This window comes from Cucurbita moschata, unplaced genomic scaffold (assembly GCF_002738365.1).
Source record: "Cucurbita moschata cultivar Rifu unplaced genomic scaffold, Cmos_1.0 Cmo_Scf00053, whole genome shotgun sequence".
NCBI lineage: Eukaryota > Viridiplantae > Streptophyta > Magnoliopsida > Cucurbitales > Cucurbitaceae > Cucurbita > Cucurbita moschata.
Window position 1 is genome coordinate 394,553 of NW_019268569.1, and position 64,251 is coordinate 458,803.

The window sequence follows — 64,251 nt, forward strand, 5'->3', positions numbered from 1 at the left end:
GAGGTACCTTTCACGCCTTTACTAGGGTTTAGGCTATATGGAACCGCCCTAGAACACAAGCGAAAATGTGTCGGTGTGCAAAATTCAGCCTCCAACCATCGAGTTAGGACATTCCCCACCAAAATGCCGAGAAATATTTTTTTGATTGTGTGCGAAAAAAAGACACCCGTAGAGTGGCTTTTCGAAACCGCCCTAGAACGCAAGCGAAAACACGTCGGTGCACGAAATTCAGCCCCCAACCATCGAGTTGGGGCCTTCCCCACCAAAATGCCGAGAAATATTGTTTTACGTGCGTGCGAAAAACGCGGTTTTTCAGAACCGCCCTAGAACGCAAGCAAAAACATGCCGGTGCACGAAATTCAGCCCCCAACCATCAAGTTCGAGCCTTCCCCACCAATATGTTGAGAAATATTTTTTTGTGCTGCATGCAAAAAGAACACACTTGATGGTTCGGAGCCGAATTTTGTGAAACCGGCGTATTTTCGCTTGTGTTCTAGAACAGTTTTGAAAAGCAGCGGTTTTTTCGGTCGGTAAGTGAAAAAATTATTTATTGGCATTGGGGTGGGAAATGCCCCAACTCTTGGGAGCCGAATTTTGCTAAACCGGTGCGTTTTCGCTTGCGTTGTAGGGCGGGTTTGAAATGGAGCGGTTTTCTCGCTCGGTAGCGAAAAAATTATTTCTTGGCATTGGGGTAGGGAATGCCCCAACTCGATGGTTGGGAGTCGAATTTTGTGAAACCGGTGCATTTTCGCTTGCGTTGTAGGGCGATTTTGAGTTTTGAAATGGAGAGATTTTTTCGCTCGGGAGCAAAAAAATTATTTCTTGGCATTGGGGTGGGGAATGCCCCAACTCGATGGTTGGGAGCGCTCGGGAGCAAAAAAATTATTTCTTGGCATTGGGGTGGGGAATGCCCCAACTCGATGGTTGGGAGCCGAATTTTATGAAAAAATTATTTCTTGGCATTGGGGTGGGGAATGCCCCAACTCGATGGTTGGGAGCCGAATTTTATGAAATCGGTGCATTTTCGCTTGCGTTGTAGGGCGATTTTGAGTTTTGAAATGGAGAGATTTTTTCGCTCGGGAGCAAAAAAATTATTTCTTGGCATTGGGGTGGGGAATGCCCCAACTCGATGGTTGGGAGCCGAATTTTATGAAATCGGTGCATTTTCGCTTGCGTTGTAGGGCGATTTTGAGTTTTGAAATGGAGAGATTTTTTCGCTCGGGAGCAAAAAAATTATTTCTTGGCATTGGGGTGGGGAATGCCCCAACTCGATGGTTGGGAGCCGAATTTTATGAAACCGGCGCGTTTTCACTTGCTTTCTAGGGCGGTTTTGAGTTTTGAAATGGAGCGGTTTTTTCGCTCGATAGCAAAAAAATTATTTCTTGGCATTGGGGTGGAGAATGCCCCAACTCAATGGTTGAGAGCTGAATTTTGCGAAACCGCCGCGCGTAAAACAAGATAGACGTTAAAATCTATAATAAAGATAAGTGCATGCTCACTTAGGGTTAAGAACCAAGCACGGTCAATTTTAATAGTTAAAATAGGTCGATATCTTGTAAATTTTGGTTACAAGAAAGCTCACCTGGCACGATCTTGTCTAAGGCTGGAGGTACTTAAGTTGGCGGTTTATGAAACACCTGCTACCTGGAGATCGGACCAGTACTTGAGCTTAGTTAGCCCAGCTTTATGAGCATGCGTGAGTGGTAAGTTTTTTAAAAATCACCTAGATTTAGGTTATATTTAATTAGCCGAAATATACCTAACTAATGAGTATACCCAACCGTCTAAATATACTTAGTAGGAGGAAAAAGGTATATGAGATACATTGTTTTCTTTTTATGCTCTCTGAAAAATTCACACCGTGAGATTCATGCTTGGCCTCGTGTCACCCTGGAAGTGGCCTCCATTCGAAAGGTATTTGCATGAGTCAATAACAAGGTGAGTAGAGAAAGATTTATAGTAAGTGGGAGAAGGAAGTATATCAACACGTCCTATGGTCTCCACCACTAGGTTGCACCATGAGATTCCCATGTTCTGCCTGCATGTTGCCCTAGAGCAACTACCCATTCGGAGGGTTGTAACATGGGAGTCGAAATAACGCAAACTTTAGAAATTGATAGGATTTCTTAGGTCCATTCCCAACTTTGGCTTTTTCATTCGATAGCATTGTTGGGGCTGATCTCTGAGGTCTAAAAATAGCGGGTCACACTTACAAAGAATTACTAAGAGTTAGTATATTCTTGACCAAGGTGGCGATAACTAAAACACTATAGTAATAAGAGTTATTCTGGGATTAGTGTTTAAGTCAAGAATGTCTTGGTTTAGTGAAAGAGTGATTGACTGCCCCTCGGTAACAGTTGCTCTAACTCACTAAAGTATCGTTGCAAATTAATAATTTTTGGGTTTATTATTACATTTGCTAAACTTGATTGGATTAAACAGAATTAAGTCAAATCACTAATAGAATTTTTTTTATATCACAGCATGACAAACTCAATAGTACAATTACTCGCTTCTGAGAAATTAAACGGCGACAATTACGCAACTTGGAAATCAAACCTAAACAAAATACTTGTAATTGATGATTTAAGGTTTGTTTTAACTGAGGAATGTCCTCCAAACCACAGCTCAAATGCAAACTGAACAGTTCGGGATGCATATGACAGATGGACAAAGGCAAATGACAAAGCCCTAGTGTACATTTTAGCCAGCATATCTAATGTCTTGGCTAAGAAACACGATGTTATGGGTACTGCTAAAGAGATTATGGAATCTCTAAAAGAGATGTTTGGATAACCGTCCTTCACCCTTAGACATGATGCCATAAAATACGTTTACAACTGCCGTATGAAAGAAGGAACCTCAGTTAGAGAACATGTCCTGGACATGATGGTCCATTTCAATGTGACATAAGTAAATGGAGCTGTCATTGATGAGAAGAGTCAAGTCAATTTTATCATGGAGTCTCTTCCGAAGAGCTTCTTCCAATTCTGCATAAATACGATGATGAACAAGATAGAATATAACTTGACTACTCTTCTCAATGAGCTACAGACTTATCAGTCCCTCTTAACGAACAAAGAACAAACAGGAGAAGCAAATGTTGCTGTCTCTAAGAAATTACTATGAGGATTGTCCTCCAAAAATAAGTATGATCCTTCAACTTCTAAAAATGTTTTGATAAAGAAGAAGGGTAAGGGGAAAAATAAGATTCCTACTGACTGCAAACGCAAGGTTCAAAAAGCAGATAAAGGAAAATGTTTCTATTACAACGAAAACGAGCACTGGAAGAGAAACTGCCCAAAATACCTTGCAGAGAAGAAAGCCGAAAAGACACAACAAGGTAAATATGATTTACTAGTTGTAGAAATATGTTTAGTGGAGTATGATAACTCAACTTGGATACTAGATTCAGGGGCCACTAATCATATTTGTTCATTTTTCCAAGAAACCAGCTTTTGGAGAATGCTTGCGGACGGCGAGATAACACTTAGGGTTGGAACAGGAGAGGTTGTCTCAGCAATATCAGTAGGAAATTTAAAGTTGTTTTTTTGGGATAGATTCATTATATTAGATAATGTACTTTTTGTTCCTAGAATGAAAAGAAATCTAATATCTATCTCTTGTTTATTAGAACAATGGTAAAAAGTATCTTTTGAAATCAATGAAGTGTTCATTTGCAAAATAGGTATCCATATTTGTTCTACAAAACTAGAAAATAACTTATATATGTTAAAACCGAGAAGCTATTTTAAATACCGAGATGTTTAAAACAGCTGAAACTCAAAATAAATGACAAAAAAATTTCTCCTAATACCTATCTTTGGCACTTAAGACTAGGCCACATTCATCTCAATAGGTTTGAGAGATTGGTTAAAAGAGAACTTCTAAATGAGTTGGAAGACAACTCTTTACCTCCATGCGAGTCTTGTCTTGAGGGTAAAATGATTAAACAACCATTTTCCGAAAAAGGTTATAGAGCCAAAGAAACCTTAGAACTCGTACATACAGATCTCTGTGGTCCAATGAATGTCAAAGCACGAGGAGGGTCTGAATATTTCATCAATTTTATTGGTGGTTATTCAAGGCATGACTATCTTTACCTAATGCATCACAAGTCCGAATGATATGAACCACGATGCATCAATCATACAATATACATTCAATGAAGATGTGAAGAAAATATTGTTGAAATTATCAAAAGATATTTCAATTCATGCCACATTGAAGAAGAATGAAGTTTCATGTTATGAATTTTCGGTGGATTACAATTTAGAGTAATTTAGAGTTATTGTATTTCATTAATGTATTTTAAGACTTTTTAGTTACTTTAGGTTACAATTACATAATGGTTAATTATGACCATTAAGTATGAATGTTACAACTCTTTGAATGCCTTTAATAGTTTCATTTTGAGACTATATAAAACCATGTATGTTGTATTTGTAAGTAAACTTGGAATAGTAAAAGGAGCATTTCTGCTTTCTTTAGCCAATGGCTAAGTTTCTTTGCAATTCTATGTAGTTTAGGTTACATGTAGAATTATTCAAGCTTGACATGATCAATCTTGCTTGTGGAGTGATTCGAATCTCAAACAATTGTTCTTGTGTTGAGATATTTGATCAACAAGAATCATTCAAGCTAGACATGATCGATCTTGCTTGTGGAGTAATTCGAATCTCAAACAATGTTCTTGCCTTGAGATATTCGATCAACAAGGTAATCCAAATCATACTCCCTTTGTAGTGATTTCCACATATCACCGAAACTCTTGAAAAGTTCAAAGAGTATAAGACTGAGGTTGAGAATCTATTAGGTAAAACTATTAAAACACTTCGATCAGATCGAGGTGGAGAGTATATGGACTTAAGATTCCAGGACTATATGATAGAACATGGAATAACGTCTCAACTCTAAGCCCCTGGTATACCTGAACAGAATGGTATATTAGAAAGGAAAAATAGAACTCTGTTAGACATGGTTTGGTCTATGATGAGTTTCGCTCAATTACTTGATTCGTTTTGAGGATATGTAGCGGAGACTGCAACATACATTTTGAACATGGTTTCTTCTAAGAGTGTTTCAGAAACACCTTATGAGTTATAGAGAGGGCGTAAAGGTAGTTTACGTCACTACAAGATTTGGGGATGGCCAACACATGTGTTGGTGCAAAACCCCAAGAAATTAGAACGTCGTTCAAAATTATGTCTATTCGTAGGATACCCCAAAGAGACGAAATGTGGTTTATTTTATGACCCTCAAGAAAATATAGTGTTTGTATCAACAAATGCTACATTCTTAGAGGAAGACCACGTAAGAAATCATCAACCTCGCAGCAAACTAGTATTAAGTGAGATTTCTAAAGAAGCTACTGATAAAACAACAAGAGTTGTTGATGGAGCTGATACTTTTGGTCAATCACATTCTTCTCAATAGTTGAGAATGCCTCGACGTAGTGGGAGGGTTATAACTCAACTTGATCGTTACTTGGGTTTGGCAGAAACACAGATCATCATACCTGATGATGGCGTTGAGGATCCATTGACCTATAAACAGGTAATGAATGATGAAGATAGAGATTAGTGGATCAAAGCCATGAATCTTGAAATGGAGTTGATGTACTTCAATTCAATTTGAGAACTTGTAGATCAACCAGATGGGGTAAAACCTATTGGTTGCAAATGGATCTATAAGAGAAAACGAGACCAAATTGGTAAGGTACAGACCTTTAAAGCTCGTCTTGTAGCAAAGGCTTATACTCAAAGAGAGGGGGTGAACTATGAAGAAACCTTCTCTCCTATTGCTATGCTTAAATCGATTAGAATACTCTTGTCCATTGCCTTTATGATTATGAAATTTGGCAAATGGATGTTAAGACAACCTTTCTAAACGGCAATCTTGAAGAGAGTATCTATATGGCTTAACTAGAGGGGTTCATTGAACAGGATCATGACCAAAGGGTTTGCAAGCTTAAAAGATCCATTTATGGGTTGAAGCAAGAATCTCGATCCTAGAATATACAGTTTGATACTGCGATCAAATCTTATGGCTTTAAACAGAATGTTGACGAACCTTGTGTTTACAAAAGGATAGTCAACTCTACAGTAGCTTTTCTGGTGTTGTACGTTGACGATATCCTACACATTGGGAATGATGTTGGATTTCTGACTGACATTAAGCATTGGCTAGTGACACAATTTCAAATGAAAGATTTGGGAGAGGCTCAATTTGTTCTTGGAATCTAAATTGTTCGGAATCACAAGAACAAAACACTAGCATTGTCTCAAGCATCGTACATCGACAAAATGTTGGTTCGATATAAGATGCAGGACTCAAAGAAAGAATTATTACCTTTCAAGCATAGAGTTCATTTGTCGAAGGAACAAAGTCCTAAGACACCTCAATTAGTTGAGGATATGAAACATATTCCCTATGCATCAACAGTCGTTAGTCTGATGTATGACATGCTGTGTACGACATATGCTATGCTGTGGGAATTGTCAGTAGATATCAATCCAATCTGGGATGTGCTCATTGGACTGCCGTAAGAATATCCTCAAGTATTTTAGAAGAACGAGAGATATATGCTAATGTATGGCGCTAAGGATCTGATCCTTACAAGGTACACTAACTTAGATTTTTCAGACCGATGTAGATTCGAGAAAATCGACATTAGGATCTATCTTCACTCTGAACAGAGGAGTAATAATATGGATAAGCATAAACAAGGTTGCACTTCTGATTCAACCATGGAGGCTGAGTATGTTGCTGCTTGTGAAGCAGCGAAAGAATCTGTATGGCTTAAGAAGTTGTTAACCGATTTGGAAGTCATTCCAAATATGCATATGTCCGTCACTTTTTATTGTGATAACAGTGGAGCAGTTGCAAATTCAAAAGAACCAAGAAGCCATAAGCGAGGAAAACATATTGAGTGCAAATATCATCTCATAAGGAAGATTGTGCAACGAGGAGATGTGATCGTAACATAGATAGTTTAGAGCACAACATTGCTGATCCATTTACAAAGCCCCTCATGGCTAAAGTGTTTGAAGGGCACCTAGTAAGTCTAGAACTACTAGTTATGTAATCTAAGGGCAAGTGGGAGAAAAGGCATGAGTATGTGATACCCTAGTTTATTGTATTTATGTCTTTCTCTCAACTCAACATTATGAAACCCCACTAGAGTTTTAGTCCAAGTGAGAGTTTGTTGAGTTTTATGTCCTAAAACTCATAGTTTGTAAACAAAAACATATTCTATATTCAATAAAGTTATTATTGATGTTTATTCAATAAAGATGGTTATTGAATAAAGTGAATTTTATGATTATTAATCTAAATCCAATAAACTAAGAACACTCTGACTATAGTATGATTACTTGAACAATATGTAAAGACATAAGAGTGGATCAAGTTCAAGTATATAGTCAAAATGATCTATAGTACAAGGATAAAGCTGAGTACCTTATCCTGGAGACACTATGGATGTGACCCACTTTTGTATATGATATAAACAATGTGATCGCCGAGAAGAAAGATGCTGTGTCGGGTGACTGGAATCCTCTGAGGTCAACACAACAGGCTGGCAATCGGCAGAAGATGCTGCGCAAAGCTACTGGCCTGAAGAGTGGATCCGTAACATCAACTGCAGAAGAATGAGGTGAGAGTTGATGAACAGGAGAAGGCCGCAATACATCTCCATCACCATTCTCCCCCAGGGCTCGCTGATTAATTAGGTTAAAGAAAATATGAGGCGACCTCATTAAAGAGAACATGAAAGGATAATCAAAGAATCTCTTGGATTTCATGTCACCGAAGCCTTATACGAGCCCCAGAACAAATAATGGAATGGTTATCCAATGTCGACTATACTAGAAAAAATTGGCTGCTTAAGACTGGAATTTCTCTAATAACACTTAACAGGGCGCTATCAAAAAAGACTAAATAAGCCGTACAGAGCCTGAGCCTATTCTCATTAGCCTAAGAAGAATCGACCGAATCGATCTAATATTTCATCAATTTCTTTATCGCCAATGCTTGCTCACTCAATTCTGAATATATTCTTAGAAATAGAATCTAATTTTGACTTTTAACTCTTTTAACTCTTTTAACTATTTTAGTAAAAAATTTCTTAATTGTATTTACATTTCATTTTAATATTGATATATATTTCTAGAAATATTATTTACTTTCTTTAATATATTTATATATATTTATATTTAGTATTTTCTAAAAATTATATATTCTACCTAATAAATGAAAAGAATGAAATTATTTCATGTTTAAATTATAACATTTTCAAGTTATAAAATTTATTTATACTTTACTTGTTTTCTTTTATACTTGGTCTTGAAGTAGAAAACGTTCCATCTGTTCCTGTTATTTATACTTTACTTGTTTTCTTTTATACTTGGTCTTGAAGTAGAAAACGTTCCATCTATTCCTGAATAGCTTCTTTCAAAAGGGCTTCCGCTTCAGAGGTGAATGTCTTGGTGTAAGATATTATTTCTTGAAACTGAGGTTTATTCGTTTTTACGTAAGTACGTAACTCAACGAGAAATTTTCTTACTTGTTCAATTTCTAATGAATCAAGATAACCATTCGTTCCGGTATAAATAGTCATTATCTGTTCGTCTACCGTGAGAGGGGCTGATTGGGATTGTTTGAGCAACTCACGTAATCGTTGACCTCTTGCCAATTGATTCTGAGTAGCTTTATCGAGATCAGAAGCGAATTGAGCAAAGGCTGTGACAGTGCAGCTCTCGAACACCTCCCCATATCGTATGGTACCTGAAAAAAAAAAAAGGAAAAAAGGGGTGAGTTTAAAAATATACTCAGTAAGCAACCTACTTTGTAGGCTCTTTTCGCATCCTTATCTTAATAGGTATTGTATCCATGGTCTTATCTCTGGGTTTTAGTGAGTGTGAATCATGTTACAACCCTCTTTTCTGTATTTTAGGAGGCTTGCCCATCTTATGCAGTGGAATGATCAGTGTCCTGAGGTGAGGTGTGACCTCACAAGTAAATTTGAGGGGATCGTATGCCTGGATCTAAATAAGAACTCTGCCTGAACATCATCCGTGGAGGTTAGCTGACAACCCTCCCACGAGACCATACATCCACTAAAATTGGGAGTTACGATCCCCGGTGTGCCGATCAGCTACTAAGTCATCCTATGTGGTTGTACGTTCCCCCGCTCAGGGACGGGTTTCAACGACCCAAGAGTCTTGTTCAGAAGACCCCTTAGCTATCACCACTAGGTCGGGGCACCTGTCACACTTCCCTATCTAGATCTTCCTGGCTCAACAATCTTTGTACTAGATCTCTATCTCGACGATATGGTATCGGAGCAGAAAGGGAAGGGAAGGTTCTAGTGACACTATCCACACTGCTCAACTCTAGCGGGCTACCTACAGTTACCATGGTGTCCTACTAGTCTTTCTAGGGCAGACTCTTGGTTGCTTAGACCTGAATTCATTCATCTCTAGGATTCTTGTGCAGGATCTCATAAACCTGTCGTGGTTTGGAATTCTGGGTTTTGGATCCGCTGGTAATCGTTTCGTGGGTCTAAATGTACGATATTCTAGAGGTCTCCTAATCTAGGGTCTCGTCTAGCCTACTTAGTCACAAGCACTCTAATCTCAGCTCATATTTTCTTCCTATTCAACAAGAAAGATAACACAAGCATTTATGCACTAATGTTAACAAGTAGCAGTTCATGCAATATTAACAAACGTGCTCAACGGAGAGATAACGTCCATCTTCACCTGGAGCGCAGATTTCACAAGTTTTCCATCCTCCTCATGCATACATACATTATCAGAATCTCAATCTAAACAGATGACATAATCATTTCATATCTAGCTTTTTCGTATTCATTTCATTTCCATGGTTTTCATACTAATATGCTAGGTTCGACTAGCTAAGTTCATGGGTATGATAGCATGCATGCTTATTCCAAGCGGTTCCTACAAGTATTGCTCATGGGAATCCAAATGACTACTTACTTGGTTGACGCGTGCCTTCCCAAGCTCAAGTTTCTTGACGGAAAAGATTCCAAAAATTCTGGAATCTCCTTGACAGGTCCTAATTCACATAATAATAGGGTTAGTATAGAAACTGGGACGAAAAACAAGCAAATGGAGGTCGAACGAAGGAAAAACAACTACGCATGCGCGCTACACGTGCCCGGAGGGCTTCTTACACGCGCGTGTCCACGCGCGACTTCCCGCACAGTTGCGGGCCTACGACTGGTTCGGTTTGGTTCAGTACGCCCGATCGAGTGCGGAGCTCCGGTTCAGACTCAAGCCAACCTGATTGCACACGCTCGACGCGTGTCGCCTAGTGTGTGGGACGCGTCTCTCTAGTCGACGCTCGCCACTCGTCGTTCCTACCGCGCTCCTCCGTATGCAGGCCGATGTGTGGCGGTGTTCTTGCCTCTCTCCTCCTGCATTTTTCCAAATTTTCTTGAAACGTGAGTTTTTCGCATTTTCGATCCATTTTCTTCTGATGTTTATAACTTCCAATCCGTAATCCAAATTAGCAAGTTTTCTTCATGAACATTGTAGATCTCATATTCTACTTCTTCAATATGATTTTCTTTTTTTTTTTTTTTTTGATAATCACAGGTCTTAATATTCGAGTTTGAATTTGGTGAAAAATACGAGTTCTTACCAAAAATCGTGTTTTCTTGAAACTCTAATTCGAACGGAAAGCTCGATCGCTTTCCTCCAAAACTTGCGAAGATCACAGTCCTGAGGGTAAAAGTCTAAGAATCACTAAAAAACGCCAATAGCACGAAAATCTCGATAAACCTCTCAATCTAGACATTCGCGAATTAACCTTGAGTTCTCAAACGTTTTTGACGAAATAGGAAGGTGTGATTCATGGAAGCACCTTGCCTCGGACGACTGAAGGTCTAGGTTGAGGATTCTCAGATCTCTGGTGTCGGTTTTTAATCGAATCTTCTCCTCCAACCTCAAAACCCTAATCTCCTCTCTCTCTTCTTTCTCCTCTCTCTCTCCTCTCTTCTTTATTCTTCGAGCCCAATCAAATCAGTCCCCTCAAGTAATAGTAAGACAAAATGATTATTTTAATATAAAAACTATATTTTAATATGCAAAGATAACGATGAAACCAATGAAATAATGTTATTTTGTTTGCCTATGTATTATTATTGTCATTTTGCACCTGTATTCGAAGGTTTGAAATGTGGCATTTTTATGATGTAAGTGATTCTAGAGTCATCCATACTCTGAGTTAGCCTTTAGTTATGTAAAATCAAGGTTTTTCGAACTCATGGTTTTTGGTGATTGCCATATCGGGGCATAAGCTTGAGGTTAGAGGAACGTTTGTAGAAACTCTTGGACGAAATCCCAAGAGATAAGCTATATTAGGTTATGAAGTATGGCTTGTTAGAATTACAATAATGAGATCAACAAAGTTGTAGAAGGGGTTAGTTTGAATCTCGGGTTGTAGGAGTAGATTGTCGTGTTGGGACATAATGGGTATTAACAGAAAGTTGATGATTGTAGAAAATGTGTGAGGAAGAAGAAGACGAGGCACCTGCAGTACACACGCGCGAGTGAAGACTACGAGTGGTGAGAGCGATTGACTGTAGTCCAGGTGCGTGGGGAACCTTAGATTGACGCGTGAGCTACTATCTTGACTTTCGGTTTGTTCCGTTCGACTCCTTTTGACCTGTTCTATCACGATTGACCTATACTTACCTTGAAATTGTTAAATATAGGTTCAATTGGGACGAATTGTGTTAGGTTACCTTTTTAAGTATACATTACAAAAAGAGGAAGTCGAAACCAAGTAGCATATTAAACTTCTCAAACAAGTTCTTAATTCGTTTTGAATATACGAGTATGCTGATTACATGATTAAGAGCTTAAAATACTATTATATGTGTTCATGATATGACTAATTGTTTGTATATTGTGATTGTCTGCCTAAGATGTAAGCATGCTACAAATGAAGTATAGAATATTTTGTGTTCGAAAATTATAAATATATGAATGCATGCATATGATGTGAGTATGTTATATATGTGAGTAGAGTTTATTGAGCCATGGGCTATATATATGAGTATTGTAGTCTACTAATCCCGTAGAATTCGTGACTGACGCACTGTGTGCTAAGTTAGAAACAATGAGGATTCCTGACCGTTAGATTATATGATGTTATAGGCTGTCAAAGAAATTAGTAGATAAGTAGTATTTGACTGATAGCGAGTCTTACATATGAGTCTAAAAATTCTAAATGTACATATAGAGAGTCAATAACCTAAGCTAAAAGTAGCTGAAATACGTTTTAATGAACAAATGATCTTAGTAAAACAAAATAGGAATCAACGGTGAATAAAACTTAAGAATGACGGGAAAGATAAATTATAAAACTTGTAAATGACAAGTTAGCTACTTGCCGATTAAATTAATTACTCGTCAAAATTATTTTAGCTTTAATTTTCAAATAGAGGAGGTTCAGAACAAAGGAGGTGACAAGGCAGCTAAACTAGAGACTTCCGAGAATCCTTTTCCGAGTCTGTTTTATGTACATGTGCTTTTTGTTGTTAAAAACTTATGTTGGTTTCCTCATTAGGAATAACCTAAATCTAATCTGGAAATAGAAATTACTGCTAGATGAATCCATGAAATTATATGTATTGATATAACATAGTAATTTGTATCTACTTGAACAAAATTCTAGTTGTGTCAATCTTTAAATTGTCCATTATCAGGTAACAAGAAAATCGACCATGTACCACTGCATTTCGAGCCATGTGTGCCAAAACAAAGATTAGAGATAACGGTTATTTAGGGCTCCATAGTAGAACGTAATCGCAAGAAATCAAGATGAGGTGAAGAAGATAGGCATTCGGAAGAAGAAATTGCTTCGGGGCGATTCCTCGCCAAAATAGGCTCCTATGCCCACTGTTGCAATTCTTGCAGCTTCAACACTATCATTGTCCTTTGCTCCGGGGGGCATGGTCACTGGCCTCTTCGCCAACCAAGTCGTCGTCGGCCTCCTCGCCAAAATCAGCTCCTTCACCCTCTGTGGCGACTACTCCAGCTTCAACGTCGTCTTCATCTCTTGCTCCAGGGAGCGTGGCTCCCTCTCCATCCATTGGAACTTCACCACCTGATATGATGCCGACTACTTCTCCACCGGCTCCATATACTGCTCCTTCGGAGTCATCAGCGTAGACTCAAGTTGCAAATCCCTCGATCTTGACTCCTTCTACTCTGGCTTCGTCGCCGACTTCCACTCTTGGCAATTGTTAAAATAAGAATCACTAATTTGTGAAGTAACTCTCACACACACTAGCAATAGAACGCTCCGATACCGCCATGTGAAAATACTACTCGCGTATTTGTGAAGGAGATGTCGATAGAGGAGAGACAAGAAGACAATGAACACTAATTTTATCAAATAACATTTAATATTGCTCTGTATTTCTTCTCTCTTGCTCTGTGTTTTGCTCTGACTTTACGATAGAATGATTAGGTATTTATAACTTTTATAAGATAATAGGATGAGAGAACACCCATAAACCTACCAACATTCCTAAAAAGGCTCCGGGCATTTTCTTTCACCTCACTTTTCAAATTAACTTTCCCAACAAATTTACTAAAGTTAACATTTTAGATTTTAAGTTTATTTCAACAAAACTAACATTTTAAGTTTATTCCAACAAAACTTCCCCATAAACTTAAATGCTATATTCAATGATTCCACCTGCGTCGTTTTCATTTCCTCGAGCTCAGTCGTGGTTTCTTCAATTTCCTCTCCTTGTCCTCGAGCAAACTAAGCTTGTCCTTTTCTGACGAAACTTCATTTGGAGCTTCTCGAGAACAGCCCGTTTGAGACACCAACTCCTCATTTCTCCCGTTCTCAGCTATGCTTGACTCAGCAAGTTCACAACGACATTTTCCACTTCCATTTTTTCCTCCTCCATTTCGACTTTATCACGAGTGATTATCTCGATCGTGTGTTGTAAATTCACTGCCTCCTCTTGGATCCGATTCAGATTCACGTCGAGTGAATCTCTCTGTTGAGTTAGCATCTCTATATCTTTCTCCTCCCTCACTAGCTCTTCCACTAGACCATCAATCTCCATTAATAAGTCATTCTCTTTCTCCACACCTTCTTCAATTTTCTTCACGAGCACAGATATTACCTTCTCATTCTCTTCCTTCTCCTATTTGAGATAGAAAGAACTCTCACTCAGCTCAGCCACTTGCTTCTCTAACCTTTCAATCTCCATTTCTAAATCTTTCTTTTCTTTTTCAATCTCTACTTTTTCCTTCGAAAGATGCTCGTTCACTGATCGCATGGTCATTGTTTTGGGATATTAAAGGGATTGCAGCCTGCATTTGCATCATCTGTTTCTCATGTTCAATCTGCATTTCTACCATTCTTTCTCTTCATTCCATCTTTTCTTCTTCCATTTTCTCTTCCATTTTCATCCTCTTTTTTCTTTCTTCCTCGAATTCCCTTTCCCGCCATTGGAGCTCTCTCTCTTAGAGCTTAAGCTCTTTGTTATCCAGTTGTTCATCCTTCCTCGATTTTCTCGTCTCTAACGTCGCGATTTTGCCAAATCCACTGCGTATCACCTCATTTCCAACGGCTTCCACCTCCTCATGACTACCGTCATCGTCTTTTGCACCGCCGTGTTCTTTTGCTTTCAAATTTTCATTTTGGGTCATCAAGAGAATACCTTCATTTGTTGCGTCATCCAAGGCTAGGTTGATCGTTCTTCCATCTTTTTATTGGATCGACAATATCTTGCAAAATGCCCCACTCTGCCTTAATTGTAACATTTGTCGGAGTTACAATCATTTGCATAGTGACCGTATTTTTTACATTTATAGCACCGAATGTTGGAATAATATCCTTGACCGCGTCCTCTTCCACGCCAATTTGCTTGTCTCGGCTGTCTCTTCTCCTTATAATGTCTTACATTTCTGCTGCCTTGACCACCTTGACCATTTCCGCGACTTCCATGACGTCTACCTTGAACATTTTGAGAGTAGAATAGCTTTTCATCTTTTATTGATACCTTGGTTGGAAGTGCTTGATCGAGTGTTTCCTCCTTCTTCTCTTACGTTGCTCATGTGCCTCGAGAGAACCGGCGAGCTCATCGACCGTGAACGTCGCTAGGTCCTTTGACTCTTCTATCGCAAATACAACATTCTCGAAGTTGTTGGTTCATGACCTCAAGATCTTCTCTACAACCCGTGTCTCGGGTAACATTTCTCCGTTTCAATTTAGCGTGTCTCGGGTAACATTTCTCCGTTTCAATTTAGTTGGTTTACCACAGTCTTTACGCGCGTAATGTAGTCAGATACGTTTTCTGACTCCTTCATCTCCATGCTCTCCAACTCGCGATGAACAGTTTGGAGACACACTTGCTTGACTCAGTCGGTCCTTTGAACACTTTTTCTAAAGTGTCTCACACTTCTTTTGAAGTAGTTGCCTTAGCAATCTTCTTAAAGCCCGACTCGTTAATGGCTCGGGACAGCATGTTTAATGCCGCCTTATCCTTTGATCGCAATTCTTTTAACGCTTTGTTTTGTGCTGCCGTATAACCCGGGGTATCCTTTGGTTCTTCGAGACCTTCTTCGACCCCCTCCCATGCATCTTGAGAATCGAGAAGAGCTTTTATTTGGATGATTCAATTCTCGTAGTTCGTCTTTGTTACTCGCGGTAGTGACATTTGACCCATCACATTCGCCATCGGCTCTAATACCAATTTGTTAAAATAAGACTCACTAATATGTGAAGTAACTCTCTCACACACTAACGATAGAACGCTCCGATACCACTTTGTGAAAATACTACTTGCATATTTGTAAAGGAGATGTCGAGAGAGGAGAGACAAGGAGACAAAGAACACTGATTTTATCAAATAACCTTTTCTATTGCTTTGTATTTCTTTTCTCTCTTGCTCTGTGTTTTGCTTCGACTTTAAAACAGAAGAATTAGGTATTTATAACTTTTCTAACACTAATAATAGGATGAGATAACTCCCATAAACCTACCATCATTCCTAAAAAGGCTCTAGGCCTTTTCTTTTGCCTTGACTTTTCAAATTAACTTTTCAAATTAACTGTCCTAACAAATTTACAAGTTAACATTTGTCATTTTAAGTTTATTTCAACAAAACTAACCTTTACCATTTTAAGTTTATTCAACATCAATGGTGGTGCTATGAACATAATCACTGTCTCTGGATCTATCATCGTGGATGTAATTTCCTCTGTTCTACTACTTTAAATGCAACTGGTCTGTCTTTACTCTTGGCTCTCCAATGGAGACGCAACTCTTAGGGTTTCACTATCGACATTAGTTATTGCTATAGTTTTCTTAGGATATTTTTTTATTTACTCTTATTTTTATTCTTAAAGCTTCACCCACTTCTGATGGTCTCTTTATTAGTCAGTTAAAATATGCTCGAGATATTCTTACTCATGCTCATTTGTTCGATAGAAAACCAGTCCACAAGGCGCAGACCTCACTTCGTCTCTGCCTCTCTCTTTATTTCTTTGCCTAAAATACACTCCATAGTCCGCTTTCTCAGTTTCTGCCCTCCTCTTCCTCTCTTGCTTTGACTGCCACCACGTCCACCATTCCTTCTTCACAACCACCATCAAACCCTCTCTCTCTCTCCGTCTCTTGCCCTTTTCTCGTAATAGAGTCATTGTCCTAATCCTAAAGCCTCTACCTTGCGCCTCTACAGTTCACACAACCCATGGTTGTTTCTCAACACTTGACTGCTGATGGTTCTCCTTTCTCTGATTCTACTCTCTATCGATCTCTTGTTGGCGCTCTTCGGTACTTGACTATTAGGCTCCCAAATATTGTCCATGCTGTCAATTCTGTCCTTCAACTTTTGCATGCTCGTATGACATATCACTTTCTTGCTGTCGAACGTATTCTTTGTTATTTAAGATTATCATTTTCTTCTTGAAGTTGTTGTTTCTAGCCAACCTAACAAATAGTATATAACTCCCCATCTCCATGTTGTTGACATCTTCACAAAAAGTGTCTCGATCTCTCTTTGAATTTTTCATATCCAAGTTTCACATTCATTCGAATCCAACACTCATCTTGCGGTGATGTTGAAGATAGCAATTATGGTTTTCCATATATTATATTTGACCCTTTATTATAGGCAAATATCTTGTACGATTGAGAATATTTAGCTTTCCATTACATTTTAACATACTTATTATATTTTGTTGGGAATAAACATAAATGGAAAAAAGGTAGTTTGGAATTTTGTTAATTTTAGTAAGGTTTTTAAAATTGAGTAATTAAAAGGCCAAAGGAAAAAATGAAAGCCAATAATCATTTTAGGAGAGAGTGGACTATGGGATAGCCAATTTTAGATTTCAGAAAATCTATAAATTAATTGGTTTTCCACTGCAGAAAGAAGAGCAAAGTCAAGTACAGTGTAATAGAAAAGGGCCTTTTAGAAATTCTGTCTCCTTGTCTCTCCCCTCTCGACATCTCCTTCACAGCCTCGTGAGTGTTATTTTAACAAGTTAGTTTCAGAGTGAGCATTTATTTCTACAAATTGGTAGGAGAGCGGAATGTTATTTTCTACAAATTGGTATCATAACGAATTTTATTTCAAAAAATTGGTATCAGAGCCGATAGCGAACATGATGGGACAAATGCCGCTACCACAATTGACGAATTCGAACTACGAGAATTGGAGCATCCAAATGAAAGCTCTTCTCGGTTCTCAGGACGCATGGGAGGTGGTCGAAGAAGGTTTTGAAGAACCAAAGAAAACCATGGGTTATACGGCGGCGCAAAACAAGGCGCTAAAAGAATTACGTTCAAAGGATAAGGCAGCATTATACATGCTGTTCCGGGCTGTTGACGAGTCGGGCTTTGAGAAGATTGCAAGGGCAACTACTTCAAAAGAAGTGTGGAACACTTTAGAAAAAGTGTTCAAAGGAACCGACCGAGTCAAGCAAGTGCGTCTCCTGACTCTGCGTGGCGAGTTGGAGAGCATGAATATGAAGGAGTTAGAAAATGTATCTGACTACATTACGCACGTACAGACCGTGACAAATCAACTAAATCGAAACGGAGAAATGTTACCCGAGACGCGGGTTATGGAGAAGATCTTGAGGTCGTTAACAGACAACTTCTAGAATGTTGTATGTGCCATAGAAGAGTCGAAGGACCTAGCGACGTTCACGGTCGATGAGCTCACTGGTTCTCTCGAGGCACACGAGCAACGTAAGAAAAGAAGGAGGAGACTCTCGATCAAGCGCTTCAGACTAAGGCATCAATAAAGGATGAAAAGATACTCTACTCTCAAAATACTCAAGGTAGAGGTCGTGAAAGTCGCGGGAATGGTCGAGATATTCAAGGCAACAGTTATGAAGAAAATTATAAGGAAATAGACTATCGAGCCAAGAAAATTGGCGTGGAAGAGGATGCAATCAAGGACGTAGTCAAGGATATAATATCAATGTCCTGTGTTACAAATGTAAAAAATATAGCCATTATGCGAATGATTGTAACTCCGAAAAATGTTTCAATTGTGGCAAAATGGAGCACGTTGCAAAGCTTGTCGAGCCTAAAAAAGAGTGGAAGGAACAACCAACCTAGCTGTGGAAGACGTAACAGATGAAGGTCTTCTCTTGATGGCTCAAGATGAAGAGAACATCAACAACGACTCTCTGTGGTACCTAGACTCAGGGGCAAGCAACCATATGTGCGGCCACGAGCACCTATTCAAAGAAATGCAAAAGATTGAGGATGGTCATGTGTCATTTGGAGATGCGTCAAAGGTGGAGGTCAAAGGTCGAGGTACGATACATTTCTTGCAAAAGGATGGTGTAATGGGGTCAATCCAAGATGTTTATTACAAATCAGACCTCAAGAACAACATATTGAGTATGGGGCAACTCACAGAGAAAGGTTACTCGATATTCTTAAAGAACCGCATGTTACACCTGAAGGATAAGAAAGGGCGTTGGTTGCTTGAGTCGATATAGGAAGAAATCAGATGTACAAATTGAACTTAAGAAGCATACGAGAAAAGTGTTTACGAGTCGATGTAGAAGACAAGGCATCACTGTGGCATCTCCATTTTGGTCACCTACATCATGGCGGCCAAAACGAGTTAGTGAAGAAGAATATGGTACATGGGCTACCAAACATGGACTTTGAAGGAAATTTTTGTGAAGAATGCATGCTCAGTGTCATGGTCATGCCTATCCAAGGCGTGTTGCCCATGGCCGCATGCCCATGATAAGCCAAATCCTTTATGTCTTTCCATGTTTTAGTTTTTTACTTTTGTATTTCTAGAGAGTATGACATTTCGGAAAAATCATGTCTAGGTCTGTCAGACATGAAATGCTTCAGAATGTACTATAGGGGGGATATAACTAATTGTCAACTTCTCCCTACCCAAGGTTATATACTGTGAGCTGTTGTTGTTACTCTCTTGCTTGCTTATATAATGTTTCTTTAAAAAATATCTCTCTACCCTTGTTTTCTAAGACCTTCTTTTAAAACCGAGGCCAGAGGCTCAAGCATACGTCGCTTGGCCATAGGCGAAGTAAGAACGAATTGGCTTAGCTCACTTGTCATTGGAAAGTGAGTGTCGCACAATCGCAAGTCCGCTGGACACCTAAATCACAAGCAGGCCGGCTTACTTTAATAGAGGAGAAAATGTTGTTCCATAATGAAGTCTCTAGCACCATTTGCTTCTGGAAGAATAGGTGACGGAATTGAATGGAAAAGTCGTACAAATAGACGCAATGGGCAACTGCCTAGATGGGTTGCCAATCGCAGAACTAATGTTTCCAGTGGCCTCGCTCGAAGAAAGAGCTGCTCCAACGAGCAGCTCAAGACCTTCTGGTAGCCCTGATAGCTCTGTTGCGCACAATGAGGGACGTGGCGAAGAGTTCGATGTGCTACAAAATACAATAATGAGTTTGTTACCAGACCCCAGACCCTTGAAAGGGAACCGGGACGTCAAACAGTTGGAGAACTTCATCTTTGATGTCGAACAGTACTTCAATGCCATAACGGCTTGTACCGACGACATAAAAGTGACAGTAGCCTCAATGCATCTCATAGCCGATGAAAAACTTTGGTGGCGTACAAATGTGCAAGACATCGAGAATGGATTGTGCACCATCGACTCGTGGGAAGACCTCAAGAGAGAGTTGAGAGACTAATTCTTCCCCGAAAATGTAGAACACATGGCAATGGAAAAACTAATAACCTTGAAACAAACTGGAAGCATACGGGACTACGTCAGACAGTTCTCGACCCTGATGCTAGATATCAGGGCACAACCGTGGGCTAAAACAAAAATACATAAGAAAAAGATTCGAGATCTAGCTACTGCAATTGCCAGTGCCGAGAGACTCATAGTGTTTGGGAATGAAGCGAGTTTCCAGAGAAAAATGACACAGGCTCCAAACACTGGGGGCAAAACATATAGATCACCAGGTCATCGAAATGAAGGCCCCAATAGACTAAACAAAAGTAACAACAGACGAAGTGGGTGGATAGATAGACCTCCTCCGAATAACCAAGCGGGGACGTCTCGAGGACCTTACCCTCAAAAGAACTACCCGACGACACCTTTACAATGCTTGTTATGTAAAGGCCCCCACAGACTGTCCTGCTGTCCTCATCGGGCCTCTCTCAGTACACTCCAAGTGTCCATTCAAGAGAGCAATGACAAGAGGGAAGATCAAGACAACCCCTGAGTGGGTGCACTTAAATGGGTGCACTTAAATTCTTGTTAGCCCTCCAACGGAAGGTCGACCCAAAGGAGATAATAGAGAAAAGGCTCATGTTTGTAGATGCAACAATAAACTCCCGACCAAGCAAGAGCACCTTGATAGACTCAGGTGTGACCCACAACTTCATCGCCGACCAAGAAGCACGAAGATTGGGACTCAGCATAGAAAAGGACCCCAGAAAAATGAAAGCTGTCAACTCCGAGGCCTTGCCTATTGTGGGAGTTTCTAAAAGAGTCTCCTTTAAATTAGGGACATGGACAGGAGAAATGGACCTTGTCGTGGTTCGAATGGATGACTTCAACGTGGTACTTGAGATGGACTGTCAGACACACTCATACAAGAAAGAGACAACACTCAGAAAAATTATGCGAAACCAACTTCATTATCTTCTTCAACTTGCTGTACATATGTAGAAAGAAAAAAAATTAAATAACTGCTAATAACCTATACTAACTTCCCAGCAACAGCTAATAACTTCCCTTGCTATTTATCCACAAATACTAAAACTGTAATACAAGATTAAATAAACTAACAAATCATCCCTTTAATCTTGTATTTCGATCTTCACATTCTTACATTCTTCAAACCAATTCTTTCAGTAAACGTCCTAACCATATTCCTTGACAAGCAGCTGACGTCGCAGCAATATACTCAGCTTCACAGGATGATAGTGCCACCATCTTTTGTTTCTTTGAAGTCCATGTTATTGGATTCCCATGCAATTGTTTCTTTCTACTTGCTTTGCCTTCACATAATGACATCCAATATCAATAGTCCCTTTCACCAGTTTGATTACTTGTTCAACGCTGGTGCTACCGCCATTATCGCCGCCTTCCTTCTTCTCTGTCTTCGTTTCAATGGGACACTGCTTTTCATCGACAGTTTTAATTACCTGTTCTACTTGTCCGGCCAACGACATTTCCTCAACAGGTTTAATTACTTGTGCTACTTCAATTGCACTGTCGGAAACAATGGCCTCCTTCTCCTTCTCTGCTTTTGTTTCTCCGGCGACATGTTTTTCAATAGCACCGCCATTGTTTTCGTCCTCCTTCTCCTTCTTCTCGCCGTCACAGTCCTTCTCTTTTATCTCCTTTGCTTTCGCTACCTCCGTTGCCACATTCTGGACCTCCGCCACAATGCCATCGCTCTTCTCCTCGGATTCAAACTTCACAGCGCCAACGATTTTCTCACCATTTCTCTTCTTCTCTTCTCGCTTCTCTGTTTTTTTTTTGGATTCAATCTTCACACCTCCACGTCCTTTTATCTCTACAAGTGATCCATCTCTGAACTTCACCGTGCCAGTCACTGACTCATTCAATTCTGAGAACCAACTTCGACAACCAGTCATATGATTGCTGGCTCCTGTATCTAGGAACCAAGTATTGTTTTTCTTCTCAATTTCTTCCGGGACAACCTTCTCTTCATAAGGAGCCATCTCCGTCAACTCTGGTGAACCGAGAGTTTGGACTTCACAAACTTGTGCTATAAGTAAGGCTGACTCATCCTCGTCACTTTGCATCTCAACCAAGTGCGCCTGATCCTCCGATTTCTTCGATCTACAGTCGGATGCATAATGGCCAATCTTTTGACAATTATAACACTTCACCTTCCGACATTTTGAGGCATAGTGGCCTAGGTTTTAACAATTATAGCATCTTACCTTGCTCTTGTCAGCCTTCTTTTCTTGATGAAACGAGTCGTTTCCACGTCCATGACCTCTCCCTCTCCAACGACCCCTACGACCTCTCCCTCGACTATGGCCTCCATTGTCGCTACGTTCTTTTGCTCTCCATTCTCCTTGAGTCAATAAGACATGCTCAACATTCTCTTTGTTACCACCGATGCGTTCCTCGTTTGCTTTAAGACGACCGATGACTTCCTCCAAGTTATCACCTTTAAATCGGCAAATTGCTCTATTGACGATGCGATATGAAGAAACTTAGGAGGTACTGAGTGGAGAAATTTTTTCACCAAGTATGCCTCTTCAAACTCGTCTCCAAAAGTACATATTTTATTAACAACTTCTGTCAACCTTGCTGCATAATCATCAATAGTCTCGGACTCCTTCATATTCATAATTTCGAACTCAATCTTCAGAGTTTGGATCTTTGCCTCCTTTACACGTTAAACACTGACATGAATAGTTTTTAACTTCTGTCATGCTTCTCTTGCTGTCTCTTTCTCTGCTAACAAAAACAACATCTTCTCAGGGATTGCTTGATAGATAGCTGCTAAGGCCATTTGATCCTTCCTTTCATCAAGACTATCTAGAGACTCAGTTGATTCGATTGCGTCCCACACCCCTTGAGCACGCAAATACACCTTCATCTTCATAGCCCATGCTGAGTAGTTGGTTCTCGATAACGTCGGGTATTGGAGTGATACCAGACCTTCCTTTGTTGCAGACTTCGACGACTCTCCTCTTTCTCCAGTGTTGTTATTATTTCTTGGCATGATTTTTGGCATGTAACCAAGCTCTGATACCAAATGTCAGACACACTCATACAAGAAAGAGACAACACTCAGAAAAAATAAGCAAAACCAACTTCATTATCTTCTTCAACTTGCTGTACATATGTAGAAAGAAAAAAAACTAAATAACTGCTAATAACCTACACTAACTTCCTAGCAACAACGGCAAATAACTCATTTAGATAACTCACGAAACTTTAAAAAATGAGGTGCCGAAAGGGGAGAGAGAGGCAAGGAGACAAAGAAGTTTTCAAGAGATTATTACACACTAACTCAGACAGTAAATGTTTTCATTCTCTTTCTTGTCGTTATTTCTCTCTGCACTATTACATTGAATACATGAGGCTTTTTTATAGCATTTCTTGAGGCCAAGTTTGGCTTTAACTACCATGATTTTTCTCACCCATTTACTGTCCCTTCATTCTCCCCTATTTGCTCTCCCTCCCTGAGATAATTATGCCCTCCTAATTAAATCGTTTTGACTGAAAAAAAAAAAAAACAAAAACCAAAAAATAAAAAACATTTAAGTTTATTTTCGAACAAAACTCCCCCATAAACTTAAATGCTCCTAATATCTGTCATGCTAATCATTTTCTTGTATTTGTTGAACAGTACTTTCGGTAGTGGTTTTGTAAAGATGTCCACAACTTGATCCTGACTTGCCACATGCAGCAATTCCACGTTTCCTTCCTTCACATGATCTCGGATAAAATGAAATCGAACATCAATGTGTTTGCTTCTTTCATGGTTCACTGGATTCTTGGCCAAATCAATTGCTGATTTGTTGTCAACTTGTATTGTAGTTGCACCTCGTTACTTTCGCTCCATCTCACTCAACAAATTTCTAAGCCATATTGCGTGGCACACACACCAAGATGCTGCTACATACTCAGCTTCACACGTCGAGAGTGTCATGATAGGTTGTTTCTTTGAAAGCTAAGTAAATGTTGTATTGCCCATGAAGAATACATAACCTGATGTACTTTTTCGATCGTCTATGTCTCCGCACCAATCACTGTCAGAGTAACCATCTAACTTGTAATCTTCTGTTCTTGAGTAAAATAACCCAAATGACAATGTTCCTTGAACGTATTGTAGGATTCGCTTCAACGCCTTCCAATGTGAATAAATTGGCTCCTCCATGAACCGGCTTACTATGCCGACACTTAGTAAAAGATCTGGTCTTGTACATATAAGATAGCGAAGGCTTCCCATTGTTAGATAAAACCTGATTTTTCCTTATTTAGATTCACACGATTACATTCCTTCTCCGTTTGACCATTTGACAAACACGTCGAATGGATTAACTAAGTTTTAGACGGCAATTTAGTAGGAAGTGGCACAGATTCAGTTGGCCACTCTCCAGCCATTTTTAGAATTGAGTTATATTTAAATAGAAATCTGTTCAGAATATTGTACAATCTGAATTAAAGGCGTGGTCAAAATTTCATCATTCTCTCCGTTTCTTATTTTATGCATTTTATTTTTCTTCCAACAACCTATTGTCGACAATTTCCTCTCACCCAAAGGAAAGGATTTCCCGGCCGATTATTGAAATCCAACAAGTGGTATCAGAGCCCGGTTGAAGCCATCGGTGTATATCATTGCGGAGGAGCCAACCTATCAACAATCAAGTTGAATAGCTCAAGTGGCTAAAGCGTCGACCTAACAACACATAGGTCTCAGGTTCGAGTTGAAGAGAAAATGCAAAGCGCAAAAATAAAACACATCGTGGGGTCCATCTCGAGCAGGCTCGCTCACTCCTCCACGTCGCCGAGTGTCGGCATCTCCATCACCACCACAAAGAGGCCGTGGCCGACGCCCGCGCAAGGGTTATGGCATGCTGGCGTTCGCCGCCATATTACAATCTGTGCCCCCAGAGATGCTAGCACCTCTCTCCACCACGCGCACCGCGCAATCGGCCTTGGAGGGAATCAAATCCCGTCGGGTCGGTGTACAACGAGTGCCGCTTTAAGGACAGCAAATCCGTCGATGATTTTTCAATGCGGATCACGGGGCTCGCCAACAGTATCACCACACTTGGTGGCACAGCATCAGCGAGACAGAAGAAATCGTGAAGAAGATGCTGCAGGTCGTCCGTCCTTGGTCACCTCGAGCAAGTCGCGATTTCAATCGAGACATTGCTTGACGTGAATGACCTAACGGTGGAAGAGGCGGAAGACTGCGTAACGTCGAGCTTCAGCTGTCGACAAGGAGGGTCGTCTACTCCTCACTGAGGAGGAATGGCTTGCACGCCTAAAGCTCCGTGACAACACCGACGAGAGCAATGGGCCCTCCAGCCGCAAAGGCGGTAAGAAGCCGTGGAAATCTCACCGGCGCATGCGCGAGAAAGAGGCGAATCAAAAGAGTGAGCAGCAAGAGCCACCGACAATGGGTCCTCGACACGGGGGCAACAAACCATATGACTGGGGCCAAGTCTGCGTTCTTCGAGCTTGACTCGGGGATTCGCGGGACGGTGAAACTCAGCGACGGCTCTATCGTCGAGATCGAAAGGCACGGCACCGTCCTGTTCGTCGGCAAGGGAGGCAATCATCACAAGCTGACCGACGTCTACTTCATCCCGAGACTCAATGCTAATATTGTGAGCCTGGGTCAACTCGATAAGGTCGGCTGCCACATTTCCATCAAACACGGGCTACTTAGGATCCGCGATGATTGACGACGGTTGCTCACACAAGTTCGGTGCACGGCAAACCGCCTTTACATCCTAAAGCTGGAGATAGAGCAACCAGTCAACCTCTCGGCTAGGTACCGGAAGATGGAAGACCTATTAGAAAGAGGTGAACCACCTGGACTGGCGGCGCCAGTCAACCTCTCGGCTAGGTACCGGAAGATGGAAGACCTATTAGAAAGAGGTGAACCACCTGGACTGGCGGCGCCAGTCAACCTCTCGGCTAGGTACCGGAAGATGGAAGACCTATTAGAAAGAGGTGAACCACCTGGACTGGCGGCGCCAGTCAACCTCTCGGCTAGGTACCGGAAGATGGAAGACCTATTAGAAAGAGGTGAACCACCTGGACTGGCGGCGCCAGTCAACCTCTCGGCTAGGTACCGGAAGATGGAAGACCTATTAGAAAGAGGTGAACCACCTGGACTGGCGGCGCCAGTCAACCTCTCGGCTAGGTACCGGAAGATGGAAGACCTATTAGAAAGAGGTGAACCACCTGGACTGGCGGCGCCAGTCAACCTCTCGGCTAGGTACCGGAAGATGGAAGACCTATTAGAAAGAGGTGAACCACCTGGACTGGCGGCGCCAGTCAACCTCTCGGCTAGGTACCGGAAGATGGAAGACCTATTAGAAAGAGGTGAACCACCTGGACTGGCGGCGCCAGTCAACCTCTCGGCTAGGTACCGGAAGATGGAAGACCTATTAGAAAGAGGTGAACCACCTGGACTGGCGGCGCCAGTCAACCTCTCGGCTAGGTACCGGAAGATGGAAGACCTATTAGAAAGAGGTGAACCACCTGGACTGGCGGCGCCAGTCAACCTCTCGGCTAGGTACCGGAAGATGGAAGACCTATTAGAAAGAGGTGAACCACCTGGACTGGCGGCGCCAGTCAACCTCTCGGCTAGGTACCGGAAGATGGAAGACCTATTAGAAAGAGGTGAACCACCTGGACTGGCGGCGCCAGTCAACCTCTCGGCTAGGTACCGGAAGATGGAAGACCTATTAGAAAGAGGTGAACCACCTGGACTGGCGGCGCGCCAACTCGAAGAAGAGGCGACCGAACAGGACGTGGAGTCTGGAGGACATGCCGCCAGGGACACCGAGCCATAGGGCTCAAAACGGAGTTGAAACGAAATAAGGTAGATATACCACAGGCTCAAAACAAAATTTCATCATTCTCTCTCTCTCTTATTTTACGCATTTTATTTTTCTTCCAACAACCTGTTGTCGACAATTTCCTCTCACCCAAAAGAAAGGATTTCCCAGCCGATTATTGAAATCCAACACCCATCAGGCTTCGGTACCTACTTGTATCTACTCATTCTCCTCCATCGTACTTTGGGAGCTTTGCACCTGGTTCCATTGGTGTGGATACCGGGTTGCAATTGTCCATCTTGGACTTCTTCAAGATTTCCTTCGCATATTTCTCCTGTGATATAAAAATACATGTTTCCCTTTTTAACCTTCAAACCGAGGAAAAATTTTAACAGGCCTAAGTCTGTTATCTCAAATTCTCGCGTCATTGTCCTTTTGAATTCTTCTATCATTTTATCATTGTTGCCTGAGAAGATGAGGTCGTCGACATAAAGAGCGACAAGTATCACATTACCTCCACTCTTCTTTGTATAGAGTGAATGTTCGTGGGGACATTGCTTGTACCCATTCTTCTTGAAGTATATGTCGATACGAGTATTCCATGCTCTCGGTGCTTGTTTCAACCCATAAAGCGCCTTATTTAGTTTTAATACCTTCTTCTCTTCTCCAATTTTCACGTACTCAGGAGGTTGTTCGAGATATACCTCTTCTTCAAGCACACCATTCAAGAATGCTGATTTGACATCCATTTAAAAAATTGGCCATTTGAATCGGGATGCTTGGGAAATGATCAATCGGATTGTCTCTATTCTAGCGACGGGAGCAAACACTTCGTCATAGTCGATTCCCGCCTTTTGCTTATATCCCTTTGCAACAAGTCGCGCTTTGTACCGCTCAATCTCTCCTTGAGCATTCATCTTTTTCTTGAATACCCACTTCACACCTATGGGCTAACTTCCTTCCGGTAATTCTGTTACTTCCCATGTGTTGTTGCAATGGATCGCTTTAATCTCTTCATCCATGGAAGTTTGCCACTTCGTGTCTCGCACCGCCTCTTCAAAGCTGAAATTTTTAGCATCTGCCAGAAGACATACAAGGTGTACCTCATCTGTTGAGTCATATAAATCTGGCAAACTTTGCATTTGGGTTGTCTTGGTTCATCTTCATCATCGGAAATTTCTGAGTCTGTTGGTGCACTTGTTGGTGGAGCAGCTGATGATTCTCCAACTTCGACATTGACTTTAGTCGAATTGTTCCAGTCCCATTCGCTCGCTTCATTTACTCGCACATCACGACTGACTATCACCATCTTGTTGATCGGGTCAAGTAGTTTGTACCCTTTTGTCTTCTCATCATATCCAATAAAGATATACCTTTTGCTTTTGTCTTCGAGCTTCATTCTTTGTTGATCCGGTATGTGAGCATAAGACACACTACCGAACACCTTGAGATGAGAAATTGTAGGCTTTTGTCCGCTCCAAGCCTCTTGTGGTGTTTGATCATCTAACTTTGCATGTGGACATCGATTCTGTACGTAGATGGCGCATTGCATGGCTTCTGCCCAAAAATCCTTCGGCATCCTTTTGCTCTTAAGCATTGAACGAACCATGTCGAGAATGGTCCAGTTCTTTCTCTCGGCCACACCATTTTGCTGAGGGGGGGTACGGTGCGGTTAGAAATCGCCTTATGCCTTGCTTCTCGCAATACTCCGTGAAAGCCGTCGACGTATACTCGCCACCTCTATCGGATCGTAAAGCTTTGGTGTGTCCACCGGTTTCCTTCTCCACCATTACTTTGAACTTTTTAAATACCTTGAACGCCTCAGATTTTCCTTTCAGAAAATAAGCCCAAGTTTTTCATGAGTAATCATCGATAAAGGAAATAAAATACCTCTTTCCGCTGAAGGACTCTGGATTAATTGGTTCACATATATCTGTATGGATCAACTCGAGGGGTTGTTTAGCCCAAAATTCAACCTTCTTTTGAATTGAGGTTCTCGCATGCTTGCTGAGCACGCATTCTTCACAAAATTTTCCTTCAAAGTCCATGTTTGGTAGCCCATGTACCATATTCTTCTTCGCTAACTCTTTTAGGCCGCCATGATGTAGGTGACCAAAGCGGAGATGCCAAAGTGATGTCTTGTCTTCTACATCAACTCTCAAACACTTTTCTCGTATGCTTCTTAAGTTCAATTTGTACATTCGATTCCTTCCTATCTTGACTCGAGCAACCAAGCGCTCTTTCTTATCCTTCAGGTGTAGCAGGCGGTCCTTTAGGAATATCGAGTAATCTTTCTCTGTGAGTTGCCCCATACTCAATATGTTGGTTTTGAGGTCTGGTAAGTAATAGACATCTTGGATTGACCCCATCACACCATCCTTTTGTAAGAAGTGTATTGTACCTCGGCCTTTGACTTCCACCTTCGACGCATCTCCAAATGACACATGGCCATCTTCAATCTTCTGCATTTCTTTGAATAGGTGCTCGTGACCGCACATATGGTTGTTTGCCCCTGAGTCAAAGTACCAAAGAGTGTCATTGTTGACATTCTCTTCATCTTGAGCCATTAAAAGAAGACTGTCATCTGTTACGTCTTCCATGGCTAGATTGGTTGTTTCTTCCACCCTTTTCCCAGCTCAACATGCTTTTGCAACGTGCCCGATTCTGCCGCAATTGTAACATTTTTCAGAGTTACAATTATTTGCGTAATGGCCATATTTCTGACATTTGAAGCATTGGATGTTGGGATTGTATCCTTGACCGCGCCCTTGAATACGTCCTCTTCCATGCCAATTTGCTTGGCTCGATAGTCTTTTCTCCTGGTAGTTTTCTTCGTGACTATTACCTTGACCATCTCGACCATTCTCGCGACTTCCACTATCTCTACCTCGAAAATTTTGTGAGTAGAGAAGTTTTCCATCCTTTATTGTTGCTTTCGTCTAAAGCGCTTGATCGAATGGCTCCTCCTACTTTTTCTTACGTTGCTCGTGTGCCTCGAGAGAACCGGCAAGCTCATCGACTATGAACTTCGTCAGGTCCTTCGATTCCTCTATGGCACAAACAACATTCTCGAAGTTCTCTATTAATGACCTCAAAATTTTCTCCACAACTCATGTTTTGGGTAACATTTCTTTGTTCCAATTTAACTGATTCGCCACGGTCTGTACACGAGTAATGTAGTCAGATACATTTCATGACTCCTTCATCTTCATGCTCTCCAACTCGCCACGTAGAGTCCGGAGACGCACCTGCTTGACTCTGTTGGTTTCTTTGAACACATTTTCTAAAGTGTCTCGCGCTTCTTTTGAAGTAGTTGCCCTTGCAATCTTCTCAAAGCCTGACTCGTCAACAGCTCGGAACAGCATGTATGGTGTTGTCTTATCCTTTGACCGTAATTCCTTTAGCGCCTTGTTTTGCCCCACTGTGTAACCCGTGGTATCAAACGGTTCTTTGAAACCGTCTTCAACCACCTCCCATGCGTCTTGCGAACCGAGAAGAGCTTTCATTTGGATGCTCCAATTCTCATAGTTCGTCTTCGTCAATCGTGGTAGCGGCATTTGTCCCGTCATGTTCGCCATCGGCTCTGATACCAATTTGTAGAAATTGAACGCAGCTTTAATGCCAATTTGTTGAAACTAACGCTGCTCTGATACCAATTTGTTGGAATTGAAATCTCTCTGATACCAATTTGATGAAGTAAGCTAAAGTTGCTCCGATACCAACCTCGAAATAAAACGCTCGCTCTAAATCTAACTTCTTTAGATAACTCTCACTAAACTTTAAGAAAGGAGGTGTCGCAAGGAGAAAGAGAGGCAAGGAGACAAAGAAGTTTTCAAGAGGTTATTACACACTAACTCAGACAGTAAATGTTTTCCTTCTCTTTCTTGTTGTTATTTCTATCTGCACTATTACATTGAATACATGAGGCCTTTTTATAGCATTTCCTGAGGCCAAATTTGGCTTTTAACTGCCCATGATTTTTCTGACCCATTTACTCTCCCTTCAATAAATTTCTCCCCTATTTGCTCTCCCTACCTGAGATAATTATGCCCTCCTAATTAAATCGTTTTGACTGAAAAAAATAAAAACCAAAAAACAAAAAACATTTAAGTTTATTTTCCAACAGTTATGCTGACATAATGCCAGAGGCCTTACCACAAACACAACCACCCCAATTGAACTCCTCCCTGGGGTTAAACCCCCAGCAAAGAACGCATATCGGATAGCTCCCCCTAAGCTAGCCGAATTAAGAAAACAACTAGATGGCTTGTTGACGACAAGATTCATCCGCCCGACAAGCCTTCGTACTATTTCAGAAAAGAAGGATGGGTTATTGCGTCTGTGCATAAATTATAGAGACTTAAATAAGGTGACGGTACGCAACAAATACCCACTGCCGATAATATCTGATTTGTTTGACCAGCTTCACGGGGCCAAATACTTCATGAATTTAAACTTATGATCAGGGTACTACCAAGTACGTATTGCCAAAGGGGACGAGCCCAAGACGACGTGTGTAACAAGGTATGGGGCCTTTGAATTCCTAGTAATGCCCTTTGGTTTGACAAATGCCCCAACTATGTTCTGCACGTTAATGAACCAGGTTTTCCACGAATACTTGGATTAGTTTGTCGTAGTATACCTCGACAACATAGTTATATACAGTACAACCCTGGAGGAGCACAAGGTGCACCTAAAGCTAGTGTTTGACAAGTTGCGGCAGAATCAGTTGTACGTCAAGAAAGAAAATGTGCCTTCGCACAAACATGTATCAACTTCCTTGGACATGTCCTTAGTTGTGGACAGATCGGTATGGATAGCGATAAGATAAAAGCTATCCAAGAGTGGAAAATCCCTACTTCAATATCTGATGTGTGATCCTTCCTAGAATTGGCAAACTATTATAGGCGGTTCGTCGAAGGGTTTTCACGATGTGCCGCCCCATTAATAGAACTCCTGAAGAAAGACCACCCTTGGTCATGGTCAAATGAATGTCAAATGGCTTTTGAAGATCTGAAGGCAACCATGACGAAGGGTCCTGTCCTCAGATTAGTAGAAGTTACTAAACCGTTTGTAATAGAGACGGATGCTTCCGACTTTGCCCCAGGCGATGTCCTTATTCAAGAAGGCCATCCCATCGCTTATGAAAGTCGAGAGCTCAATGATGCTGAAAGAAGGTACATTGTCTTCAAAAAAGAAATGCTGGTTGTGGTCCATTGCCTATGAGTTTGGAGACAGTACCTCTTGGGATCACAATTTGTAGTGAAGACGGATAACAGTGCCATTTTCCACTTCTTCGATCAACCAAAATTGACGGCAAAACAAGCCCGGTGGCAGGAGTCATTGGCTGAATTCGACTTCAAATTCGAACACAAGGCAGGAAAGAGTAACCAAGTGATAACTCTCTAAAAGTAGAGTTATATCAAGTCTTTTTGTAGTTAATATTGCACTCTTATTCACCATTTTCTCATTTATTACCCCATTTATTCTACTTAGTGAGCATGAAATCGTTTATTGTGGTCTAACATGAAAAAAAAATATGATTTGCCATAAATCGATCTTAATTGTATATTTAATTGAGTTATATGGTAAAATTTCAGACATTTATGCTAAACCATGTGGGTGTAACAAATTTGGAAACAAATTGGGGATGACATGGAAATTTTAAATCCACGTCATCAGTCCAAGTGGGTCATTGACTACCCAATGAGGAACATCCTATGTGGACTACTTATTCCTTTTCATCCCTAAAGGGGAACCCATGCTCAATATAAAAGGAAAAGGAAGACCAAGAGGAGAGGAGCCACACTTTGGGGAGAAAAATCGAATTACACAGCTACAGCCTCTGCTGTAGTGAACTGTTGTGAAACCAGAGAAAAATAAGAAAATCCTAATCCAGCAGCTGTTGACAGCAGAAGGAAAAGGAGACCAACAAGGATTGATTAGGGCAAAGAGGTGGACGTGAGAGCTCAAGAGAAGGGAACTTCTATTGACGAACGACAACAAACCGGGATAACTCTTTATTTCCTTATTCTCTTTCCTTATTCCATCAATTTTACATGATGAAGATGCGGATTCCTTTGTTTAATTCAGTTTGTATGGAGAGCTAAACTTAATAGGGGAGGCGAGAGAGTTTTATATAGTTTAAGTATGTTGACGGTATAATTTTAGTTTATTAAAGAGTTGTTGTTAATGATTTACATGTATGTTTAATTAGCTACTTTACATACATAGTTGTTCTCTTATTCGAGAGAAGAGAGGGAGCAATGACATCCTCTTTAATACTCTAGTTCCATAGCAAGGAGACTTGAAGGGTGATAGAAGGGTTAGGAATAATTATTCTCCTAGAGCCTTGTTAATAGAAATTACAACGATTATGGAAATAATCACCATTCATGACCCTTGGAAGTGGGTTTGAGAATCTATTAAAAGGAACTAAAATCTACCACAAAACTCAACAACTTATCTACCACAAAGGGAAACAGATTATACGTTCCAAGAACAGGAGAACTGAGGAAGAAACTCATTTAGGAATATCATGATACCTTATGGGTCGGACACCCTAGGTGGCAACGAACATATGCCTTAATAAAAAAGGGGTACTTCTGGCAAAATATGCGAGACGACATCATGCAGTACACCAAGATGTGCCTCATCTACCAACAGGACAAAGTCGAGAAAGCCAAAGTCTCGAGACTCGTGGAACCTCTACTCGTGCCAACAAGGCCTTGCTGGACTTCATAACACACCTCCCAAAAGTCGGGGAATATGACGCCATCTTGGTTGTCGTAGATCGATTCTCGAAATACGCGACGTTCCTTCCCACCCCCAAATTATTCTCAACTGAACTAACAGCCAAACTATTTTTCAAACACATTGTAAAGCTATGGGGCATTCCATCGAGCATCATCAGCGATAGGGATGGTAGGTTCATCAACACATTCTGGACCGAGTTATTCGCCTTCTTGAGAACGACTTTAAACATCTCCTCGAGCTATCATCCTCAAACCGATGGACAGACGGAATGGTTCAACTGCTTGCTCGAAGAATACGTACGTCACTTCGTCGACGCTCACCAGAAAAACTGGATACAACTGCTAGATGTCGCCCAATTCTGTTTCAATTGTCATACGAGTTTGTCTACGAGAAAAAGCCCCTTCGAAATTGTAAGTGGATGACAACCGGCTTTGCCCCATATTATTGATCATCCTTATGCAGGAAAAAAACCCTCAAGTTCACAATTTCACCAGAGAATGGAAGGAGACAACAGATATAGCCCGGACATATTTGGAGAAAGCTTCCAAGCATATAAAGAAGTGGACAGACAAGAAGCGTCGCCCCCTCCAATTCTGAGCAGGAGACTAAGTCCTCATCAAGTTGAGATCAGAATAGATCACATTTCGCAGCTGAAAGGACCAGAGACTAGTTCGAAAATATGAAGGCCTGGTTGAAGTTCTTAAAAGGATCAGGGCTACTTCCTACAGAGTTGCGCTACCCACATGGATGAAAATTCACCCAGTAATTCATGTGAGCAACTCAAAGCCCTATCACCCTGACCCAGACGACGACCAGCGAAATATAATCACGAGACTAAGCATCGATCTGAAACAAAGAGACACCAAAGAAATAGAGGAGATCCTAGCCAATAGAGTTAGGAAGATAGGAAGACCAGTACGAAAGATTTGCGAATTCCTTGTCAAATGGAAGAATCTCCTTACGGAGGAAACCAGCTGGGAACGCACCGAAGATCTGGACTCCACCGCCACCCACATCGCCAGGTCTAAAAGTAGTCAGTTGACAGAGACGTCAACCAATTAGGTGGGGGAGGATGTCACGGTCATGCTCGTCCAAGGCATGTTGTCCATGGCCACATGCCCATGACAAGCCAAACCCTTTATGTCTTTCCATGTTCTAGTATTTTACTTTTGTATTTCTAGGGAGTATGACGTTTCAAAAAAATCATGTCTAGGGCTGCCAGACATGAAATGCCTCAGAATGTACTATAGGGGGATATGACTAGTTGTCAACTTCTCCCTACCTAAGGGTATATACTGTGAGCTGTTGTTGTTACTCTCTTGCTTGCTTATATAATGTCTCTTTCAAAACTCCTTCTTTCTCCTCGTTTTCTAAAACCTTCTCTTAAAACTGAGGCTAGAGGCTCGAGCATATGTCGCTTGGCCGTAGGTGACGTAAGAACGAATTGGCTTAGCTCACTTGTCGTTGGAAAGTGAATGCCGCACAATTGCAAGTCCGTTGTCATCAAGAGTGCGATTGTGACACTCAACAAGCATGCGAGAACCTCCATTCAAAAGAAGGCTAAATTTTGGGCTAAACAACCTCTCAAGTTGATTCATACAAATGTATGTGGACCAATTTCCCCCGAGTCCTTCAGCGGAAAGAGGTATTTCATTTCCTTTATTGATGATTACTCACAGAAAATTTGGGCTTACTTTCTAAAAGGAAAATCCGAGGCATTCGAGGTGTTCAAAAAGTTCAAAGTAATGGTGGAGAAGGAAACTGATAGACACATCAAAGTTGTACGATCCGATAAAGGTGGCAAATATACTTCGATGGCTTTCATGGAGTACTGCGAGGAGCAAGACATAAGGCGATTTCTAACCGCACCGTACACCCCTCAACAAAATGGTGTGGCCGAGAGAAAGAACCGGACCATTCTTGACATGGTTTGCTCAATGCTCAAGAGCAAAAGGATGCCGAAGGAATTTTGGGCAAAAGTCATGCAATGCGCCATCTACGTACATAATCGATGTCCACATGCGAAGTTAGATGATCAAACACCACAAGAGGCTTGGAGCGGACAAAAGCCTACAATCTCTCATCTCAAAGTGTTTGGTAGTGTGGCTTATGCTCACGTACCTGACCAACGAAGAACAAAGCTCGAAGACAAAAGCAAAAGGTATATCTTTATTGAATATGATGAGAAGACAAAAGAATACAAACTACTTGACCCGATTAGCAAGATGGTGATAGTGAGTCGCGATGTGCGAGTAAATGAAGCAAGCGAATGGGACTGGAACAATTCGACAGAAGTCAATATCGAAGTAGGAGAAGCATCAGTTGCTACACCAACAAGTGCACCAACAAACTCAGAAATTTTTTATGATGAAGATGAACCACGACAACCCAAAATGCGGAGTTTGTGAGATTTGTATAATCAACAGATGAGGTACACCTTGTATGTCTTCTGGCAGATGCTGAAAATATCAGCTTTGAAGAGGCAGTGCGATTCACAAAGTGGCAAACTTCCATGGATGAGGAGATTAAAGCGATTCATCGCAACAACACATGAGAAGTGGAAATTGTTGGAAATGAGGTGATACGTAGCGGATGTGGCGGAATCCTGATAGCGGAGACAATAAAATCGGAGAAAGATGAACAACCGAATAACAGAGAGCCCGAGCTCGAAGAGAGAGAGGTCCAATGGTCGGAAAGACAATTCGAGGACGAAAGAAGAAAGAAAATGAAAATGGAAGAAGAAAAGAAAGAGTTAGAAATAAAGGTCGAAGGGTTAGAGAAGAAAATTGTTGAGTTGAGTGAGAGTTCCTCCTATCTCAAACAGGAGAAGGAAGAGAATGGGTAAGAAATCTCTGAACTTGTGAAGAAAGTTAAAGAAGGTGTGAAGAAAGAGAATGACTTGTTAATAGAGATTGATGCTCTAATAGACAAGCTAGCGAGGGAGGAGAAAGATATAGAAATGTTGACTCAACAGAGAGACTCACTCGACGTGAACCTGAATCAAGCCCAACAAGAGGTAGTGAATTTACGACACACAATTGAGTCACTCACTCGTGATAAAGCCGAAATGGAGGAAGCAAAAATGGAAGTTGAAAATGTCATTGTGGACTTGCGAAGGAAATTGAGTAAACTGAACGGAGCTATGACGTCTGAATCGAGCGTGGCTGAGAACGGGAGAAATGAGAAGTTGGTATCTCAAATGGGCTGTTCTCAAGAAGCTCCAAATGAAGTCTCATCAGAAAAGGACAAGCTCAGTTTGCCGCTCGAGGACAAGGAGAGGAAATTGAAGAAACCACGACTGAGCTCGAGAAAACGAAAGCGACGCATGTGAAATCATTGAATAGAGCATTTAAGGTTATGTAGTTTTATTGGGAATAAATTTAAATAGATGAAAAAAAAAGTAGTTTTTAATTTTGTTAATTTTAGTAAGGTTTTTGAGATTTAGTGGTAAGAAGTAAGAGGGGAAGGAAAAAAAAAATGAAGTGCCAATATTCATTCTAGTATAGAAGTGGGTTATGAGGAGCCAATTTTAGATTTTAGAAAAGCTATAAATTAATTGTTTTCCAAAAGCAAGCAAGTGTAATAGAAAAGTGCTTTTCAAATTTTTTTTGTCTCCTTGTCTCTCCCTCCTCAACATCTCCTTTACAGCCTCGTGAGCGTTATTTTAACAAGTTAGTTTCAGAGCGATCGTTTATTTCTACAAATTGGTATCAGAGCGGATTGTTATTTTCTACAAATTGGAATCAAAGCGAATTTTATTTCAACATATTTATCAATTTATTATAGGCAATATATGATATTTAACCTTTCATTACTATTTACCATACATATCATATTTGACATTTTATAGTCAAATATCTTGTATCCCTTTATTACTATTTTCATTTCATTTGTAATTTATTTGATTCCGTAAATAATTATAAATAGATAACTTTATATTACATGTATAAACAACCAAACATTTGATAATAATACTCCAAGCGAAATATATAACACATACACCAAGATGATTAAGAGAGAATCCACGCCTTGTTAAATCTTTACAAAAATGTAGGTAGTCACGTAGAGGAGTACATGCATTAACATCATGTGTGGATAGGCGCAAAACTTAGTAGAACAAAGTCCATTGTTGGCTAGAACGACCCTTTATGGGGTATAAAATAATTTTGTTTCGGGAAACTTGAGAGCCTTCAACCTCCATGACCAACCCAGATTTGGGGTTCAAAATTGTGGCATCCGCCATGAAAACCCATCGTTGCTTTGATGATCCATTGCACTTAGTGATGGTAATAAGCCCCCCTGGCGAATCTGAAGCTGCCGACACACAGAAATTACGGCTACTATTTACTCTTATACTTCCATCACTATAAACCGCCCAATATTGCTCTGCCTTCTTCTCCACACACTTCTCCAACCAAACCTTTGCATTGTTATCCATCGACTCCAAACACGTCTCTTCCAACCCTATAATGGAACCTACAATTGGCCAAACGTAATTCCCCACTCTCTAACTCTGCCCAAGAGTCTTTGCATTAGGCTCCGCCGTCAACATGGCGCTTCTCCTTGATGCGTTGGCTGTCAAGACAAGGTCAGAGTCGGGGTTGCTGATCATCCCCTCCACTGACACTTTCCATCTAATGCTGCCTGCTGCACCCTCACTACAATTGTAAGTAACCACATAGCTTGAGAGATTAAAGCTCAAGCAGTTTCCCGAATACCCAATTCTCCCATCGCTTTGAAAACTCCATCTTTGTGTTAATTGCTCTCCACATGGTGACAAAATGACCGGATTGCCATCGCTCCAACCCTTGTTTTGTGCTTCAACGCAAAACCCCTCTAGCCCACTAATGCGTGCAGTTCGTGTTTGTACGTAGCATGGGTCACCTCCAACGCTAGGCATCCTTATAAAATTTGTACCAATATTGCATTGGTAGAGCTGCAAAGCCATGTTAGGAATTATAATTGGATAATATATGCTATCCACTTGGATGGTTCTGTGATTTGAATCGTAAAGCTCAATGGGCTCTCCGAATAGTCCTTGTAGTGAAGAAGATGCTTGGATTTGCAACGAAAGCTTGGCCCAATTATCTTGTAAGCTAAGAATTGCGAGGGTAGGTTTGAAGGGTTCGCCATTCTTCAAGCTATTAACAACACTTTGCTCGATGAATTTGAATTTGGTTGCTTCTAAAATCATTTGAATGATGACAAGGAACGATGTAGGGACCGAGTCTCGACGGTAATGAAACAAGTCGGAGACGGCCGCCTCGAACGGAGCTAACCCAAGGAGTGTGTCGAGTCTGGAAGTAGCAGCAGCGTTCTCTATGGATTTAAAGTCACTATTGAAACCCAATAGAACCCGACAAGTGGAGGGGAAGACGGTCTCGAAAGCTACCCGGGGGGCATCGAAAAAGACATAGGAGGTGTCGTTTGAACGGTATCCGACCGGTCTAAGAGTCAGCACGTCTACCGCTACGAAGATGTCTTCCCCATAGGGATTGTCGAGGTTGATGGTGAGGAAGCGTTGAGAAGGAGGCAGAGAGTGTTTCAAGATGGGTATATCGTAGAGTATAGAAGTGTTTATGGGGAAATATTGTCGTAATTGTTGGATGAAGCTTTTGTAAGAATCGGCGTCTGAATCTGAGGATGAGAAACACAGGTGGTTGCCTTCAATGTTAGGAGTAGCAACACAAAGAAAAGCCAGGATGTAAAGCGCTAAGGATCTCATATTGTTTCAATTTGTTGTACAAGGAAGGCATCCATCTCGTGCCTTTTATATAAGGACAATTTTGTTTTTCTCGACAAAGAATTGTATGCGTAGTACTTCTCTACACACCACACGTGCGAATGTAGGCCCACCAGGCGGGCTCGCACACTCCCTTAGCCTTCATAGTCGGACTAGTTGGCTGTAGTTAGAAGTCTGGAAGTACAATGGTTGTCGTATATCATGTCAAGCATGATAGTTATCATCATCATCATAGTGATGAGTCCGTACTCATCCTAAAAGGAGAAGTATCCTGATGTAAATGAACATACAATATGTATGAGGTCGCTATACTTTTCATCTTAATCACTCATGTGACACAACATGCCCCACATTCCTCACATATTACCCTAGATAAGATACATGCACATGCTTTCATACATTTATAACATAACTTAGGGGTCGTACATGTCATAACATGTCATATCATAGTGCAACATGACATTCAAACATGCACATCATCATAACATGAGATATTATCATAATGTATCATATTGTCATACGTCTTCTATCAGCATAGCATATCATAGCATCATAGCATATCACATCACTCATTTATTTGATAATGCTTTCAATTTATTATTATTTATTATTTAGTTTTTCGAATTTAAAATTGTTTCCTCTTACTCTTAAATTTAAAAAACAAAAATTAATTTGGCAATTCTAAAAAAGCATATACTTATTAAAAAAATGATTGCAAATCCTCTATTATTCTTTGTTAGATTGTCTATTTAAAGACATTTATATACAACGATTCATGAATAATGTTAATTTTATTTTCAAATTAAAATTGGATTGTTTAGAAAGAAAGCCCAAATACTTTTGGTTTGTGACATTGTTGGTCTTTATTTGTTTTCTTTATAGAATGTTATCGGTAAGTGGTAAGATAGACTTGCTGCAACATCTTTCGTAGGATTTAAGACCATACTACCAATACAAATAATATTATTAATTATTTATAGAATGTTATCGGAAAATGGTAAGATAGACTTGATGTAATATCTTCCATAGAATTTAAGACTATACCACTAATACAAATAATATTATTAATTATTAAGATCCCGTAAGATTATTTCCTTTGGAATTATGGATAAAACAAACTTATATTGTTTGGGGTTTATATAGAAAATTTGCTTACCAAGTTACAACTCAACGTTAAGTTTATTTTTTTTATTTTTTTTTTAGTTCATATCCTCAATTTCGTTTTTGTTTATCTAAATATCTTCGATCATACTCGTTGAGAATGGGTATTTTATAGTCTAAAAGCTCTCCAACGTGTTGCGGATCATCTCTTTACTTTGGATTATAATTGTTGTGCTCTATTTCGTGTAAGTAACTAAGTTTTTTTCAATTCTAAAAAAAAAAAAAAACGGAGGGATATCATAGGGAGATTAATTGATAGGATAGCCACAATCTGAGTGACCGTTTTTCACCAATTCTTGTTCTTGTGTGACACAATGCTTCAGCTCAATAACTCCATCTATGGTCAAATCACGCAAGAAATAAAATCTCACATCAATGTGTTTGCTACGTCCATGCATGATTGGATTCTTGGATAGCTTAATAGTGGAACTGTTATCACATAATATAGTGATACACTTGTCTTGAAAATGACCAAGTTTTTCCAAAACTCTCCTCCTCCACACCCCTTGACAAGCACAAGACACGGCTGCCACAAATTCTGCTTCAGTAGTGGACAACGTAACTACAGGTTGTATTTTTTAGGACCAAGACACAGCTCCATCACTGAGTAAGAACACATAGCCAGAAGTGTTTTTCCTGTCATTTATATCTCATGCATAATCACTGTCAGTATATGCTATCAACTCTCCGTTACCCCTTTTTCGATAAAGGATTCCCAAATCTACCGTAACTTTTAAGTATCTCAACACTCTTTTTGTAGCTTGCAAATGCAACTCTGTTGGATTTGCCATAAATCTGCTCATTAGAGACACTACATACATTAAATCCGGCCTTGTTGTAGTTAGATACATAAGGCTTCCAATCAATCGTTTATACATGGTAGCATTGATCTTGGCTCCTTCTTCATCCTTTATCTGTCTAACCCCAAGAACAATAGGGTTTTTCACACTATTACTTTTTTCCATCCTAAACTTCTCCAAAACTTCTTTTGCATACTTTCTCTAACTAATAAATGCCTTCAGGATTTTGTAAAATCTCTACACCGAGAAAATATTTCATTTTTTCTCAAATCAACCATTTCAAATTCAAGTTTCATAGAATTTTTGAACTTAACAAACATGGTCTCATCATTACCAGTAAAAATTAGATCGTCAACATATAGACTAACAATCAAAATTTTACCTCCATCTCATGTTTGTATAAATAAAGTATGGTCACAGTTGCACCTCTCAAATTCTTCTTTGACAAAATGTGCTTCAATTCGACTGTACCATGCATGTGGGGCTTGTTTAAGGTCATATAATGCCTTCTTCAATTTGTATACCTTGTATTCTTGACCTTTTTTCTCATAACCTTGTGGTTGCTCAACAAAGACGGCTTCTTTTAGTTCTCCATATAAGAAAGCACTTTTCACGTTCCAACTATTCCGAGCTGCTAAAGCAGTTATCATTCAATAGTATCTCACCTAGCCACAGGTGCAAACACCTCGATATAGTCTATACCATGTTGTGCATAACCTTTTGTTACCAACCTAGCCTTATACTTGTCAACTTCGTCATTTTCGTTGAGTTTGGTTTTGAAAACCCACTTTACTCCAATCTTCTTCATTCCTTTAAGCAAATCTGTCAACTCCCAAGTCTAATTTCGTTCAATGGCTTCTATTTTCAAATCTATTGCAGCTCTCCATTTTGAACTTTGAACTGCTTCTTCAAAGGTAGTCGGATCTATAGTTGAGGTTAATAGAACTAAATTCTTGTGCTCAGCTTCTTTAGAAAATTCTCCCCCGCTCACGTAATCTTCCATCCATAATGGTGCTCTTCTGTTCCTCACTTCGAGAGTGTTTTCTTTAGATGTTGAGGAATTTGATTCAGATGACTCACTGGAAGATATACTAACTTCCCCTTCTTCTTCTGCTATCATCTCCTCTTCAGATTCTTCCTCACTTTGGTCATGTTCACCTCCTTTTATAATACTATCTTCCCATTCGAGGGTATCAAGTCTAGCTTCTTTGTTAGTTTTCCCCCAATTCCAACATTTGTTTTCTTTAAAAATCACATCTCTGCTTACAACTATCTTCTTGGACACTAGATCATAGAGTTTATATGCTTTAAACTCTTCACTCATCCTAGCAACACACATTTGAAAACTTTTATCATCTAACTTCTTTCTCTTACAGTCTGATACATGAACATACCCAATGCATCCAAAAACTCGAAAATAGTCAAGATTAGGTTATACGCCACTCCAAGCCTCCTCAGGAGTCATATCTTTCACTACTACTGTAGGACTTTTGTTGAGCACGTGCATTGTCCAGTTTATTGCTTCTGGCCAGAAATTCTTTGGAACTTGCTTCTCTGATAATATACTTCCAACCATGTTCATAATTGTTCTGTTCTTGCGCTCAGCTACATCATTTTTGTTGGAGAGTGTAGGCTGCATTAAGTTGTCTACTGATACCATTAGTTTTGCAAAAACTGTTGAACTCGTGAGTGGTGAACTCTCCACTCCTGTCTGTGCGTAGACAATGAATAAAATCTCCAGTCTCTTTCTTAACAATATTTTTGTAATTCTTGAAGATAGTAAACGCTTCAGACTTTTCAGCAAGAAAATATATCCACACATTGTGGCTGTAAATCAATAAAACTTATGAAATACTTCTTCTTAATGTTGGAAAGAGGTTTGATGGGTCCATAGATGTTTGCACGTACCAGCTGCAGCCTTTGTGTTGCTCTCCATAAACTTCTATTGGTAAATGCATCCCTATGTTGCTTTCCCACCATGCAATCAGTGCATATTTTAGACGATGCTTTCAACTGGGGTAACCCTCTCACCATTTGTCTACGTTGCAATGTTCTCAAACCTTTGAAGCCTAGGTTCCCATATCTGCAATGCCAAAGATGAGTGTTGTCTTCTATAATTGTTTGGAAGCAAGTGGCGGTTTGTGGCATGGTTCTTGCAAGTAATATGAACATCCTATTTGCAGACATTGTTGTTTGCATAAGAAGCCCCTCCTTCGGATGATAGATTTTGCATTCTCCATGTTGTATCAAAATAGATACACCTCTTTCTTGTAATTGTCCAAGACTTAAAGAGATTGTTTTTCAACTTAGGTATATAGAAAACATCCGTGATTACCTGAGTGACTCCAGCAACTTGTAATCAAATGTTACCTTTTCCCAACACCGCCATCTTGAAATTATTTTCAAGCTTCACAGATTGTAGGAATTCCTCGTCAAAATCTGAGAATCATTCCTTGTTTGCACACATATGATTGCTACACCCCGAATCAAGGAACCAAACATCTTCTCTCCTTGATCGATTGAGTTCCACATATGACATCAACAAGATTTCTTCTTCATCCTCAAGCTCTGCATAATTTGCTACCTTTTCCCATTGAGGACACTCATATCTAAAATGTCCTAACTGATGACACTTATAACACTCAACTGTAGTTTTGTTGAATGGATGCCTACCTCTTCCTCTTCCTCTTCCTCTACCTCTACCTCTTCCTCGAAAAACTTCATGAGCTCAATCAACTCATCTTCCACCGAATCTATTATCGTATGTCACCTTTAGTGCTTTTTCATCACTTACACGCCCATTCAGTCTTTGCTCATGTACCATCAAGCTGCTTTGCAATTCATCGATTGTTAAAGTGTCTAAGTTATTAGACTCTTCAATCGAACATATAACATAGTCAAATCTTGAGGTCATTGATCTCAAGATTTTTTCAATAATCACCACTTGTTTCATGTGTTTGCCATGAATTTTCATCTTGTTTCCAATGGTGAGAGTTCGAGCAAAATATGCATCAACACTCTCACTTTCTTTCATCTGTAGGACTTCAAACTTTTTCCTAAGAGCTTGGCGTTGAGCTCTTTTGACTTTGTAAGACCCTGGTACTTATGCTTCATAGAGTCCCAAATTTGTTTTGCAGTATCTCTATTAAGGATCGTTTCCATAATAGTTCGATCAATGGCTTGAAACAAATAATTCTTGACCTTCAAGTCTTTCAGCTTCTGATTTGCAATTATTTTTTGTTGTGCTTCGGTAATCTCTACTCCTTCTGTTGCGGCAGGAGTTTTGGTCTCCACCAAGGACCAATATTCCTTTGAACGAAGAAAATTCTCCATAAGCATAGACCAATGATTATAATGACCTTCAAACTTAGGAATTGCCGGTCGAACGAAATTTGAACAAAGAAAATTTTTCATAAGCATAGACCAATGATCATAATGGCCATCAAACTTTGAAATTGTTAGTTGAACGAAATTGATTTCAGCTACCATATTTTGAATCTCTTTCAGCTCACTCCTTAAGAGAAAAAAACTGCAGTTTCTTCTTCTCACAAACAGGTCTTGCGATGTGGTTCTAATACGAAATGTTGTAAACACACAAACTAAAGCTCGAAAACCAATTACATTATCAAACAAATCAACTTGGTTGGCTTTTATAGCCTTGCAAACTAACAAATTTAGAAAGGATAAAATTAACCAACTCTATACAAATAAGAAAAACAACCACTCACTAATTAATTCATTGGTTCTAAAGAAGTGGACATCATAAAGAAATGGTAGTCATTTCAACAGTAGAGAACAGATCTAGTATGACCATCTTTAACAGGAGATTCATATATTGGATGGTGCTATTGTGCTCTAGAATCTGGGCGTTGCGGGGCATTAGTCCGATATGACACGTCGATTGGACGATATCAGTTGTTGGTAACTTCTTGGAGATGAAGATTGGAGGCCGCAGCGGGCCGAGAAGGTACAATTCGCTCTCTGAGAATATTGGGATGAATTTTTGTGAAATTTTGGTGTTGATTTGTTAGGTATTGATTCTTATTATTCCAAAGAAAAAGGCCAACTTGGACGAATATGTTGTATTTTCTAGTACTTTATTTTGAGGTATAATTATTTTTATTAGAACATGTTTTACTCTCATAGAATGTATAATGATTTTTCTTATGCAGTGTATAAAATTATTGTCTCATATAGTAGTGTGAAAATTTGCAGATGGACAAGTTTTAGCTTCGAGGACAAAGAGGTTGCTATAAGCATTCATTTTATGGTATAAAAAGTTATCGGTAATGTCTCACATTACATGTTATTGTTTGATCACAACGAGTTTTCTTTTCTTTTCACGATCATTATAAATGTGTTTTCTGCTTGAGGCATTGCACAAATTTAGTAGGAAGAAGTTCGTAGGGAAGATGGATGATCCATTGGATATTGTGAATCTTGCTATCAATTCACACAAAAATGATCAAGCAAATGAAAGATGTTCTAGATTTGTACCCTTGTTGTAGTGTATTAGCTCGAGTAATATTTTTTTAGAAAGATTGATTTTTCTTGGATAAACTTAATTGTTACCGGTTGATAGTACAATCCGATTTTTTTTTTTTTTTTTTTTTGGTAAATCATCAATATTATGTGAATGTTAGTTTTAAGCTTAATTTAGGACACCTTCAAGGTTTTCTTTAAGGACGTTAGTTCATAATAAATTGTGCTGGTCTACGAGGGAGGAGGTGGCTTTTTACCTTCATTTTGAGATATAAATGTTACCTTTGGCGTGCTTTTTTTAGTTTGGTAGAACATCTGACTTGTGAGGAATAAGAAATTTTATTGAGATTTGGATAAGTGGGGAGAGGATTTTGTAACGTATATTGGAAGTTTGTTTGCAGACATATTTTTGGAGGAGACTTGGGTGTTGGTTCCATGTTAAATGAAAAATAAGTACCGTAAATTGGTTTCTTTTCTTTAGTTTCTTTTAGTTTCTTTTAGTTTCTTTTAGTTTCTTTTGTCATTTGATCACTAAAGAAACTCTATACTAAAGAAATATTAGTAACTCCATAATTGATGGTGTCTGCTGCAGTTGGGAACAGATGGTGTCTGCTGCAGTTGGGAACAAATAGAAAAAAGAATGTGTGTGTATGGTTTACTTTTATTTATGGATGTGTCAGTACTATTTTGATTTTTATGCCTTACTTTAAAAATTCAATCGTTATTTAAATATCTGCAGTTTTGAAGGGGAAGAAACCCCATCCTAATGGAAAAATGAAGAAAGGAAAGGTTGTGTATGGGGTAGTTATAAATGAGCAAATAATTTTGTTATAACATAATATTAAAGTTATAAATACTAAATGGTATGAATCAAGAGACATCAATCGTACCATCTACTTCAATGAAGATGTGAAGGAAATATTGTTGAAATTATCCAAAGATAATTCAATTCATGCCACATCGAAGAAGAATGAAGTTTCATGTTATAAATTTTGGGTAGATGACAATTTTGAGTAATTTAAAGTTATTATATTTCATTAATATATTTTAAGGCTTTTTATTTACTTCACGTTACAAGTACATAATAGTTAATTATGGGCATTAAGTATGAATGTTACACTTCTTCGAATGCATTTCATAGTTTCATTTTGAGGCTATATAAAGTTATGTATGTTCTGTTTGCAAGGGACTCGAAAATATAGTAAAAGGAGTATGCTTTTTTTAGCCAATGGCTAAATTTCTTTGCAATTCTATAGAGTTTAGGTTGCACGTAAAATCATTCAAGCTCGATATGATCTCTTGCTTGTGGAGTGATTCGAATCTCAAACAAACATTCTTGCGTTGAGATATTTGATCAACAAGAATCATTCAAACTAGACATGATCGATATTGCTTGTGGAGTGATTCGAATCTCAAATAATATTCTTTCCTTGAGATATTCGATTAACAAGATAACCCGAATCTTACTCTCCTTGTAGTGATTTCCACATATCACTAAATTATAGCGTTGTGAATATGCTATTATAAGTTAATAACAACACATTATTTTAGATCTATTAACATATTATAGCTTCGATGAAAAGTGCTATTAAATGTTTTCGTAGCATTGTATATAAGCTATATATTTATACTTTATTATAGCATCACTTATAGATGTATAAAAGGCTATAAAAGTCTCAAACTTTTTGTTATTTGACTTAGGCTTACCATATTTGCCCTTTTATTAATTAAAGACAAATATATTGTATTTATTTATTATTCTTTCCATATTAGTTGTAATTTACCATAATTCTCTATACTGTAAATGATTATAAATAGAGAACTTTCACCACCATTTAGATGTGGTGGTTTCAGTAAATGTTTTTATGGTATCGGAGCTTTTTTTTGGTTTAACAACTTTGATCCTTTCTCCTCTATGACTTCTGAATCCTCTTATCATCTTCTTCCTTTCAACACTCTAATCCATATGATTACCATTAAACTTTCTTCATCCAATTATCTTCTTTGGAAAAGTTAACTTCTCTCTCTCCTTAGTCAAGACATGCTGGGCTATGTTGATGGAATTATGGTTCCACCACTTTGCTTTGAACCAAAAACCTCCTCAACACTCACCCCCAAATATTTGACATGGAGAGCAGCCGATCAACGACTTCTCTGTCTCCTGCTCTCATCTCTCACCGAGAAAGCCATTGTTGTTGTCGTTGGTCTCTCCACTGCACGTGATGTTTGGCTTGCATTGAAAACTACGTTCAGCCATTATTCGAAAGCTCGTGAACTGAGACTCAAGAATGACTTGCAGCTGATGAAACGTGGCACCAAACCTATTGCTGAGTATGTCCGTGCCTTCAAAACAATTTGTGACCAACTTCATGCCATTGGTAGACCCGTCGAGAACATTGATAAAGTGCATTGGTTCCTTCGTGGCTCGGCACCGATTTTTCAGCTTTTTCTACTGTTCAGTTGTCTCTCACCCCTATCCCCTGTTTTGCAAATTTAGTCTTTAAAGCTGAAAGTTTTGAGTTATTTCAGCACTCCCTTGAATCCTCTGACTCCACTCCTACAGCATTCACAGCCACTAATCGTGGTCGCACCCATGGAAGCCACCCTCCTTCCTCTAGAACCAGTGAGGTCGTTCTTATTTCCACAAAAACAACTCTTCCAATCGAGGACGAACCCACTCAGGTCAGGGTCGTAGACCACCTCACTGCCAAATATGCCGCAAAGAGGGCCATTATGCTGACTGTTGCAACCAACGGGATGTTCGACCTGATTCTACTCATGTTCATCTTGTTGAAGCCTTCAACACGTTCTGTTCTATTGCTGGACCCGATGCTGCTGATTGGTTTCTAAATACTGGGGCTTCGGCCCATATGACCGCCAACCCATCTATTTTGGATTAGTCTAAAAATTACACGGGTAAGGACTCTGTGATCGTAGGAAACGGTGCATCCCTACCCATTATCCACATCAGTACTCTTTCACCTGTTCCAAATATTCACTTATTAGATGTCTTGGTTGTCCCTCATCTCACTAAAAATTTTATTTCAATCAGTAAATTAACGTCTGATTTTCCTCTCTCCGTTACATTTACTAATAATCTTCTTACTATCCAGAATCGTTAAACAGGAAGGGTGATGGCAACCGGTAAAAGAGATAGAGGGCTATATGTGCTCTCTTCATATTTGACCGTTTATTATAAGACAAATATATTATATACATTTATTATTCTTTCCTTTTATTGTTCTTTTCATATTATTTGTAATTTACCATAATTCTCTATACTGTAAATGATTATAAATAGAGAACTTTCACCATCATTTAGGTATGGTGGTTTCAGTAAACATTTTTACTTTCAATAACATGGGCTGTCACGACGTACATAAAAAGCCTACGATTGCGTTTTTCGTAAGCCATTGTATCCATTATTTTTTGTAGTGTCATAAGACAATGCCATGGACTTACATGTTAAAGAGAAGGTCTTTAAAACAATACGAAAAAAAATATTAAATAAACGAGAGTGAATATTAAAATTAACAATGCCCTATGCTAGCTAAGGTCTAAGAAATTAAATGCAATTACCCCTATGCATGTGGCATGATCTTTAATTGCGTTGATGTCATCAATCGTACATGGTGTCTTGCCCTTGCGAGAAATATAGAAGTAGCATACAACTTGAGTATTTTAAGATTGATAAGGATCACAATGTTCCTAATGTTCCAACTTAACCTATTACGCGATCCAAGGCTAAAAAGATTCAACAAGCATTCATTATTTATCTACAAAATTGGATAGGCTCGGTTCAACCATTATTTCATGTGTTACAAGCTGATTGATTGAGGAAAGATCATTTGGAGCTTCGGAAGTAAATATTTGCACGGTTGAAGTAGCGGATAAAGTTGCTATAAATTGCACTAGATTGATAATTTGTTAGAAAATTTTATTTATTATTTTAATTTTATAATTTCTTGTAATTGGCAAAAAGTGTGGGAAATTACTTTCAAAAGGGTCCTAACTATTTTTTGGGGAGATTTAAAGGGTAGTGATAGTAAATCATAGTCAATGACTTCTTTAACGGGCATTTGAAGAGTTGCAAGTTTCTTTCGTGAGAAACGATAGCTCTCAAATTGAGACTTTTTCCCTTCGAAATTCGAGCATTATGTTTGTGACTTCTAAGTTTCAAGCAATTTTTGTAGTAGTTTGCATCTAAGTCATTCAATTGATCAAGTTCGATTGGGGAGTGACTCAATTTAAAACAAGGTTCCAAATATCTTGCTTCTACATCTTTGACGGGTAATCTAATTTTAGCCTTATCTCTTGGTTAATTCGAATTTTGTATAAAATTGCTTCTACATCTTTGATCTTAAGAGGTAATCTAATTTTAGCCTTATCTATGGATTGATTCGAATTTTGTACAATGAGGCGTTAATTTCTTTGATTCAAGGGTTCTTGCTCCAACAAATTGTTGGGCTGATTATTATGGTTGTCCTTCTTCATTCAAGAGTACTTCCCTTCTGATATGGGGAAATCACTATAAGGGAGTAAGATTCAGATTACCTTGTTGATCGAATATCTCAAGGCAACCCTTCTGATATGGGGAAATCACTATAAGGGAGTAAGATTCAGATTACCTTGTTGATCGAATATCTCAAGGCAAGAACATTGTTTGAGATTCGAATCACTTCACAAGCAAGATCGATCATGTCTAGCTTGAATGATTCTTGTTGATCAAATATCTCAAGGCAAGAACACTTGATTGAGATTCGAATCACTCCACAAGCAAGATTGATCATGTCGAGTTTGAATGATTCTACATGCAATCTAAACTACATAGAATTGCACAAATACTTAGCCATTGGCTAAAAAAGAGCACAAATGCTTCTTTTACTATATTTTCCAAGTCTAACAAATGCAACATGGCTTTATATAGCCGAAACTATTCAAGACATTCCAAGAGTTAACATTCATACTTAATGGACATAATTAACCATTATGTAATTGTAACTAACGTAAATAAAAAGTCTTAGAATACATTAATGAAATATGATAACTCTAAATTACTAAATTGTAATCTACCCAAAATTTATAACATAAAACTTCATTTTTCTTGAATGTGACATGAATTGAAATATCTTTTGATAATTTCAACAATATCATCTTCATATCTTCATTGAAGTATATTGTATAATTGATGTCTCTGTTTGCACCTGTGAGGAAGTGAGGAATGGTTTATGATCTCTCCTAACATGGCTTTGAATGAGAGATGTAAGAGGAAGTCCTTAACACTTTGGGTGATGTAGGAAGTCTTTAACGTTGGAGGTATAGAGATCAAAGCATAACAAAGCTAAAATAGAACCAAAATGAAATGTAAACATACCCTAACAAGTACACCTTACAAAACTCTCATAAGGTTCAAACTTCAAAATAATTGATTGTTGTAGAAAATAAATCCCTTAAAATTTCTGATTCTGAAAAAGCAGTCATTGCTATTCTGTGGAAGTCATAATATAATGTGCAGAAAGGAAGGAGTTTAGGAGTTTAGGAGTTGGTAAAATAAGAAACAAAAAGAGTATTACAAAGTAAAGTGAGACTCTAAATTGCATCCCTAATGTAAAGTGTTTTTGTGACCGAATTCCAAGGAAACAAATCGTGTTGGTAATGAGACATCAGGGGGAACACCCCAAATGATTTCTACTTTCTAACCTCATTAGTTATAAACGTATCTAAACCATAAAATGAGCCTCTTCTACTATTCGCCCGAGACCTACCAGACCTCGTTCGTTCGTTCCTTCACTGCCTCTTTCAGCCCCTTCCCGGGATGGATTTCACTCTTTAATATACATACAAACTGCTGCACACCATTGAGTTGTCCATGAGAACAGTTTTTGAACCACTGTATGACATAAGGATAAAAATGACCTTTCACACACCTCCTCCCTCCCTTGGTTCAATCAAAGTGGAATAGGAACATCACTCCCACCTCGACCAAAAACTTCCTCTCTGAAGAACAACAGTGCAAAGAGTTGCATATTGCTCATATAGGAGTTGAGTTAAAGGGTATGCTGCTACTAGAATCAAAGAATACAACCGACAGAACTCGACAGAACTCGACGGCCGTGATGTATCTTCTTTTTGGGTGATGCTTTCCTATCTTGGAAATAATTCAGTCGTGAAGGAAATTAAGCTAAGGTTACCTCTGAAGATGAGGTGAAGGAGGTTCTTCGAGAGGAGTACGTTGTTGATTTGAGCTAGAATGAAATCTTTGATCCTCAAATGCTCTACTCATTCTGCCTCCCTCGTTCATCTGCGGCGACACATCGTTTAGATTAGCAGAACCTACAGGTCCAAGAGATCCAAACTCGAGCTGTTCTGCAGGTGACCCATACCCACCATTATGATCCAACGGATAAAACATCACAATCGAGGGCATGGAAGGTCCATTAGAAGTCACCGCGCCTGGATTCATGCCCGGGAGCGGATACATGCCATAAGCCATACTAGTAGACCCACTTTGTGTGGAGTTTGAGTGGATCGGACCATTCTGGGATTGGTAAGGCATGGAGTCATGTCTATGTGAGCTCCATGCCCTTTCAGCTCGATTCTCACTTGCAGACAAGCGATCTAACCTGGAATTTGGCTTGTCGACTTGGCCACGCCGACCAGAACTTCGTGGTTTTGAATTGATGTTCCAGTTCCCATCTCTTTCACCATGACTATCACTTCTATCATAGCTGTAGTTCCCTCGCCTAGCATTCTGGCGTTCGCGCGGTGAAGCCTTCTAAAAAAACAGTAAAAGAAGCAAAGTAAAAATCTAGAGAAGGAAGAACAACATGCTAGGCACAACTCCATTCAAAAAGCAAGGAACCACCTTACCACTATTAACAATTGAACAGAAAACATACCTAGTGAAAAAAACTGTTTTGAAACAAGAATGCACAAATTTCCAATCACAGAAAATTAATAGAGCCAAATATTGGACAGATTGAGCATCTGTTTTCAAATAGTAGCTGAACCAAACAAATCATTAAATAAGTGGGAGTGAAGTGGGCTTTCTTACAGGATTTGGCAAGTACGTTCCAGTCCCGCTGCGATGTCTCGGCATTTCATCGATGTAATGCTGATATAAATTAGGCCTGTTAGAAACAGACTGGACAGGAGCAACAGGGAGTAAACGAGACCCATAACCCAGAGTAAATAAATTCATGTTGGCTGAAAGAGGTCTTCCGGGCCCATCCCACGGAAAACGACCCTGTAGGTAGACGGGGGCAACAGGTGAAGGATAAATCAGAGGTGATGGATGCCGAGAACTTTGGCAAAGCCGACCATATTGCAAATTTTGCCAGTGACTAGCAAAATCACTATTGAGAATGTCAAATTTAGATTGTGGAGGTTCAGTGACGGAAGACCCTTTCATAGGATTAGTGATGGTATAAACATCAGGCTTATTATGTCCTTCAGACAAATCGGTAGTCTGCGAAGAATCGACATTATCCAAGGAGTCCTCCTCGCTGAAATGACTCGTTGAAGCATCTGAAGTTCCTGCCTCTGATGGAAAATTATAAAATGGAAGCATTGTAACAAAGGGAACAGGTGGCCCTGTAGGATAAAATGCAAATGGAACCACCCCAGAATTATCAGCACCTCTTTGTCTAGAACCTGGGCCCATGAGTACTGGAGGAAGAGGTATTAATGGATCTGACCCAGCTGTATGGGGTGGTGGTTCAACCCCAGCAATTTGATGCCTTGTAGCATGAGGTCCAGCACTTATTTCGGCCAATTCAGTACCCATAGTAGGTAGGTGACTCCAATCTCTGCTACCTTCGTCGGTCACAGTAGATGAATGTTCAGAAACATTTTTGCCTTTCCCATAAGAGGATGGCAGGTCAAAGGTATTTGATTTCGATCCCTGTTTCTCCCTAGATGATTTTGAGGTTCTTGAAGGCAACTCATCCCAAGAACTCACTGTGGTAGTCTTGTTTCTTAGGCCACTAGTGTGTGAGACACCAGTAGAGGGCCTAAAGGATGATGGTCTATCGTCGTAACGTGCTTCATTCTCTCTGTCATCTTGATAAGCATTTGCATTCCCATCCTTCATTGCCACTCGATTTTCTTTGGCATGCTTTTTATGGGTAACAGTAGCACTGCCAGAGACGGGCATTCGGGATGAAGGAATAGTGTTAAAACCTCCAGAAGTCGACTGTTGCTTATCATCCGACTGAAGCCCTTCAAATCCCCCATTGTCATTATCAAACCCAACACTAGAATTCCTATCTTGCTCGTGCCAAAAGTCTTCATCCCCCTCTCTTGAATTCATTTCTAAAGAACTAAAATTTTCATTGCCCGACTCAATGCCATCTTCTGAACTTGTCGACAATCCCATGCCAGGGAAATAGGGAGTCAACGGAGAAGGAACAAATCCTTGTGGGAAATGCATATTTGTGCCCCAAGGAGTCTTAATCAAGGGAATGTTGGTGGGGACCATTCCTCCCAAGTTCCTTGGAGGATAGCCCATAGGGGCTAAAACAGAAGAAGGTAATGGAAGAGGTAGGTGAGCTGTCGTCATGTTCAGTGGCAGATGAACCTGTCCATTAAAATTATGGGCAGTAGATGATGCCATCAAGTTAACAAGATCTTGCTCCTCCTGATGCATCGCCAATGTCCCAGAAATAGAAGCAAAATCCTCACCAATAGCTTCGGGGCCAGACTCATCCTGGTGACTATTTGAACCACTGTTCGAATCACCAGTACCATCAATGCTCTGACGGGTTGGTATATGTCTAACAATTGAAGGATCGTCGGTTGACGATCTCAATTGGTTTTCCACATTATCAGATTCTAGGTTCTTCCTCCTGTTGGCCTCTGTTCTGTTAAAATGGACTTTTCCACTTTCAGGAACTCTGTTACGCCTTAATGGAGATGAAACTTCACTGTAGGTGTCAGTAAGCTCTGGGCTAGAACGTGTCCTTGCAAACAGAAACCTTCCCTGTAAATCATTCACATGGTTCTCGGGTTTAGAATATCTCTGACTCCTATCTACAAGGTTACCATGATAGTAGTTAGTTTCTTTCCTACTATGATCAGAGGACCTTGAGTTGTTTGAGCTGCCACAACTCCTTTGTGCTTGATTACGAGAAGTTGTAGAAGTGTCATTTCTAGATGCACTTTCCGAGGAAGTACCTTGAAGCGAGTTCACAAGGTGAGAGCCACGGGACCAAACATCTTGGGTTTCATGACCAGATGAATTCTCATTTCTTTTGCTGTTCGATTTATTTCTGAGATGCTCAGAACCATCTACATGCTGTGAATTAGATAATCGCAAGAACTTAGGGTCGGTCTTTGGAACATCAGGACGTTGACCACTGCCATGTCTCTCCCAAGTGTTCAAAAAAAACTGATTCAATTCTAAGAGGATATCATCTCTGGGGCACTCGAACAATCTTGCCAGTCTTTTAGCTCCAAATGCAAATGCACTGCGTATCCTGAAGAAGTTACCTGGGTAACACATGAAACACAATTGAAGCTGCTACCAACAACTACAGAAACAAAACAAGCAACAGAAGAACCAAGCATTTCATCAACAAACATGATGCACTTGAGCAAAAAACAAAAAAAAAAAGTTCTTCCATTAAAACTATTGCTTGTTCATTGAAAGGAAAGTTCTATGTTTACAATGGTTGCCGAACACACAAAAATGGCAACAATAAGTCAGGCCTACAATGGTGGGCGTTGGAGGAGAGGTAAACACAGAAATATATATATATATATGTATAGAATTCATGGTAGAGGACCGCATGCGTATATGAACGAGGGTGGTAAGAATGAGGGGGAATAGTATAGTGCTTGATTCACCTCAATCTTTCTAATTAACAGTAATCTCATCATTTGATACCTATCATAATATCAGCCCTTCTAACTTAAAATTAGAACAGATATAACACTCGTTCTAAAAGCCTCCAAGTCCCAAATGATTAACAAAACAGTAGAACCTAGTCAAGTCAAAATCAAACAAATTAAACACTAAAAATTTTGAGTATTGAGGTTCAGTCAGAGCCAACTCGCATCCTTCAATAGCAGTAAAGGCCAAATGCCCAAGCCTACGATTTTTATCCCCATCGTAATGCCCATAAATACCAACGAACTCATGCTCGGAACCTAGAAACTACTGCCCATAATAAAATTATTTTTTTCAATGGTACAACATTAACAGTTTAGTACAAGAAATAACTACTTCTACACTACTGAGAACAAATTGGTGCCAAAAGCTCAAAAATATTAAAATCTATATACCTTTACTTACACTACGCCCGAGGTTGTTGTTTACACGCAAAGGATCTATTACATTAAAATGCTTAGAAACAAAAGGCGGTCCCTGAAATTCTAGGCCCCCAGGAAAAACGGCATATACTGAACTGCATGCTTCAAGAAATAACTTGCTGAGAAGTAACTCACCACCATCCTTACACGGAGGTTCAGCTGTAAAAATCTCAAATGCATTAAAACAGTGGCTACTCCCCGACAAACAAGACGATTGATTTATCTTAGATTAAAATGTACCTGTCATATCTGGTAGGGAACTAATAGGTACAGGACCCCATAGGCTAACACAAAAATTATCCCAGTCAAACTTGCTAAAGAACTCTAAAAACCGATAAAGGACCTGTAGTGCAAAACAAACATTTTCATGTATTGGTTAATGGATAAAACAAAAAAAACAAATCAAAGAGATCAAAATTATGAATAACCTCAAGAGGCCCAGCGAAGGAATTGTTGAACACGTGAAATATGTAGAGGACCAAGGTTTCCAAGGCATAAGTAGATATAAGTCCATGGTGTGCACCCAATATTCGACTCTCATAATAACACCAGGCTTTGATCAATATAATACTGCGCTTGAATAAGTGGTCTTGGCTTATTAAATGATCAACCTACAAAATGAAAACAAATATATGACCAGTAGAAGATAATGATGATATGAGTATCATTCCAATACGTTATAGCTGTTGAAGGATTAAGGGCGGGGTTAGTAAGGAAGCACTGCTCACCTCCTCCAGAAAACAAAGGGTGCACAATCCCCCAAGCTGATCAAATGAGATGTCTACAACTATATTTTCCACCAGGCACTTAATTATCTTAACCTGCAAAAGGTACAGAAATAAAATAAGCATTAATATAACATTATAATTCACGTAAATATCATCCAGGGTTAAAAGTACATTGATAGTAGTAACAACATTACACATGAAAGCTAGCTAGTGAATAAATATTAGAAGCGTGCTACTTTAGAACTAATAGTTATACGAGATAGAGTAGAGCCTCAGATAACCAATAACCAATAGCTCAATGCATGTCCATAAATACCATCGTTGAACAAAACATGAAAGAAAAAATATATGCAAACACCCTCTTAACCCATGTTTATGAAGAAACCCAAACATGCTAGAACATCAACAGAACCATCAAACGCATCTGCTAAGTTATGAAATATGATAATTGAACATTTGATTGTTAATCAACATAAAGCCCTAAATATAGTTACATGGACCTCGACGTGAAATGTGAAGATTATGTAGTAATAAATAAATTTAAGAGACACTGAAAGAAACGAAACGAGAAAGAAGATTGATCCCCAAAAATATTAATGACCACTTATTGTCTAATAACTATTCTCTACTTATAAATCGTAACATTTTCTCCCACTTAGATTATTTCATCAGCAGAAGGGAGAAAACAAAATAGTGCAAAAATGTGTTTAGATGAGGGTAAGCACAAGTAAACTGCATGCTTGAACAAGCCCTCTCAAACAATCTTAACAGATCCTTTTTTTTTTTTTTCGGTAAGAAACAATTTCATTGACGTATGAAATTTACAAAAGAGATCATTGATTATGATAATTACAAAATTTGATATACCAACAAAGCATTACAAATTCTTTTAGCAAATATTACTTCTGAAAAACATGGTACCAAATAATATTTAAATAGTTTTGAAGGCTGAAAATACCTCATCGTGTTCTTAAACTACATGAATGCTCTCTGCTGTCTATGTAAAATCCAGTAGTAATAGAATAAATTTGGAAATCGACAAGAATTAGAATACTAACAAAATCCATAAGAGGTAAATACTTAAGTCAGAGGGGACCAACCTCAGCTTTAATGTATTGAACTTCTTTTACACGAAATTCAGCATTCTCATTCTTCTCCTCACTTTCAAGCATATCCCGAACCTGATGGGCCCACGTCTCCTTCAAACTATAATTCTTGCTAAATGCTGTTAAGTCAATGTCTCCATCAGGCAAATATGTTTTCAGGGGAACAGACCCAAAAGTGAACACCTGCACATTTTATTCATAATTTGAGCAAAAATAACAGATGAATGGAAAACATAAAATCGTGTAAACAATTTGCAACTGGCAATAACTGGGGAAACAAAGCCCATGTAAGTAATAACATAACAAAATGAAACCCAATTACTCATAAAATTTTTTATTAAATGAGGCATGAATTCAACAAGACCGGCTATGACACCCTCCAAGGTATGGATGATTGTATAAATTCTTCCCAATTGGGTTGAGTCAACAAAATAAGCGAGATCGTGGAAGCTCAATTATCCATTATCAAAGTTAAGTCCAGAATTTCCCATTATGCAAGTGAATCTGCTTTGGAACTTAAACATGGTAGCAAACCTCATTTTCTTTTCCTGAAATACAGAACGAAATTATTCGTTCGTTTCATCTTCTAAAGCAACTTTTTTATGGAGTAATGCTAAATTAGAGCACCAGATCATTTGACTTGAAGACTAAATTATAACCAAGATTAACCAAAAACAAGGCAACGTGGAACCATGATTGTTCATAACAGGGGAGGAACGGTTTAAATAATGTTAATGACAATATTAAGATCACATTACCTTCATGAGGACCCATATTACACAAACAAGGTATTGGTATCACCAGGCACAAACACACTATTTCAAAAATATAAGTAGACAACATGTTCCAGCACAAGGACTGGCTATCATTTAACAGCATAGGGATATTGACAAACAAAAATGCTATTAACAACTACTTATCACTCAACAACACACGTTCAAAAGAGTGTTGTGATGAGCTACAGTGCTTCTTAGCCATAAGAGATATATACACACATGTCCCTATAGCGAACAACAAAGTGTGGGGTGTTTAAATGCCATTGCACCTGGCAAGGAAAGCATTTCCTGATCAGCCGCTGCACATAGTCTGCAACAGCATTTCGCCGTTCTTCAGAGGGTGGATTGGGCTGAATGCAGTCGATAAGCTCGGCAGTTCGCTCCTCCGCCTTCGACCATCGCTGGGAATCAAGCACTCGCATGACACTAGCTGCCTCATCGGGCAAAAGACCGTTGGGCAATAGCCCACAAGGTGGCTGTGCCCACCCCTCATGTTCGCCCATGCAAGCCTAGACTTTCCACAACTCAATAAATTCTACAAGGATTAAACCCCCAGAAGAGAAGCAACTCAATCTCTTCCTCCTTTATCCAAAAACAAACCAAAGGAAAAAAACAGTAAAAGAGGGAAGAAGGCAACTAAAAAGAGATGGAAATTAGAGAATTTCCCCCCAAGCCTTTTGATAAGGCTATTCTCTTCTCAGTCAAAAAGGAAACTTCGAGTGGTGGAGAAACAATTTGTTCCCCAACGGATTCGTTCGCGTTTGAAGTCAAAAACTGCCAAATGCATAAGCAATCCTAACAAACAAACATATAACAGAGTGAAACAAAATATGAGGATTACCCAGTTGAGAAATCAAAAATCCCAGATGAAAAAGAGGGAAATCAAGAAGACACCCACCCAAATCTAATAATCCAAGGAGGATGGAAACCCTAAAGAGAGCAGAAAAGGAAACCCTAGAAGTAGTTTAGAGGAAATGAAAGCGAAAACACAAAAACTAATCCAATCCCAAAAATGTCTGAAGTGAGGGCGAAAAAGAAATGGAGGACAGAAGGGTTGGAGAGGAAAAGGAAGACGAAGAAGAAGAAGAAAGCATAAAAGTAGGAAGGGAAATGAATGCTGAAGAAGGGTGGTGGTAGATCAAATAAAAAAGAAGAAGGATTAAAAACAAAAAGGGTTTGTGAGAGAGGGGAAGAAAAGGAAGAGAATCAGAGATAGTGTTTTAGAGAATTGGAATAATATGGGATTTGAAAGAGAAGAGAAGAGACGAGAAGAGAGGAGGAGAGGAGAGGAGGCGATAGAGAACGGTTTTGACGTTGAAGCAAAGGATTTGATTGTAAACTTCTTCAGGTTTTTTCAAAAAAAAAACAAAAACAAAAACAAAATTATTTTTTTTCTCTGTTACAAAAAAAAATGGTATCACAGAAATCTGAGAGGTGGGAGAAATGGAAGATTATTTAAATTCAAATCTACCATTACCATACACTTCTCTGTTCTTCTTGGGACTTGCTTAATCCTAATGGACAAACAGCCCCTTCTTCCTAAATTAATCTTCACACATTTATTTCCTTCTCATTTGCTTAACTAAACTTTAATTAATGTTAATGTTAATAAAATTAAATGGATGAGCAGCCAAAAATAAATTGGTTTTAAAATTAAAATGATTCTGCATATTTCTAGTCTAACGTATTTAAATTATTTTCGCTACCTTATTATTCAAATTTATATTATAACCTACGGAATAAGAATATTATGAACCCATAAAAATTTGGAATTAGGATAAAATTAAAATTATATCTTCAATTCCAACCGACTCGATCAACCAGATTTGAATGTTTTTTATATGAAATTGTTACATCACACAGCACGTTAGGTTAGGTTAAGTTAAATTGGAGTGAAGAAATCTTTTAAACCAATCTAAAATTTTGGTTATTGGGCTCTTTTTTATTATTATTATTATTTAAAAATTTATATTTATTCATGATACAAGTTCTATTAACAACTAAAATCTCGTAAAACTCAATAATGTGGTAGGGTTGAGATGTAACTCTATTTTTTTGGACTCATCCAAATTTTCAAATTTTTAAAAATTAAATCTAATTCAAATTTTAAAAGAATTTAACCAATTCAAAAAGTTGAATTGAGGAGTCTGAATTAATCAAAATTATCAGATTATATCAATATCAATATCAATATCAATATCAAACTATGGTACTCGATTTCCAGCATGCAAACACGACTTCAAAAAAAAAAAAAAAGGGCTTTGAATAGCCTTTTAACCTAACCAAAGAAAAAAAATTCAAATAATTAAAACTTCTCAAAACAAGAGGAACGAGTAACGTGACATTTATGATTATAAATGAAATTAATATAAGTGAGCCCAAGTATAGCTTAAATGTTGAATTAATAGAAAATACTTAATGGTTATAAAATAAATTTAACTCTTAAGTTATAAAATGTTTAAAATGTAAGAAAAAATGATAATTCTTTTTCAAATCACATCACTAAGAACTAAAACTATATATTTCATTTTCATGTTGTTATGTGCTATAACAATTTGGTCTGCCCCTATTTCATGGTAGCAAAACAATGTGTAACAACAAAATAATAATAATAATAAATAAATTTAATTAATAATAATAATTGATCAATCTCTCCATCAAACTATCAAGCTACTCCTGTTTACCTACTCTCTATCATTAATTCCTCCAAATAAATAAATAAATAGTAATAATAATAAAAACCATAGAAAAAGTTTTCAAATTTTAAGTATATTTTACATGAAAGATAGAACATATCACCATATTTTACATTTTCTTTTTTATTTCATTGAAATTATATTAATTTTGCATTTAATTAGATTTGAGTTAGAAATTATTTGATAAAAAAAAAATTATAAGTTTCAAAAAAAATTACCGAAACAACTTAAGGTAATCACGTGAGTGATCTTACTGTTGAAAGTTAGATTACTGTATTATGTATGTTAGTGCATGCCTCGGGACTCCTGCATGCACCATAGTATTTTATGTTATTATGCTTGTATGCTTTATGTATTGAAACGTTATGTTATGTTATGTATGCATGTGATATCTGTTATATCATGTTATGACAAAAATAAAATGTTATGTCATGCCACATAAAGATTATGTAATAGATTATGTGATGTTCACCATGTGTACATAATGCATGTATGGAATATGTTATGGATGAAATGAGGAAAGGAATGATGTTAATGTTATGTTTTGAACGTAAATCATGGTGATTAATGCATGTATTTGTGTCATGTGCATTGGAACTTCTCCATTATGTTATGTTAGTACAGACACATACCTTCAATATTCATGTTCGTCATGATATCATGCGGGCCTTTCCTTTTTTGTGGCATCCAGTGACGCATAATGCGTTAAGCCCGATTATGCCAGGCCTAGGGAGTACGTGTACGAGCACGTCTGGTAGGTTCATGTGCGCATATTTGAGTTGTGTGTGGGGAAGTATCATGCATCCAACCCTGCTTAGAACTAGGAAGAATCCAAGGTCATGTGACACCTTTAAGATAGGTCCCAATCTTGTTATGTGTTGAATTGGTAAGCTCAATAGTAGAGTGACATTTTTCTTAAAATACTCAAGTCATGTGCTACTCTCATATTTTCAGGTAAAGGTAAAGCTCTTAGGCACGACAATGAATGCGGTAAAAATCATCGAAGTCAGGATAGATTTAGTAGTTAATATATATTTTTAATGCAATTTGTTTTATCTTTTAAAAACTCTATTAGGTTTAATTTCTTGTTTTGAATTGAATAAGTACGTTCATGGCTTTATTTGTAAAGTATTTATTATGAACTTCTGCATATGTGATTGAAACATGTATAATGTGATGTTACTAATTGTAACGATTCAAATTTTCCATTTTTACGTTATTTGGTTAAGATTTTATTTTTATTTTTATAAAGGACAAGATATTATGTTATGCATTTATCAAAAGGTGCAATTTTAAAAGTTATTAGAAATTGTAACGGTTTGGTTTCTGGAATAAAATCAAATCAAATAAAAATAGAAGATATTATGTTATGCATTTATTAAAAGGTGCAATTTTAAAAGTTATTAGAAATGGTAACTGTTTGGTTTCTGAAATAAAATAAAATCAAATAAAAATAGAATAAATAATTAAATATAATCTCCTCCAGATTTTCTGCTAGACTTTTATTATCTAATAGAAACATTTCTATTTCTCTGAGTTTCCTTATCCTAAAACCCTATAATGTAAATGTCATGTTATTTTTATATTCACATGCTATACCTTTTGCCTCCCTTGAAAACGATTTTCTCTCCAAACTTTCCTCCGGAACGTTGGGTTGCTCTCTGTAAGAATCGAGTAGAAGTAAGGCATTGATGTTGGGATCATTGTGTCAAAGAAGGTTGACCGTCGGAAATCGGTGTTGAAGACATTGTGGGATTGTCGGCGCGTTGCCGGAATCGGGGAGGCGGAAACTAGAGTTTTGTCACTTGTCGGGTAAGGAAGGCAAGGTTTTTGGAATAGGGTCGAGCCGTAGACGCACACCCAGCATCTCCGGCAGCTTCGCACGCGTACACAGTGCGGGTCGGCTCGCATGTGTACGAAATCGGCTCGGTTCCGTCAATTCCCGCAGCTCGACTTGTCGGCTTAGTTGGCCGGTTTGGCAACGAGGCTTAGCGGCAAGGTATCACTATAATATATCGATTCCAAGGTTTTCGGCCCTTTCGAAGCTGTTTCTGCCCTTAGTTTTACCATCGGAGGTCAATATGGTTCCTAAACGTTAAAGACAGCTTAGGTTGGGGGTTTATTTTGATAAATAGCATGAGGTTTAGCTAGGGTACCCTATGAAAGGTTCTAAATTCTTATGTGGTTATCATAGGGCGTATTTAACCTCTGGGACTAGCTCGTTGTGAGTGACTTCAATCAAGACCATCGAAGTAAGTGACCTTACTGTTGGAGTTAGCTTACTACGTGTTGTATGATGGTGCGTGCCATGTGGCCCCTGCATGCACCATATTTATGTGATATGATTATGTGATGTATAGAGTGTGTTGATTGTAGATTGTGTATGTTTATGTGATGTATGCATTGTGTTGACTGCTGACTGTTTATGTTATGTGAAGTTATGAATGAGATGTTAGTATTATATGCCATGAATATGTTGATTGATGTCATAGATATACGTAGAATTATCGAGTCATGTCATGAGATGTTTATGCAACTGGAATGTTTATGTAATACGCCATGTAATGTAAGTCATGTGAGATATCATGTGATGTAAGAAACGTAAATGCGATGTTAGCACTGCTTATGTAATGTCATGTTAGAT

The 64,251-nt window shown here is 39.0% G+C and overlaps 2 protein-coding genes across 3 annotated transcripts; both read right to left on the reverse strand.

Annotated features, from left to right (window-relative positions):
• Window positions 1-37,751: 37,751 nt before the first annotated feature.
• LOC111436337 (seed lectin-like) lies at window positions 37,752-39,544 on the reverse strand. The gene has a single exon (XM_023074089.1). It carries the CDS (start codon window positions 39,527-39,529, stop codon window positions 38,312-38,314), a length of 1,218 nt encoding a protein of 405 aa, XP_022929857.1. The 5' UTR covers window positions 39,530-39,544; the 3' UTR covers window positions 37,752-38,311.
• An 11,909-nt stretch (window positions 39,545-51,453) lies between these two features.
• LOC111436320 lies at window positions 51,454-60,250 on the reverse strand. 2 transcript variants are annotated; one of them, XM_023074050.1, is made up of 9 exons: window positions 59,181-60,250; window positions 58,130-58,318; window positions 57,030-57,122; window positions 56,730-56,912; window positions 56,542-56,644; window positions 56,275-56,460; window positions 53,045-55,479; window positions 52,378-52,765; window positions 51,454-52,291 (listed from the first exon to the last, which is right to left on the reverse strand). In XM_023074050.1, exons 1-9 carry the CDS (start codon window positions 59,412-59,414, stop codon window positions 52,266-52,268), a joined length of 3,837 nt encoding a protein of 1,278 aa, XP_022929818.1. In that variant the 5' UTR covers window positions 59,415-60,250; the 3' UTR covers window positions 51,454-52,265. The 2 variants fall into 2 exon arrangements, with proteins under 2 accessions (XP_022929818.1, XP_022929817.1); XM_023074049.1 differs by having other exon boundaries at window positions 51,454-52,765; window positions 59,181-60,249.
• Between the last annotated feature and the right edge of the window lie 4,001 nt (window positions 60,251-64,251).

What these genes read in the sequence shown, in the direction of transcription:
- LOC111436337 (XM_023074089.1), bottom strand. Translation starts at nt 39,529, where the DNA reads ATGAGATCCTTAGCGCTTTACATCCTGGCTTTTCTTTGTGTTGCTACT.
- LOC111436320 (XM_023074049.1), bottom strand. Translation starts at nt 59,414, where the DNA reads ATGGGCGAACATGAGGGGTGGGCACAGCCACCTTGTGGGCTATTGCCC. An exon ending in GGAAATGCTTTCCTTGCCAG is followed by an intron (nt 58,319 to 59,180) that starts GTGCAATGGCAT and finishes TAAAATGTGCAG; the next exon opens with GTGTTCACTTTTGGGTCTGT. An exon ending in TTCCCTACCAGATATGACAG is followed by an intron (nt 56,461 to 56,541) that starts GTACATTTTAAT and finishes AGATTTTTACAG; the next exon opens with CTGAACCTCCGTGTAAGGAT.